This window comes from Hirundo rustica, chromosome 6, assembly GCF_015227805.2.
Source record: "Hirundo rustica isolate bHirRus1 chromosome 6, bHirRus1.pri.v3, whole genome shotgun sequence".
Lineage (NCBI taxonomy): Eukaryota > Metazoa > Chordata > Aves > Passeriformes > Hirundinidae > Hirundo > Hirundo rustica.
Window position 1 is genome coordinate 36669671 of NC_053455.1, and position 72089 is coordinate 36741759.

A 72089-nucleotide genomic window follows, 5' to 3' on the forward strand; every position below is an offset into this window, starting at 1 on the left:
GGGGCACTGAGAGCAATATAAAATTGCTAGGGAGAGAAGGATTTCCTTTATATTGAAAAGATTATATTTAATGTAAGAGAAGAACATTCAGCAATAAAGTGAGTTTCAATTGGAAAAGTAAACAGTGTTGATGTATCTTTGAAAATTCCATTCTGAACAAACAGAAAAACCTCTAAAAATTACTTATAAAAGTGATAATTATTATGAATAAAATATATGATCAGTAACTGATTGAAATAACAAGAGTAATAGAAATATTAAAAGATTTATCAGAATTAGATGTCTAGAGAGATGAAAGTTAAAATGTTACTTTTTCTCTTTTTGGTTATTTACTTTGATTTGTAAAGATAGGAGTGCAATCTCTGAGTATTTTAAATATAGTGACGTCATTGAAGTGACAAAAACCCCAAACAAAAATCTCAATAAAATCACTGAAAATGAAAAAAGGTCTCTTGGGAATATGATCTAGGCGTAAAATAGTACAGTTGAAGTGTCAGACAAAGTAAAGAACCTTATTAAAAGCATAACAGTGAAATTTCCTGGTGAGAAATTTAGATAGAAAATAAAGACCTATGTTACTTTATCAGATCACTTTAGGAAAAAAACCAGGAATTACACAAGAATGGAAAAGATCTGAATGTAAGGTGATAGAATAATAGACCAATCAGACCAGACAAGTCACAAGAAACAGTTTCAAGCAATAAAACGTAATAAAAAGGCTGTATAAATAAATTGAAAGAACAAAATGCCTTACTCATCAGAAAGAAAAAAAAAATAGTAGGCAACATAGTGAAGACAGATGTATTGAGGTGGCGCTCTCTCTCCTGGAGCCCGTGCTCCGTTTTTGCCTTGGCTAGCTTGAGAGAGAAACCACGCCAGAAGGAATTTTCCCTTCAGGGCCTTAAAGATCCCAGAGGCTACTGGAACATTTTCCTATAGAGACAGCAGGCGTCCCTCGATGGCAAAAGGAAAGAGTCTGCTCTTGGTCCAGGAGGAAATCACAGCTTTATTCTGGGGTCCTGCCCCCACAGAGTCCTGAGCTCAGTCCAGTCCCTGTCCTCGTCCTGGTCCCAAGAAGGAGAGAGATTTTTCCATGTGCTCCCATGGGCTTTTACCCAGGGGGCAGAGGCTAGGGTCAGGGGCTAGAGGCAGGGACAAGCCACTACCCAATCAGGGACAAGATGGGAGTGGAACAGAGTTGGATTACATTCCAATGTGGGGGAATGGATGGAGAAAAGGAGAAGGGACAAACCACGTGATACATGGTGGTACAGAAGAAACCATTACAAAACCCAATATAAAAATGAAATACAATATAAACCCAAATAATGCACTGCAACAATGTATAGAGTCCTTTTTCTACAGTTTTTGTAAAAAAAAAAAAATCCATGGTGATGGATTCTTAAAACTTTTGAAGGTTGTAGGAAGTATAATAGAAGAAGAATGGGTGAAATGAAATGTAGGTAAGTCAAATGATTAGACAGTTTATGAGACACTACCTAGGGTGACTTTCAGTAATGGAGCTTTGGGTCAGGTTAAGTGTACGTTGATCACAAATGGGAAAATAAAGGCTTGATCTTCTCCTATCTGGTGTTATGTCATAAGGCAAGAAACATGATGTAGTAAATGAGCTGCCGATATTTACACCAGCAATAGTTCCTTTTAGTATTTGTCTTATAATTGTTTTTAACTGTAGCATATAGAAACCCTTCCAAGTACTGAAACAAATCTATCAATAGGACAACTGGATCTTCGTTTGAGGTTATGAACTCAAGAATATTAGACAGGTAAATGCCCAGTGTATGGAAAATCTGATTTATGATCAGTGAAGAAACGGATCAAATCTAGACAAATGAAGGAAGATGGCAAAATTCCCCTGTATCCTCTCCAATTTAATTTGAATCTCATTATTATGTTCTCATACTTTAAAATTTTCCCTTGTATCCACATGACATCTGTGAATAGTGTAGCAACACCTCTGTATTTTTTCACCCACTCCCCAAAGAAAGGATAATGAAAAAAAATTATGCTTTGTGTTTATGTGTTTATTGTAGCATTTCTATATACATGTAGTACTGGAGCAAAATTCCAATTGATTACAGTCATAATCTGGTACCTCAGAACAGCCTTGGAAAGGACTAATTATTGAAGCATATATTGAGATCAGGATTTTTTTTTTTACTTCTGCTACCCTACACTATGCTTATATACCTTAAAGAAACAGATTTATTATGTTAATGCAATAAAGTATGTATTAGTGCAGTTTCCTCTTTACTGCAGTTACCCATGGATCTTGTGACCAACTTTCAGGAAGAAATCTACCTTATAGGGGATTCTTTCTGGACCTTGTACAGATATTAATTTTTAATTGTTGATAATGGTGCCTCTTCTTCAGAATACTCCTAATATACTGAGCAATTTCTGACTGTGACAGATAAAGGATTCCAAAGTATTTGTCATAGGTGAAATATTTTCTAGCTTAGTCAAGTTAAAATAATATGACTTCCCCCCCCCAAATCAATTAATTTCTTAATTTCTTCACTTATGCTAGACTCATTGATGTTGTATCTCTATGCACAAACAAATCAATGCCTCTTTTAATTATTTTGTGGAGTTCCAGATGACTCATGTTCTATTTAACATTAATATGTGTGTGTGCCAATATTTCCCAACTCCATTTCTATTATTTTGTTTGATTTAATATTTGCGAGGTGTTTAATATGTGAGTTCTTATCTTACCTTTCACATTAAGTGAGGTAGAAATTTATGGTTTTCAGTGGTTAAATTTGATATTTAGGGAAAATGTATAATTCCTTAATAACAACAAAAAATCTAATTAAATGTGGAATTGTTATAATTTCTCAATTCTATTGTAATATTTTGTGCAAAACTCAGTAGGTACTTACACCTGCTCCTGGTGTACAATCAAAGTAAGTCTCAAGTTGTGTACAACTAAGGTAAAGTTAAAACTCAAATAATGGCACTTACATACTATAAGAAAAAAGACCGCTCAGATTCCTGTTCTTTTCGAGTTCAGTTGCCTTGAAACCTACAAGACTGTTCTAGTAACCACATATTATTTCAGAAATTCTTTTGGACATTTAACTGACAAGCAGATGAAGTCTGTCAATGGTTACACTGAAAAGCACTGGAATTGTGTGAAGTCAAGGATCCAATAAAAGCTATTTTACCTGTATACCTGTACTGTACAGATTTTTGAATATATATATACAGAATAGAAAGCTTAAGGTAATTCATCCTCTGTGGAAATATTTTTTCTGCTCCTTACAAGCTATCTGAGTTGAAGTTGATTAGACCTCAGAGGAAGAGTAGAGATTTTTATGCTAATGTCTTTCCTGTGGTAGTCAAAACTACTGTAAACAATACAGAGTCTGAAAAACCTATTGTGAGACAGATTAAACTGAGTGTATAGAAGAGTTAATGAATTAGGGTGTTAAACTTGAGCTGTCTTCTGTTTTGCAGTTTTACTTTTTTTTTTTTTTTTTAGGATTCAACATATTAAATTCTCAGGGGGTCACCCTGTCAGCCTTAGTTCTGTGGCCTGGATTTAGTTGAATCAATCCTAATTGAAATTCTGCACAGGTCTGGTATTCCATGGAGATTGCAGATGAATGACAGTGCAGTGGCAGGAAAGATAAATATGCTGGCAAATGAGATCCAGGGTCTCCACAGAGGATGGAATAAATTACTTTACCAATACAGTGGAGGTAATATGCTGGAGAAAGAAAGTAAAATCAAAGCTGGTTTAATACTAGGCTTGTTAAAAAAAAAAAGCATATAAAAAAATAAGCCAACAATACAGTGAAGATTTACTTAAAATACAGATTTCTGACGTGAATGTATTTTGGCCACTTCTTTTCTATTGTGAATAATGATCAATGCATACACTTTAATTTCATTTATGCAGACAGCAGCTTGCACAATTTAAATTCGTGCAGCATTCTGTGCGTAACTCAGGGCCCAGTGGTGACTGTGGTATAGCATATTGATTAGCAATTTGATAAATATATAAAATGGCACACTGAGTTTAAGGTGCTTCATGAAAAATGTATTTAAATGACCTTGGCTAATTAGCGTGAATAGCTTTGAGGCACTACTGCCTGAATGAAAGACATTTTTAGAGTCCAGAGATTTAAAAGGTTTCATGACTGAATGAACAAAATTTAAACCAAGGGAAAAGAGCAAACATTAATTTTCATAGAAATTAAGGTGAATTAGATGACCTGATAGAACTTTTTTCAATTTCTCGCAGGTTCTGTGCTGTTCTTCTAAGCATATGCCTGTTACTCCTTTCAGTCTAACTGCTAAATTTCTTAAATAACCAGGATTTCAGAACTTTCCTCAGAAGGTTATATTAGAGTCTGATGGATCAGAAAGTATTTTCTAATATACATCTAAAATTATCCTTTTCTCAGTGTAAGCTATTACTTCTTTAGGTAGTTATAGTCTGTTGCGGTACTTGAAAAAATTCCTTTCCTTCCTCTGTGCCTGTACCCACCTACAATAAGTAGGTGATCACTTAGCAAGATTATAGGAATATAACTCTTTTATTCTCATCTCATAAATCAGTTTCTTCCATTACCTAACATTCCTGAACTAATTTTTTGCATAGAAGTGATGTTGTCACAGTGCTGAAGTTAGAATGAAGTTCTAATCCAAGCTGAAAAAAACACTTGCCACCTGTAAATTATGATATCCATTGGCAATTTTTGCTGTCCATTTTCAATCTGGTGTTTCATTCTGCAGCTGACTTTGTTTCCCTGTTCACACCTGAAGCCTCCTTTTATCCCTACTGTTTCCTTCACAATGAAATGGTTTTAATCCACGATTTCACTGGAAGTGCTAACTCACACACTTCTGAGTTCAGTCTGTATTTTCAGTCTAGGTTAGGAAAAGCATGCTCAGAGGTAATTTGGCATAGATCTAGGTGAGCGTGACTCACTGAAATCACTGTAGGCTGCCGTGCTAGTAAGAGAAATACATCTTATACAGCAAGTAGAAGAAAGTTGTCTGGAATGGAGATGAGAATGGTAACTCTGACTGGAACTTCCTGTGAAGGAAATGAAATCTCCCTGATGGTGAGTAGTGAATGTGCACAGCCAGACAGACATTTCCATAGATCAGTGTGGCACTTAGGTTATCTAGGGTGCTCAAGTAAGAACTCCCAGAACAATTAGACAAAATTTCATTAGTTTTTAATTCTGACTTTGACTAAATCACACCACTTTTAGTTATACTGGTTAGTACTCGTTTTCCCCTTAAGAAAGTCCTCAGGACCTGAGCTAGTCTTGGGTTTTTTTACTTCTTGTGTAATATTCTATTTCTGGACTGTATGTGGCAACTGGTTGAAATTATCAGCACAGCCTATATTTTAAATTTTTTCTCCAGATGTTATGAATTTTTAAGATTAATTAATAGAATAACTCACTGGATAAGACAATTGTTGGGATGTCTCATAGTAAGAAGAATGAAAAGATTCTTCAATCAATTGTAACAAGGTTTTTTAGTTAATTATTTTTAATGCACATATTTTATACAAAATAAATTGACAAAAATTTTTTAAAGTAAAATCCAGCAATATTGTAACCGTTCCTTCTTACTGACTTTATTAATCTAATTCTAATATATATTTTCAAAGTATTGTTGTAGAATAAAAGGACAATGGGTACAATGCTAAATAATTATTTTTCTTCTTCTCATCTTGGCTTAATGGCTGGAAGTGACACCGGTGCTTTGACATAATTTTGCTCTGGTTTTTGTTTCTTACAGAAATGTCCATTCATTGACTTTAACTTGCTACAATAATATACTGAAATGGCTGTGATATTCTTCTGTTTCTTATTGATTCCTTGTCCATATTTAAATACATACGGTTTTTCCTGCTCCAAAACTACCATGTGAGATTTTGATTCTTTGAGGAAACTCTTCCTTCTGAGTAAGAAATACATAGTATAGAGAGATAAACCATCCTTAGTTTACTGTTTTTCACACAGATGAAACTGCTGAGTAAAACAACCACTGGGAAAGTTGTCATATCGTATCTATGATAATTTAAAGGTGAGGATCTTGCTATATTCTATAGTGGTTGTGTATTTTATGTGGGAATACTGACAGCCTTACTCTAAAAGATATATGGAGATGGAATAAAAATTATATGGGCTTAGGCTACCTTATAACAATATATTTATGTTTCTGCTTTATGGTTTTGAATAAAAAACCCTTAAAAACTAAAAAACTCTAAACTATCTCTCCTTGCACAAAATGTTGGCTTTGTGGTTTATGACCTTTAGCAACAAAATTTCTCTCATCTTTTAGTGGAATTAAATTACAAAGGTGAATTTGAAAACCTGCATTACTATGTTACTTTCACTGTAAGAAACACTCAAGAAAGAAAGTTTAGTAAAGTTGACTTAGCTGGTGCCTTTTGAATTTTCTACAGCTGGCGTGATTTGATTTTTGTCTTGATTTGCAAGCTCTTTTTCCAGTACTGCCTTACAGGCATCTACTTGTGATATCCAAGTGTACTCACTCACTGCGTGAGTGTAACTTATAATCTGCTATTACTATCTCTGTCATAACAGAAGCTTGAAGAAATATCTTTCTTATGAAACAAATAGAACAACACAGAATTAAAATTTTAAATTAATTTATTGTCCTTACATTTCTATTACTTCAGCGTTATGAAAACATATTTTGTTAAATTTTCATATGCGCCAGCAGCAGTGATGTTGTTGCTGATTTTATTTTTGGTATAGGAAAGCTTTGTCTTTTATTTTAATTTGGTCTGAAAAACTTCAAAATGTCTTCATGGGACATCTTATAAACTATTTGCTGTTAATGAAATAGCAATGCTTACTCATCGCTAAAATCAAATGCTAATTCTTCTTACGATAGAATATAAAAATAAGCAATCCTGCTAAGCCTGTGTTTTAGTTTAAACTTCTATTTAACTCATCATAGGCATCTGAGAAGTTGCATTTCTTGCCATATTGAAATTTACTGCAGTTAGAAAAAGTTTCTAATTGCTTCTTATCTCTCTACTGGTAGAAGTAAGTGTGTTCACAAATAGGCCATGATATTAATAAAAAAATGCATTGTTATAAAAAAAAAAAATGTGATCAGTAGAGAAATTAAAATAATAAGGGTACGCCTGTGAGAAAAGTGTCTAAAAATATCCTATTATGATTTTCAAGTACAGTTTCTGTAAAAAAGTTCAAATTTTCTGTTATATAGTGCTGTCTGAAATCAAGACAACCTTCCTGATAAAAATGATATTGTAGTTGAAAAGTTGCTGTGGTTTCATGGTAATTCTTTTTGTCTGTTCCGCTATACTACCGCTTCCCTGTTGGAGTCATCCCTCCACAACTACATTTGTCTTTTGTATGATGTGTTATGTACCATGATGTAATTTATCCATTGTTGAATGGGAATCTGGACTACAGATCTTGACTCAACAGCTAGGTTTGATTAGATATCTAAAATACAGTATATTAGCACTGTTAACATAACACTATTCTGGACTGTGATTCAACTTTCAATGTCTTTCTTGATAAACTTGTCTACATGCTTTGATTTCTATTGATTTTTTAGCAGAAGGAAAGCAATCTTTGCAAGAAAACCAAACCCAAACCTAAACAAATAGTCCATCAAGGAGTAACTTCTATCAAAAAATCCCAGTGAGAAGACTTCAGCTTACTGAAATTTTGTATATTGTAAGCTAAATATGATTCCAAGTTTGCATTATGTAGTTTGTTCATGTATTATTGCACTTCACTTTTTATTGTATATCTGAGCATTTCACTGTCAAGATGGGGATTTAAGGTACTAAATTATTTTCTGAACATTTACCACAATACTCATGCTATTCTTGTTTAGTACAAGTGCTTTTGGAAATCATTGTTCAAATTCAGCAGAAATAAAGTAGATAACACTGCTAATGCAAACAGTATAAATGTGTGGGTTTACAAAGGTAAATAGTTAAGAAAATTCTGTGTACAACTTGTCCTGGTGTCTCAACACCCTCACAGTGAAAAAATCCTTCTTGTATCTAACATAAATCTACCTGTTTTCAGTTTAAAACCATTACCCCTTGTTAAGTCAGTACAAACCTTGGTAAAGAGTCTCCCTCCATTTTCCTTATAAACTGCGTTTATGTACTGGTCTGCCTGAAGTCTTCTGTTCCTCAGGCAGAGAGAGGATGTGATGCGTCTCTTAGGTTCAGCGTCTTTTTTTCATAGGAGGTATGTTCCAGCTCTCTAATAGTTTTTGTGGTCCTCCTCTGGAGCTGTTCTAACAGGTTCATGTTTTTCTTGCACTGGGAGCTCCTGAGCTGGACACAGTACTCCAGGTAGAGCCTTAGGTGAGCAGAAATCCTGTTCCCTGGACACAGAAGACACCATCCATGGACTAACCTCCATGGAGATGCCTCACAGCACCACCACAGTACATGACACAGCAGTATGGGTCTCTCATCAATCACATAGGTCAGGAAGCCAGACCTGTGCTTCACCCCTCAGCTTCTGATATCACAGAGCTCTATACAGGCTACTTTTATCCTCCTGTTTTCCTCTAAATTCAAGCAACATTTATGCTATTCGATCTGTTCATCTACTTCCCTCTGCACTGTATGTAATCTGATGAGATTACTTATTTGTATATTTAGGACTCTAATAATGCAGATATATGCTTTCTGGTGCTGAATTTTTTAAAACAGATGAGGGTTCATAAATCAAACCTCACTGATAGAGAAGTTATATAAAAATGCACGTAATACTGATAAAAATATTGCATTACCTTACTTTTTTCTTAGTCCAATGGATGGTGCAGTATTAGTTCTGGATATATTTCCTTATACTTATTATGATGAATTATGACATAATGGTGCTGAGAAATTCTGAGTTTGTTTTAAGCAATATATTTTTCAAGTTTAAGTGATGATTTTGACCTTATGCACATTATAACAAAACTCAATAATAGGATTCCTATCTATGTAAATAATTTACCATTTTCAACTTTTACTAATATATACATTAACTTTAGTGGGAGCTGTATTCTTGCTCACACACTCTTGAGTTTTTTGAGGAAGTATCAGAAAGAACTTAAACAATTTAAAAAAAGAGAGAAAATAAATTATAAATAAAAGAATTCTTTTCCATAAATAATTTCCTGAAAATGGGAAACTTGATGTTACTTCTACTTTATTTGAAAGTGATGCTATAACAGAATCAGCAAATTTGTTAGCAAAGGGTCTTTTTATTCATCAAACTATTGATTCAAATCAAGTACACAAAAAAGAATCATCTGTGTCTATGCTGAGAAAAAAAGTCAGCATTTCTCAATTAAAAGAGATCAAAGAGGAATGTTGCTATTTTGAGAAAGAAAGCAAAATAGCTGCTTCTGCTATTCAGAAAGGGAAACTGTAATTTGGTAAATGTCAAGATAGAGAAATCTGAAGAGTCAGAAGGCAGAAAATGAGCTTCAGAGTGAAAGGTTCAACTTAATATCTACACCACTAAGCGCAGGTTGATGGTATGGAATTACCATTAAAAATATTTACTTTTTTACATGTATTTTGTGCTAAAAGGAGAGTGCAAATGTTTCATAGTATACTTCAATTAGGCCGGTCTTCACCAAGGGACTGACTGCTATATGTGAAAGACACTTGTGGAAATATCTGGGTGCTACAATATGAAAGTATACAGCAGACACTAAGTTAGAACAGTTGTTATCAAAGTGGCCTTGCTAGCATTTGTAATGATGTCCTGCAGAAGCTCTGTTCGCTTTTGCTGACGGGCAGGCTGGCCAAGTAAGTTGTCCCTCTCCTGGCATTTCTGCCATGTGGCAATGATGTGACCGACCTGTTAGCAGGCAGCATGCCATCTCGACAGATGGGCATGAATGCAACCAGCCAAGGATATTTCCATTCTATGTGCAGCAGATGTACACGCCTATTAAAAGTGTCGCTCCCTGCTGAGAGAATCAAAACAGCAGTTTGCCTTGAACTTCTTTTTTAGAGTTAGTGATATATGGCACCACTAACCCAGCTCTGAACTTTAATGACATGTAGTATCATGAGATACTGTGGAAGAGAGGGCAAGGAGTTCAAGGTAGTCTCCTCTACTGTTATTTAATTCTTTGGGAATTTAAAAATTTTCTGATAGACTTTATGCCAATATCACTTGACACAGGGAAAACCACAGAGGTAAGAGCATGGCCTCTATGGCTAACTTTATCAAAAGCAAGCTTTACCCACAGAGACACTAAAAGTTGCACTTGTAGCACAGCACTGAGAAAAATATTTCCCTTCTGGGCAAAAATTAGTTGTGGTCATTACTTTAATGATCAAAGTCCACATAGGGCAACAAAAGTAGGCTCTATCATTGTATAAGTAACAGAACTTTTAATTTCCACCATTAGCCATATTTTTTTAACTAGAGTAATATATCAGTAGAAAGGTATAATTGAAAATACAGGCTGTTTTTCTCAAAATTATTTTTACTTAATCATAGGGACAATATACAGATTAACGGCTTTTAGGCAGTAGCTTTTCGGGCACATGTAAATTTTTGCTCTCTGGGATACAAAACAACTAATACATACTGTTTCAGGTAATTTCAATTTCATATTCCAGTAAACCCCCCATTTTGATAGTTTGCATTTCAAAGACTTTCATTACTGTTATTATGAAGTTGCTTTGAAAGAATTTGCTGAGAAGTGGAATGGAATGAGACTATATACCAATAAATCTCCGATTTTAAGCTGGAGGACATAGCAATGGCAGGGAGAAGGGCAGAGTGAAAATATCTTGCTGTTTAGATACAGACTTTACTGTTGTCAGGATATATAATACATTTTTGTCCTCTATTTAGAACTTGTGGAAAAAAGGAAACACTTAATTCCTTTCAAAATACTATATTACCCAGCCTGGAAACAACAAATAGAATTTTGCTTCTATCAGTGTTTTAGCTTCAGATCTTCAATTACTGATGAATCAAAAATTTGTAATCTGGCTCAAACCTGGTCCATGTTTGTGAATCAGTGCATAAAACCTACACTCTCCATCACTGGGAAGTGCTTGCTCTCTAGGACACTGCCGTCCTCCTGTTAGTATAAGATCTGCAAGAGCATTATTGCCCCTTTGTTGCCTGTTCTTTTCAGCCTTCTGATTGCGTTTTTGTAGTGCAGTTTCTTGCGGATCGTAACATAAACAAAGTGATTGTTTTCACATTCCTCTCTGGAGAAGCGACAACTGATGGACTTCTCATTTGACCAGTGGGGTTGGAGAGGTGGCCACCTCATTCTCCAATCCCTGGTCACTGTCCAAAATTGATATAAATTGAGGTCAAGAAATAAACTGCCTTCTTTTTGCTCTGACAACTTGACTGTGTGAGTGTCATTCTTTTTGTGTCCTCTAGCGACACCTCTTCTCGTCCCCAATTTACCCAATTCCAACCATTCTATAAAAAGTAAGGACCTCAGTTTGATATAGCTGGTTACCTCCTTATTTAATCCACAAGAGGTATAGCTTCAATGTTGATAATAGCTGCTGTCCCCATACTTGAAAGCAATCAGGATTTGGAACATAATAATGAACTCAACTTTTCATTTTTAAGTGATCCTTAAAGCCTACATTCCTAACAGTTTTCCTTCTTCCTACTGATTAAGTTCTGTTCTTAGATCTTGCCTGGATATGGTCTGACACAAAACTTCCTCCAAGCAGCCTAAAAACCCAATCTACAGAGCACAAAAATAGAAAATGTCTTTCTTCTTCATCCTGTTTCTGATTATTTCCAGAAGTGATAGACTTTTACTCTACATAGAAACAGATGCATAGCTAATTTCAGCCAAAATCCATGCCATGTCTATTATTTCTTCCCATTTTGGGGGCTGGGCAGGCAAAGAATTAAATGCTTTCCCTCATGTCAATGATTTATAAAGTTCTAAATATAAATAATTTTTCCAGATCCAGTTCTGTGCATGTATTATTCCCACACCATGTGTTATTTTCCTTGTTTACTTGTGAAGGCTTTTTTTTTTTTTTAGTTAAATACTCCTATAGTAGAAATTTTTGGGTTTTATATTTTAGGGGATTATACTATGCAAAGTTTTCTTATATATATTAAATATTTGCATTGCTGTTGTTGAAATTCTGGGGATCCAAATTATGATTTTTGTTGTGAAAAATTATTCATGCTCTGAAAAGTTTATTAATAAATATTTGGGATATACCAAGATTTGGATGGAGGAAAAATTTTCTCAATTTTACAGAGATGTAAATTAATTAAAATTCTGGTTATTTAATAAATCCAGCAGAAAAAAGAAAAGAGTCTTGTGTTACTCCAGTATACAGTTCTGAGATGTTTTCAGTCTGCTTTGCGAAGAGAGTAATCTAGCAGGTTATGTTTCTATAAATACATAGAAGCTTGTGTCTACCTTTAATCTTACCTTTAATTTTAGCCTCACGCGCAGTTTCAGGCAATACATCAAGTATCTGAAAAGATAATGAATTTCAATATGTTTTGGGAGAATAAGTGTCTAAACAGAGAAGGTGCTCAGTGGTGTTCTTGTGAGGATATGAATGTAATGGGGAAATTAATCCGATATCAAAAAATCCACACAGGAGCCACACTGAGACACAGATCTCTTGGGAAAAGGGCTTTGTAAAGTGTCACTGTTCTCAGAATAATAGTTTGACATTTTATGGTTATTCTTGCTTGAGATCAGGACTGCATGAAGACTGTCAAGGTGTGAAGTTAATACATAAAAACTAAATTAGACTGAAGTCTGGATGCACCCATGAAGGACAACTTGCCTTACTTAAGTAGCTTAATCTTTTCAGTTTCATATGTAGACAAGCCTTGTATCTACTCTCATTAGACAGTTGTGGAAATGTCTGTCACTGCCCTGAATTGACATATCTAAAGATATATTCAGAGATTGTGCTGGGGGATGAGAAAATGTTCTAAATGATGATGGAAGAGAAGTTACTCCAGCTTTAAAGTAACCAAGAGAAGAGCTACTTGAAACAAGCATTGAGTAATCCACATCCTAAAACTGTCAATCCAGTGAAAAGCAAGATAGAAACTTGGCACAATTACTTTAAAAAGTAGCAATAGGAAGGATTATCTACCTTCAAAATTCTATAAAATCAACAGGCAACATGAAATTTTCATGCTAGTAGTTAGAAAATTATTACTACTTTCCCAGGATTTTTAGAAGCTGAAGAAGCAAGCCTCAAACAGAAAAAGCTGAGAACTCAGAATATGCTGCAACTGAAAAATTTGAAACTAGAGAAAGGTACACTAGTATAACAAACAAGGACATGGGAAACAAAGGCTAGAAAACAGTACCACTTTGAAAAAGGAAAGACTTCCATCAAACTGTTCATTTCAGTGTGTTTATATTCAGAGTTTGGAGTTCAAGTACTATAAATTTATTTTGCAAGATTTATAAACAAATACCATTTTTGTTATTGCCCTCATTGAACTCAAAAAACCTTTCATAGAAATAAAAACAGCTAAATTATAACTTACATCCTTTGGGAAAACCTGTTGCTAGAACAATAGATTTGTGATTAAATTTTATCACAGAAATTTTTATCAGAAATTTTCTTGAAAAATTCTGAGTTTCAGTTGGAAATTGTAAAATAACTTTTTATTACTATTATTTTTTTACATGCAGTTTTTAATAAAAAAATTCGAAGTGTGAATTATTTTTTCAAAAAATGCATATTTTGCCTTAGGAAAGGGAGACAGAAAAAATACCCTGCAATCCAAATTCAAATTCCTTTCTTAATGGAAGTGCTATTAATAGGACTAAAATAGCAAACATAATTGTTCTCTAATCTTCTTTTTTTAAAATTTTTTTTTTATTCTGAAGTTACTTTGAACTTGTTTGATTGATTTTCACACTTTGGATATCACAATTTTATACTTCTATGTCATCATGTTTTCTTGCCCCAAGCTTTCCCTCTTAATAGCAAAACCGAAAATATTGGTTCATAGCAATAACTGTCTGGTCCTTCAGATACAAACATCATTAAAATATCCCTTCTCAGATACATTGGATACAGGTAAATTATCTGACAGTTTGCCAAGCAAATACACTTCAGGAAAAAATTACGAATGAAGAAAATGATAAATTAAAGACTATAATTCAGTTTTGAAACTAATTTGAATAATATTTATTCTAGAAACTTTGTTTCATATGTTTATTTTATTGTTATTTATGTTCCAAATAATGATTCTGCTGGATTTTGTATCTCAGATATGACAGCAAAGACTTAATTGCTGAAGAGCACAGAGTGGTCTTCTTGCACCAGCTGAGAACATTTCAGCAACATGCAGTTTGGGAAAAGAGGCCATACAACAAACACAGTGCTCATTTGCAAACAGAGGAGTTGGCAGTTCAGATGACCATTGTCTTCCAAAAATCTCAGAAAGAAACTTCCAGTGGTATGCTTCTATATGATCAAAGGACAAATTGGTATTACTGATAATTATGCTGATGTTTTAGAGAGAACTCTAGGTCAAACCAAGGACTGCATTCACAGGAGCAGACTGGATCTTTTTAATGTATTTCATATTTGAGATGGAATTGAACACAGCATGTACACTTTGTTGAGCATGTCTGAACAACATCAAAGTTTTCATTATGTAAATATTGGAATGAACCTTTAAAACTTCAACTTATAACATTAGGTTTTCTCTCTGAACAAAATAACTTCATAAAAATTGCATTTCTAGTCAAAATCTATATTTTTTGGTTACTATAATTTCAACTTCACAAAACTTAGTTCTTGATATAACAAGACAATTGTGGCATTTTTGCAGCTCTGAAGAAACTTAGAAACTATCGGGTGCAGTGTTTGATTTGCAAAGTGAATGTGGCTGAAGTAATACTGCATTTGCCTTTTCCAGCAGATTCATAGGAAATACATGATGTGCTTTCTGTCACAAGGAATAATTTATTATAGCTTACATAATAAAAAAGCTTAGAAATCAAATCAGTTATTGAGAGTTCTATGCTGTCTATTTATTTCTAATCAGACAAAGAGGAATTTAATACTGAGAGGGGGAAAAAAAGCCATTCACACAGAATTTTGGATGGAACATTTAAACTATAATGCATCTTTAGAATACTCTTCCAGGGATCCATTATAGTCTTATGATCACAGAGTGATTAAAAATCCATAATGGAGTATTTTTTTCCCAGGTATACACACAAAAAAGACCTCTTATCCTTACAATTTGACTTCCATCCCCTCAAACAATTTTGTTAATTAGGTACTGGTGTAGAAGGTAATGCATCTAAAAGAATGAATCTATTTTCTGGTACAGGACAATTCATTATCCTAAAAGCTCTTTCATTATATCCTTTAAATTGTGAACATCCTGCTTATGATTTAGCCTGAGAGCAATGTACATTCTCAAAATAAATTGTGAAAACATCTGTAGGCGCACACCTGCCTGTGTACATGCATGTAGTGGTACTTCTGTTTGCCCATTATTGAAGTGGTGAAGAACAAACAAGTTGAGGGTTAACAAAGTTAAAGCAGAGGAAATATCACTGAAGTTCTTTTCCTCTCTAATTTTGCAATTTTGTGTAGTGGTTCACTAAAGGAAAATAGAAGTTTAGATGTTCAGTTCTCACTTTGAGATTTGTGTGTAATACGAGGACTAGTTTCTGGACCCTGGGAGAAAGAGGCTGCTTGTTTGCTTCCTCCAACAGTGAGTGAGATTCTGAAGCAATATGATTGAAATGTGATATGTTTTAAGAAGAGTAGGAGAAGAGCTGGCATGCTCAAGACCTGATTTGATTTTCTTCTCCAGCTGATATAGTTACCCCAGTAGAAGAAACTTCCTGCCTCTGTAAATTTTGTCTAATTTCTGTCTGTTGACCATTATCACTAAAACAATACTAACATTAAAAGTATTAAATAATATTATTACAGCATGAGCTGAGAAAGTACTAGTAATACTCCTACACTTGACATCAGCATAATTTTTGTAATTTGTTCATAGATGACTTGATTATCCTCGTGGGTCCCTTCCAACTCATAATATTCTGTGATTCTATGGCTTTTCTTTTCTTTGCACTCCCTACAATTGCAAACAAAGGTTGCCTATTAGCAAACATTAAAAAGGCACCTGTATCCTGAGGAAAAGCTTCAAGTCTGTTGTGCATTTGTTCCTTATTCTTAAGAAAACATGAAAAAAATAACGGTGTGAACAAACATATGAGACATAGATGCATGTCATCACAAAAAAAAAAAAAATACTAGCATGACACAAATTCACTTGTATGAGCTGGCCTAACTCTATTAAAGTAAATGCAGTGCTCTTCGTTAGACTGTGCTGATATCTAACTAAAGACTTTGACAGGCTCTCATCATTGTGGAAGAATTTCCTTTCCATTACCTTTTTTGACCTCCTACTCACTTTTTACCTTAGTTTAATATGCACAGCATAAAGTCTCTAAACTATCTAAATAGATTTATAGAACTTTCCTAATAAACTGCAAATTAGGTGATCTCTTGCTGATTCTCTTCTTTGTCACAGGAGTTAGTGGTCTCATTAGTTCCACTGACTAACTTGTAAGAGTGTGTGACGTAGCATAAGGCCCATGAGTGTGAAACATCCTAAGCCTCTCAGACACCCTTCACATCTGCATAATCTGCAGCACTGATCAGTCAGTGCATGTATGGACCAGTCTAGTCCATTTTTTTTCCAGATAAAGTAATCTAGAGAAATGCCCACTAGTTTTTTCTCCTTTTATATTAAATTTCTTTGTGGAAACCTGCAATTATCTATGGCTGGAAATGCATAAGGTATAAATTCTGGGTAACTACTCATAATTTTATATTGTATTGTTAAAGAGTGGAAGGGGACAAAACCAGTGATGAACGATGGGATGGTGTGCCAAAATTGGAGGAAATGAGCACTAAAGGGATTCCTCAATCTGCTTCACCAGGTGTTGGCTCCAAAGTACCACACCTGAAATGTTTCTCCAATAATGTCCACAGCATGAGGAACAAACAAGAGGAGCTGGAACCTTTGGCCCACTCCCAGAGATTTGATATCATTGGCACAAGTGAAAGCTTCTGGGATGAGTCCTGTGATTGGAATGCCCTGCCAGATGGTTACAGGCTCTTCCAAAGGGATAGGCAGGGCAGAAGAGGTGTTGAGGTGTTGCATTGTATGTAATAGAAGGGTTAAAATTCTGCATAATGGACAAAGACAAGTTAATTGAGCCCATTTTCTAAATCACTTCTCTGTCTTCATGTAACACTGATTCATGACTAGACCATGTCGTATGCCTTGTTTAATCGTATAGGTTAAGTCTCCAAACTTAACTATGCTGGTGAAAAGATTTGATGGCCAAGGTTTGGGATGTGGGATTTAAAATATACTGTAATTAGACTTGATTAGGTATTTTGGATTTATGTAGCCTATGGCTGGTTTGACATTTATTTTGTCCTTATTGTCCTCTTAATTTCCTAGTATACTGCACAGATATGTTAATTTACTACTCTGCTGAATGTAAGGTCAGTGTCTCACTTTTGTTTGTAGCTGATTGCTTATCACCTTCAAGACTCCATTTCTATTTACCGTGTGTATTTGATGATCGGTCCTCAGTAAGTCCCTACAAAAGAATACTGATCATGTTTTCTTTTCTCTCTAACAGCTGCTCAGTAATTTCACAAGATGTAATATAAGTCTTTTCATGAAGTAAAGTGAGACCCTCTTGGCTCATGTTGATTGTGCTCCTGGAGGTCTGTTGAATATATTCTGCATTTTTTTTTTTTTTTTTTTTAAGGAGGCAGAATGCAAACTGAAGACCATATGAAGAAAAGCTTAAGCCTCTTTCTCTCTTACACATTATACACATGCTGATTCCAATGGAAGATATATAGCTAAATCCTCTGTGCTATTTGGATATTTCAAGAGCCTATTTTGCGAAACATCCATTTATGTTCAATTCCAGTGCACTCCTTCTCCCTGACCATTGTAGTCAACAGGCAGTCAGTAAGATATTGAAACAGAGTCCAGATGCAGATCTCAGGTCTAGTTGAAGAGGTTTTTATCATAAAATATTCTGCAAAAGTATTTGAGTTCTTATGTTCAGTACTTATGTGAGAAAATAAAACTGATGATTTAGAACTTTAAAATATACTGTATTTTTATAACTTTAAAAAATGACAAGTGAGAGAAAATGCCAGATGGACTATTTGGCTTAAAGTTCTAACAAAAATGGAAACAGAAGATGACAATAATCAGGCAAATATCATTACCCGAATGAAAGTTCCCAGAGCTCTTTTTTGGTTTAAAATTATTGAAATAGTCACATGGCTGGCTTGCAAGCATTTCAAATCAGTAAGAATTAACAACTTCTGCTATAAAATGTACAGAGTAATTCTCTAAAACTTCCTCCAATTAGGCTACCTCTATGTGTGTCATGCTTAACTTCTTCAGCTGGCGACTGCCTGCTTTGCATAAAATACTTACAAAATTTATTGGGCTAGGGAGGCAGAATATGTAATGGTTCATGACTAGCATAATAGCACAGTGATTATGGTCCTTATCTAGGAGGAAGGATTCTCTTAAAGGAGCAGGGGTGGGTAGAGGTGGAGTGAAGGCACAAATTCCTCTTTGCTGTATGTGACAAATACGATACTTGTAAAACAGTAGAAGTTAATATGCTTGGCACCTGAGAAATAATATTTGGAAAAAGTAATTATCAGAGGTAGTGCATACTCACAGAAATTAATGGAAATCCTTTTTCCATCTATGAAATATTGTCAATAAAAATTCTGCTCAAAATTTCCATGCAAGGCCAGGGAAACCTTTTGGAAAATACACCACAAACTACCAAATGTCAAAATATGGTACGTAAATGTTTCATTTAAGACTCAAATTTTTAGGAAAAAGATGCGGAAGACATAATATTCTAGACATCCTATCTCTAACTGTCAGGAAACCTTTCTATATCTTCAATATAATGTTTCTTTATTTGCAATTTACATAATGGGGAGTGATAAAAAATAGTTAATTTGTGTGCCACATTGATCTTAGAACCAAATTAATTTCTTTTATGATAAGGACCATTTGAGAGATAAATGCTCTATATTGCTGAGTGAAATAGAAGATGAGTATGAAAATTCATTTTCCTTAATATGTGTCTTCTATGTTTTTAAATTAAGGTAGGCAACATATGTGGGTTCCTTTCTAATTACTCCTATAATGTCTAAATTTGTGTTTAAATTAGACACTTTCAGTGTACATCAAATGTATTTTTGACCATTTATCTACTATTTTCATGCATCTCTAATCCATGGTATGTATTTGTTTGCTACAATGTGATTGTAGGAGTCTCTTCTCTGCCAAGATGCTAAAATAAATGTTTGAAAATGTTATGATTCATATTGCCAAGGTTTACTTCCAAGATCATGCTAGCAGCTTCCCAGTGGAAGTACCATTACTTAAAAAACAGAAGAGAAGGTGTATTCAAGTCAATTTTATGTCACATCTAGTGAATAACATTAAATTTTTTTTTAAAACATTGTCTATTTAGTAAATAACAATAAGGAAAGAAAGGGGTAGGATGTTGCAAGTAGGGGAAAGAGATTTATACATAGATGCTTTAAGTTAGAATGGAAATATTGCTGAATTACTTCAGATGCTTAGCATTTGCAAACTATTATGTTCATGTTTTTTACACGTGTGTCTAAGTTTTGAAAGACAGTTGTCTGCCAAGGAAAGCTAGAGCCTCCCTTGGAATGGAGAATGTAAACCCCCTTCCCTCTAAATTATTATAATTTTGCAATTAGGAGCTTTCAGGCAAAGATATGGGAATAGGAGTAACAGTTCTTTACTAGGAATATAACAAAAAAAGGAAAATACAAATGTAGCAGAACAAAAAACAAGGAAGGAAGCAAACAAAGATCCTGGAAAAAGCCCTGACAGAGTCAGGGATATGACCTGGCACCCCGTTGGTCAGGGTGCTGGAAGCAGTCCAAATAAGTCCTCCTAGAGTAAGAGATTTGGTGCTGTGGAGTAGAGATGGTCCTGTAGAAAATCCAGTGGTGGTGAGATGGGTCCAGTCTTCCTCTGGGAATCCAGTGGAAAAGCCAGATCCCTTGTGTCCTTCAGTCCCAGTTTTTATCTAGCTAGGAACAGCTGGCTCCTCCCCCACTGTGTGGAGCATCTCACAATGGGATGATGGAATGTGTCATGTCATTGGTGGGCCCTAATGGCCCATTATCAGAAGATGTCCCCCTGGAGGATGGAAGGGTGGTGAAAGAGATAAGAAACACTGCCCCACCTGGTTTTAATGACTGGGCCGTTATCAGAAGGCATCTGACCCCTCCCCCCTGGAATAAGAAGGATAAAACATCTCCCCCAAACCGGTTTTCAACAGATGAAATAGAATACACATTTTTAGGTTACATAATCCAATACAATGTGGAAAACTCTCTGAAGTTAAATATTTTTCATGTGTGTTGGCTATACTTTCAGAATAAATGCCCAAGGAGGGCAGTTCTACAGTTAGTTAAAACTATTGCTATCTATTTTACAAATTAAATTTACGAAGCTGCATATTTCTTCCAACTCAGTCTGTCTCAGAACTCAATATTTTAAGGACAGATCTAATAGGGACTTAAATGTTACATTTACCTAAGCCAAAATTTTAAAATGGATTCCTCCTTGCAGAGTTAAGAATTCTAAATTTTCTACAGATATAGTGGTGGAGAAAGAAATAGTCTCTGGTGATGTTGATGATCAGGGAAGCAGATATTTAGTATGCAGTGCCTGACTTGGAGTCTAGTAGCTATGGATATAAGTGCAGAGAGCTGATTTCCATGTACCCAGGCCTGTTTATACATTTTACATGAAAAAAATTTCATTTAAATATTGAAGTAACTGGAAGAGAACAGAATTCCCCTCTCGTTTCTGATCAGCTTTACAGAACTCTTTTAGCAGAAACTCATAGCTGTTCTCCTGGGCTTGGGCAATTGTTGAGCTTTGCTGCAGACTAAAAAACTTTGAACCATTTCAAATGGAAAGAAAAAGACCATAACTCTACTCAAACCAGGATACCTTGATGGCTCTGGCATTCTTGTGGAAGAGGTGGGTTTGCATGTTTCTGATAACAACATGAGAAAAGAAGACATCTCTTCTACTAGAAAGGGGGATTAGAGAGCCATGTATTCAGATTAAGGATTACTATGATGAGGCAATGCCATGCATTGATCTTGCCAATTGGAGATTGTTAACATGACAATTCACTCCATTTGCTCTTAATAGAAGAAATCACAATTTCCCAGAGAAATTGCAGAGTCAGTGCTTCAAGCACAGGAGAAGCAATCCACAAAACTTTTCTTAGACCTCTCTTCTTCCCTACCAGTCTTGGACTCATTCCTTCCTGCTCTCACTCTCCTTCTTTAATAAGACCTTAAGACCTTACAATTTACTTGAAACATCAACCTGATGCTTGTTTCTGCATAAAGTTTCAAGCATTTAAGTCAGAAACTGCAGCAGCTACAAAGTTTATGAATTTGAGTTCAGCAGGGGTTTTGGCCATTATCACTGGATTTAGGGCCTGGAAACCTACCTGAGACCATTTTCATACCTCTTATTTTGGTACTGAAAATATTTCCCTTTGATAATATGTATAAAAGATAGCTAATTCTAAAACAAATGGAGCAAAATTTGCCTATGCTTTCTTAATAAGTTATTAGGAGAGACATTGTTATATGAGTGGAGATTAGCTTTTGGACCTAGTTTATGATATTCAGCATATGATATTATGGTATCTCTAAGTTTCATTTTTCCATTAAAGCTTTGAACATTACCAGATAGGTAACATTTTATATATAAATTTGGAATTAATCCATATTCATTACTATGATAGGGAATGAAAATATTTCTTGATCCCTGTATTAAAAAATAGCATGAAAAGGACATGACTGAAACTATGCTGAAATAATTTTTAATCCTGACATTACAGTATGTTTTTTCTGAAATTTAAAACACTTCTGGAATAAATTGCTATCAGATCCTTCTCCTTTCATTCTTTGGATTTCTATGTGCCATCTTTTACCTGAGAGATGTCCGTGTATACACTCATAAGGGAGGAACAGGAGCAATGAGTTGAAGGAGGTGGATTCAAAGCTGCAATCAATTAATCTGTTGCTAGGGAACTGTCTGCTGCCCACTCACAAAATAGCAGTCAGCTGGCTGGAGTTAGGAGCATATAAAATAGAAGTACAAAACACTACAGTTCTCTTCCCTGTTATTGAGTAAAAAAATAAAAATGAGTGCTGTTTTTATTTATTTATTTTTATTTTGAGCTTTGATAGCAAAACTCAAAATGTCATATATTTCACTCTTAGTTGAGATGCTGCAGGAGTTTGGGTTTGTGCTTGGCTACTTTTATGTTTATCACTCTTAAATAATATGGAGTGGAGTGGTGCAGTATGTGGAAATATATTACAGAAGAACGTATTCGACCACACCAGGTTAGCCTAATGCGGTCTGATTGGGGAATACTTTGAAAATCCTAGGCATTTAATGGAATGCTAGTTAATTAAAGCTTGAGGAATTTCAAAGAGTGAGCTGTGGCTGGTAGAGATAACCCTGATTGATACACACAGAGGCAGATTTCATTTCACTTACTTAGACCTCATTCAAGTGTGTGAGGGATTTCAGACTTGAAACAGAAGTCCCCGTCTGAAGTTCAAATGTGATTTTTGACTCTGGCAAAGCATCTGTCATAGGTGTTTCAGGCTTGCTTTGCTTGTTCTGGCAGAGAAGGGTTTGTTTTGAAATGACTTTCATAGTGTTTTTGAAAGTTTTAGAGAAATGTTAGCATAGAACCTGAGTTTTCTTACTAATGATAGTTTCTATTTTAATTCTTTAAGCATACTTTTTCTGTAATCTTTGGTGTTCATGGCTTTCAATATTAATGTTAAAGACTAAAGTGAAGCACCATTAAAAGTTTTCCTGTAACTGTCTAGGTACTTTTATGGTCATGTGAGGCAGAATACACTGATCCTCCCTGAACGATGTTCTTAGGTGTCTTCTACTTACATAGCAGAGGATAACAGTCAGACCAAACTTTGAAACTTTTTTTCTTATAATTTATATTCTTGCTTCAGTTTCTACATATGTTGATGTATGGGAGAGGTAAAAAGTAGCAAAAGATAAGATGGAAGATTTGGCTTTGGTCATTCAGTCATCCAGCTAGCTACCTGTTGTCTCCTGCATATCAGCTGTAGTAGCTCTAGGAAGCCCTGGTATTTAAGGCTCTGTGTCTGCAATCTTAATGTTTAATTCACATTTACAAATTAGAAACAACAAATATTGACATGTATGTTTGGCTGGAATTAACCAACTTAAATGTGAACCACCAGCCTGTGAGCTGTGTATGCCTTATACACTACATCTTTTGATGATTTCCTGTAAGTGCCTGTGATGTACAACACAAAATGGCTATATATAATTGTTTTCCAGTGTATATAAATAAGAAAACTTTCAGAATGAAAAGCAAAAAGAAATAATTTTGGGACATATCAGAATTGTCTATGCTTCTTAATTTTCTAAACAGAAAGAGTTGACTCTGTTATAGGGATGAAGATTGCATAATTTTGTTTATTTTTCATTGTTTACTTGCTCTTTGTGGTGGTAGAACTCCATGTTGTGGGAGTAGTTGAGAAATATTTCCTCTAACTCATCATAGAGTTGAGACAAGCATTTCAGCACCAGTAGTGGCTGATCATGACCCCTCATAACCGTGTCTCCATCTCTGTTCATATCTTACTCTGCTCTTCTCAAGATAGCACTGCTGAAATCAGGTTCCTGAGTGCAGTAACGCAATGTGACACTGCTGTCACAATAAAGATAGAAGGGAAACACACTCATCTTGTGGCCTCAGGTGTCTTGCTTTGCTGGTGTGGTGTTCTGTGTGTATTCTCTGGGTGGAGACAGGCACAAACCAGGGCGGGGAGTGCAGAAATAGTGTTGTGGCTGCTCAACTCTAGTACAATGCAATGTGTGGCTTCACTGAGGTGAAGCGCTGAATGAAGATGGGAAAAAATTTGTCACTGTGCCAGTGCAGGCTGGACTTTGCATTTCTAAACTGCAACTGCATTTCTAAACCATTTTATTTTACTTAAGGATTTGAATTTGAAATATTAATCAGTTTGTGCTCTATGTAACTGTCTGCTCTACTTCTGCCCCAAGTCACTGGCAACCAGCTGAGATGAAGTACAGTGATTTGTTACACCCACTACTACAGAATACAGAACAAGCAAGAATAAAGTTTTAACCTGAAAGTTATTGCTTATACAGTTTGTGGACTTTAAGAGTTTCAGTAAATTTAATATGTCAGCTCAAGTCCTCAGAACCTGAAAATTTTTGAAATTTCAGGGTTGAATATTAATTTAATATAGTAAAATGCAGATTTATTAAGTCAGGATAGTGTGCAATTTAACTTTTAAAATTCATCTTAGAATAAGGGTTGCTGGAACTATGACCTCTGTATGGGTTTGGTTTTTTTTAGTGTTATCTATCTTTTGTTTGTACCTCAGGCTTTCATGAAATCTCATAGGGGTATGCAAATGACTAAAAAGAATGTTATTGATTTCTCATGTTCAGGTACTTTTTATTCCATGCTTCAACTCCATGTAATAAAAATTCACTGTAGGCAAAAAAAGAGTGCATATTAATCACAAGATGATCTAAGTTTTATTTTATATTCTGATGAAGTATTTTTAATGAGAAATTTGGATGTTGGATCCACATAATCACTGGAGCAAATGTCTTTTAAGGTGTGACTGAGAGGAGGCCCACAAATATGAAGGATATTTTTTCTTTTGATGCATAGAATATTAGAGTCAAATGAGAGATCAATGATGTTATGTTACAGATTGTCTTGGAAGGACTTTAATTACTAAATATTAGAATGCTTGCACGTGAATCAGCCTCCTGCAGCAGAATTTAACATGTTCCTGATGCTGGGTTTGTATGAACATTGTTACCAACAGGTCAGGGGAGGTGATCCTTCCACTCGGGGTTGGTGGATTGCACGTGAAGTGCCGTGTTCAACAGTAGGCACAAATTGAAATACAGAAAATTCTGTTCTAAGAAACACCTTTTTAATTCTGAAGGTAGTCAAAGACTTGAGCAGGTTGATGGAAGAGGAGGTGGAGTCTGTCAACATCTCTAGAAATGTTTGAAAACTGACTGGCTGTGTTCCTGAGCAGCCAGTTGTAATGTATCCTGTTTCGAACAGGGAACTAAGACTAGATGATCTCCAGAGGTCACTTCCAGCCTCAGTGATTCTTTGGAAATAATTAAGACCATGACTGACTTTCTGACCATATAAAGAATCTTTCATTTTGGTTAGATACCAGGGAAAGTTTAAATGTACCATCTTTTCCTACGCAGTTGAACGGAATTTTCATTGTCTCTATTAAATGCAACTAGTACAGGGAGGCATTATGAAGAATTAGAATTTTCCATACTTTTGGCTTTCTTTTCCCACATTGCACAGGTTTGAAGACAAGTACTCCCCAGATAGATGAACAGCTGCAAACACCAACTTCATTGCTGTAGGAAAATAACTTGTGTAGCAAGGAGGTTAATATTAATGTTGACAGGTGTATTGGTGGAACCCTTACCTGCAGTGATGCTTGTGTACTTTTCCTACTTCTATCCTTTCCTTCGTCCCCCCCGCCCCAGATTATTTCATTTAGATGATATCTAAAATCCAACCCTTCTTTGCACATCAATGTTCCTCAATGGAATCCACTACTTCCATTACTGTCAAATATTGCTGAGAGTTTATTATTAAGTGACAGTTGCAGCAACCAGTTTGATGAAATAGGAAATTCAAAGCTGCTCACAGTATTTTTAGAAAGACTGGAACTTATATAATTCTCCTAGCTGCTACAAAATAACTTCTGAACAAAATAAATAAAAGTATTATTGAAAATCTGGGGGTCTGCAAACTTCAAGGGCTACAGGGATTTCATGGAACCTGAATATGAATGCTGAATCACTTATGTATCTATTCGAAATCACTAATTTAGGTACTTAGACAATGTGATGGCAAGTAATTGTCAATCACCTTCTACATCCAGTACAATGTACTGCATTTATTATTTTATGGCATTACAGAGTAACTGACATTTTCAGCTTTATCAGCAAACTCTCAGTTGGCTGCAACATGAAAATATCAAGGTATCAGCAAATTATTTTTTTTTATATTAAATCTACAGTTCTGACAGAGAAAGTTAATTTTTTTAATTTTTTTTTTTTTTTTAAGTATAGGAGTAAGCACTGCACAAATTTGTTTGAAGAACAATTCAATTGATGATGGCTTCTTTTTATAGACCTGAATACTTTCCATCCTCACTGCTGTAATGTTAATTGTGGACTACAGGTATTATAAGAGTGTTAATAATGAGCAATGTACATGCTAAATGACCAGCAACTGGGTTCACACTACTTGACCAGGCTTGATGACCAGGCTTGAAGACCACACTACTTGATGTTGTGTGTAATATCAAAATTCTGTCAGTCTTTTTCCATATGAAAGCATTAATTTCATCCTCTTCCTTCCCATTCACAGAATTTTCAAGAAAACTTGTGGGAATGTAATTATTTTTGAGAATATATTTTTGCATTGAGATGGGATAAAAATTGAATAAGATAATTTCTGAGCAGAAGATGGAAAGAGACATTATGATCTCAAAATGCCTTTTTTATTTTTTACTTTTTTTTTTTTTTAATTGGAAGCAGAGTAAAATAAGCATTTTTCTGACAGTGTATCCGTAATTGTCTTCTGTGTAGCAATGTGTAGCATTGCGTAGCTACTGAGTTCATCATGTCCAGGGAGGCTGCAGTTGGCAGGGGAAAGAACGAGATGGGTCTTCCTTCATTTAAGCTTGGGAATCCATTTTATTACCCCCGGGGCCAGGGACGGGGGGTGAAGACAAAAAGACCCCCAAAAGGCAGGGTCATGGTATTTTTATAGAGCATTGCAGGGGAGGAGTTTAGGGATTGGGTCAAGGGAGGGTTAACACAAAGGTAACATCAAATTCCAGCCTCCTTAGAAGAGGAGGACTTCACAGCAATGTTGTTGACATTTTTAGTATTGAAACTACGAAATAGCACTGTTAGACTGAAATTCTTGAACTGCAAAACATTAAATTCCATTTTGTCTACAGTATTATGGTATGTTTCCATGACTAGGAAAAGCCTCATATCTGAAGGGGAAAGCCAAACCCAAACCAGCAGCGACAATTTCTTTGGCCCTTGTTTTTGAAAGAGAACTGAAATTATACTTCTGAGTGAAAGGGAAAATAATTCACAATATTCTTGACTCCTTATGATTTCATCTGAGATATATTTACTAAAAGCTTCAGTTCTGAAAGTGGGTAACTGATAAATAAATAAATATGGTCGTGTGTTTGGTATTTCAGTAATCTATCTGCATTGCTGTGTTGACTGATTAAATGGTAAAAAATATCCCAGCACTCACAGCTTCAGAAAAGTCACCTGAAATGGTGAACAACAAAATACCTGCTTAAAGTGGTATTGTTTATTGGTACCTTTCAATTTGAGACCTAAACAATTAAAAAAAAAAAAAAAAAAAAAAAAAAGTGAGAAAAGACAAGCAAGAAAGGTAGAAAAGTAGATGCATTTTCTTCTCTCTTGTTAAGAAAATGTGTTGCTGAAAGGGCATGTGATAATTGTTAACATTTCCAGTGTTCATTGTTAGAAAAATGTGACAAAAAAACCCCCTTTAAACAAGGTAGATTATTTGTGATATAACTGTGCCTCCAGGGTGTCCCAAGTCATGTTTTTGGTCTTTAATGTCTGAGTAGTGTATAATGAAACTATGGTCCATGAAGAACCCTCATAGGCATGTAGGAAACCAAAATAAATTGAATATTTTTGAATATGAGGAAATAAAAAGAGTCCTCTGAAAACCATTTCTAATCCTTAAATGAATACTGACATGAAAAACTGGGGCAAACAGCTGAGCAGTGATGGGGTGAGGGCTGAACTGGGACTTTAAGGCTTGTCTTTAATATAATACAATTTTTCTTATTGAGCATTGTTCAATTGATTTTTTTTTTTTCCCTCTAGCTGTAGTCAGTCTTTCTAAGCAATCTGTAAAAGTTTTGTTTAGAAATCTCCTCAATCTTCATCTAAATTTGTAAGCTACTGTTCTCATACTATTTAACAAAGGATGTATTTTTAGTGGCAGCTGCTAAAATTAGTTCTGATAATACATTTGCACTAAAATAATTGTTATTTAACAAGACTTCAGTTGTGAGTTGTACTGATTGTTCTAGTGTAAATATTCTTCAGAATTTAGACTTTTCTGTAAAGGTAGAAAAATGAATGAACAATTCACCTTACCTATTTTTTTTTTTTTTTTTTTTTTTTTAAGGAAAAGAGGCAAGATTTAGGGTTTTTTAAAGAAAAATGAGGATGTTGAATACTAGTATAGTCAATAGATTAAAAAAAATGTAACAAATTTGAGATCAAGCAAAAGAAGTAAAATATCAGATATTGTTAATTTTTTATGTTGAATGCCTCTGTAGCTGTAAGTTCTACTGTGAAACTTCAGTAGAGTAGAAGAATGTGTGTGTCTTATCACAACTAAAATTGGGTTTAAATATAGAAAAGCAATAAAACCTGGTGAATACATGAAGGTCATGTTAGTATTCCATGATATTTAGCCTTCCTATATATGGTATGATTATACGTTGAAGAAAAGACCTTTTAGATTTATTAATTGAAATATATATACCCTTGTACGTTGTCTTTCTCTTTAATGTTTTCTGTGAAGAGCAAAAACCATGTAAGACAGGAAAATTTAGTAATTTTAATGTATTTGCAATACTGCATCATCATTATGTTGCCCTGGCAGTACTAAGAATTTTATTATGCTGACCCATTTATTATTGCTGATGCATACATCTTGTACCTTTATGAGTTCATCAGAATGAAAAAAACTCATCTGTGTATTCCAGGAAAAATGTGCTTGTATGCTTCACGCTTGATAAGAGAGGTGTCAGACCTGACAAATTTTGACAAGGCTGATTGTTATCCTGAGCTTTCAGATCATCTAGACTGCTGCTTGTTATCACCTTTGCTGATGAGGGCACCAAGCATGACCAACCCCTCCAGGATTTGATCCTCTCTCACAGCTATGGTTTAATGATATTCCACAGTTCAGTGTTACCACAAACCTCTCCCAACTCTGCATGCTCTCTCCCCGCTCCCCTCCCCCTTCCTGCTGTGGTGGCACAGAGGTGAGAATTGGAGGCCACAACCATGAAGAACACAAGTCGAGACAAGAACAAATTACTGGAAACAGCAATGAGATAAGAAAACAAATAGAATAACAAAAGTGCACAAGAGAGAGTGATTCACATGGAAAAAATGCTCAGCACATTCTGGGATCCCAGGACAGGGAACAATATGGGATGGCTCCCTTGCTCTGCCCCATTTATTCAACCAGAAGGAACACTTTTGGAAGGGAGAGAGAGATCCCTTTCTGCCAGCCCTGGCAGTGACATGAGGTGGTATTGAATAGCATTAGGGTCCTGGTCCCAACTACTACTAAAAACTAACCCTTATCCTGGCTGGAACCAGTACAAACAAAAGGCAAAGTCACAGTTTCCCATGCAAGGCTTCTTATGAAATGCGTGCATGTGCTAAAGTCCATTTCATTTCCTCTTTGCTTCAGGGAGACTCTGCCACTGCTTCTGCCTTTGAGGAATAAGAATTACAGCTATCAGTCCTGACTGAAGTCAAAAATTATTCTTGCCTGTGGTGGTGTGTGATTTGTTTTATTTGTTTTATGTAAATTTATACAGATCTTATGTAGTGGTTCGTTCAATGTACCCCCCTGTTTCTGTAATGGTTCTGACTTATTTACTGCTAAGTGGCCCCTGTTCGTTATATGTCAATCATCCCTTCCCCCTTGATCCCAGTTGTCAATCCCCTCTCTCTCCCCTTGGGCGCCCTGTCTATCACTCCAGGACCCTTCCCTGGCTTCTAGAAAGCTCCAGGAAGGGCGTCGAGAGATAGGCTGGGGCCCTGGAAATCCCCTCCCATCACTTTGTGGTTGGTTCCTGGTTTTATGGTTCACACCCCCGGTTACCCCCTCAGTTTCTCTGACTGGCTGACAAGTTGTTGCCACCCCTGTTTCCACCCCACCTTAAAAGTTCTTGCATGCCTGCTCTCGGGGTCTCTTCTGGGCAGCAGGTTACAGAGTGCAGAGCTCCGCGCTCCCTCTGTCTCAATAAACCTACGTTACATCCTGCTCAGAGGAGTCTGCCTTTCATTCAGCTGCCGCGGTTGCTTGCTACATCTACGTGCCTGTCGCTGGTGGTGGTATCCCAGTTCCCACAGGGAGGAGGCGGCTCGCCCTGCCTGCCGCCCCGACCTTCCAACGTTGCCGCAGTGAGACCCACTTGAGCTAGCCTGTGGCCGCGCTAGTCAGCACAAACCGGACACTGTGCCACTTGCCAAGGAATAAAATTTTCAAAATGCCTCACATTTTTCTTAGAATCTGAAAGGCTTTTTTGAGCAGTTGAAGTGTTTCTGTATTAGTAGCAGGTACTGCATCATGAATTATTAAAACTTGATATTGGATGAATTCATCCATATACACAACTTTAACAAATTTTCAGTGTTAGTAGCTGTATTAATGATGGAATCTATCAGTTGCAATCTTCCACTTTGAAAATGATAGCAAAGATGCCTGTTTTTTTTTCTTTTTTTTTTCCCCCAAATGTACAGTCACACAGTTATGCTTCTTTTAATGACAGCAGAACATTAACCAGCCTACTTCAACAAACTGCTGTCCCTCTTTGGCTGATAGACCTAGAAAGGCAGAAAAAAGCCTATTATGTGTAATCTACTCTTCTTAATGGAATCTACTCTTTTTAATGGAAATGGAATCTACTTTTTAATGGAAGTTTTTTCTACACCACCTAGAAGAAAAGAACTTCTACCACACTGGGTGTTTTTAGTAAGAGATTATTTGCAAACTATTATTCCCCTCCCCTCCTCCCCCCAAGTAACTATTGAGCTGGAATTAAATATTCTTGGAATTAATGTGTCAGGAGTGTAATGTGGCAAGGCTAGCTGAACTCTAGAAACATGATGGACAGGTGACATGGCAACTCTTGAATGATGGTGTGTGTTTTATTAAGATTTGTCTGTGGGGCAATTATAATGGATGTTGCGTACAATTACACATGGGCATGATGCACTGATGCTTCTCATTTCTTGAACACAAAGGGGTGAAATATGATATTTGAGTTTTATGTTTCTTAATAGAGTATGAAGGCATATTCATTTCTTGTATCTGTTGCAGCATTTTCTTGCAAGCTAGTGCTCAAGGGTATGCTAACACTAGTGCAGTTATAAGAATTTCTCATACTGGAAGCTGATGGCTTATTCTAAAGCATTGATTACCAAGGATGTTGTTCTAGGCTATGAACCCAAAGAGAAGAGGAGGAATAAGGGTAATTAAATCCTAACTGGAGGCATTTAAAAAGTGTCAGAGGAAGACAAGCATCTTTATAATCTGCCTGTCAAGTGTGAAGGAATGCAGTTTCTAGTATAAAGCCTAGGGATGAAGAAATAGAAATATAAAAATTTTGACCAGTAGCATCTGAGGTTAAAGGATGTTTGGTACATGCGCTTGATTATTTGCATTTGTTTATTACAGTATTTTAAATTGGGAAAAGAAGTAAACACTGATGAGCAAAATCCCCTAAAATTTTGGGATTATGGCAGAGATGCATTTCCCATTATAATGTAGATATGTTTCTAGCTCTATACATTTATAAAGTACGTTAAAAAGTGCACTCTTGAAAAGTTTTAATATGAAGTTTGTACCATGCTTACAAAAAGACATAATTGTACCATCACTAAAAAATCCATTGTAGCTCAGTATGTGTCTTTTAAACAAAAATATAATGCAAACCTCCCATGTAACTTACTTGAAGACGTAAGACATGACAGTCCTTGTAACACAGAAATGATGCTCACTGGCTGCATAAAATGTATTTCGCTCACAGGAGGTTTGGGTAGAGAACTTAAACAAACAAAACACCCACGTGGATTTCTTCTTCAGGGAAAGCAGCTGTTCACATCTCATCTACCATGGCCCTTACAGCAGTCCATAGAAGGTGGATATTAGACACACTTATGTTTCACTTTTTAAGTAAGCATCTCCCTAAAAGAGTACCATTGAATCATACTTGGCAGAACTTTCCACATGCTCATCTGCTGTTCTGGCTAGCCAAAGGTCATGTAGATTGGAGTTAGTGCTGAAGGGGCATGGAGGAAGGGATTATTTTGACTTGGCCAGAGTTCTATTCTAAAAGGCTTTAATCAACATAAATAGAAATAGGCAAAGCATAACGCAAGTAGCTCTGACAGTGCAACTGACTGCTAGGATTCATTTTTCTAATTAGGCAGAAAAATGTAAACTTGGAATGTAAAACAGGCATATACATTTCTACACGCAGAGACTTTAAGAAACATTATAATAAGATGCGAAGGCTCAATTTTAATTTAATTTCTGCTGTTAGTGAGGCAAGACACATAATGATTTTTTTTTTCACTAATGCAAACTAGACACAAGACCAAAGTGAAAATATTATTACTAGTGGCAAAAAAATGTTTTTCTTGGTTTTTGAAGTGTTTGAACTACTTTTACTTTGGGAATTCTTGGGAATTTTTTAGGGAAGCAGCTAGTTTATTGTTTCCAACTTCTCTCTAGATGTATGCTGAAGTTCATACACCAACTAGTCAGGTATACTTTTAGATTGTCCAATAAAAGAAATTGCTTTTATGCATGGAACATTATAACCTGTGATTTTAATTGAAATTTCAGTGGAAAAGGAAGATGATGAATTAAACTGCTATGACTTACACAGTTTTATTTTTTTCAACAACATTAAAAAGTCTCTCTCTCAAAAAAAAAAAAAAATAGCTGAGGTCCCTTATCCCTAAATTCTCTGAAAAGCAGGGGAATTTGGCCATGCAATTCCATTATTCTGAGGGCTGACTGACTAAATCCAATTCAACTCTAAGAAATTAACTCTGCTACATTGATTTATCATCATCGCTGTCTGTTAGTCAATTCTAAACCCCTAGACCTTGTGACGAATAAAGTATTCCAGTAAGTGCAGCATTTTAAATTCCATTGAATTGCATTCTGCTTTTTAAACTCAATTACCATGAACTCAATTGTAAAAATTCTTCTTACTAAGAAGTATGAAGAAAATCATAGTTCCAACTTACAGAAAATGCTAGACGTTTATGATGTTTTATGATTTACGGTATCCTGCTGCAGCTACTTAAAGCAGGGTGAAAGATTCTTAAGGTCAGCTAAAATACTCTGAGAATAGCGTATTGAAATGAACAGATTTAGAAACAGCTTCCATTATAATTTAAATAGTTAGTCTTGTAAAACATAAGAGTCTTTCCAATGCTTGAGAAATACAAAGTATGGAAGAAATAGCATGGTGCAAGAGAAGCCTGTAAAATCTGACTTGGTTGTCTGTGGCTGAAGACTGAATTGCAGAAAGGAGCTCTGGAAATTGAGGAACTAGGATCCTATTTCTAGCTGAATTTTTTGGGTGTATTTTCTTATGCAAGATTCTACAAAGCATGTGATGTGGAGTTAATTCCTAACCCTTATTGAAGTCTCCCACAGAAAAACTGTACTCCATGGGAACCTCTGCTGGTTTATTCATGACGAAGCAACTAGGATACTTCATATTACAACCCACGCTTAAATGATTCACAGTTTTGTGAATTTCTAGAGTATATTAGAAAAATAAAATACTGCATTGGAATGTGTTACAGTGGAAAGGAAACCTCACTGTAACCATCTGTAAGTAATATATTTAAATGTTTAGATGGTTGATACATTAGCAGAAAGAAAAAGTTGCATTTTGCCTATTAAAAATCATGCATACTCAGAGAGATTGCGGAAGTTTCAGGATAGAGACAGAGATGTTTCTCCTTCTCTCAAAATAAAATGAACCTTCTGTGTATTTATGACTATCATTGGTAAATTATGTGCTTTTTTGTGTCAGGGAGTAACTAGATCATTACTAGCAAGCACCTCCTGTACTTTCCTGTAGAGGAAATAAACATAACTGAAACTTCAACCAATTAAACCTAGCATCATTTAAAATAATAGAGCTTGATACTGACTGTAGTGGTATTTTTCTAGGGGCCTGACAGCTCAGGTATATCTACATTGCCAGTGAATAAACTATTTACAACTGACAGCCTAAAAACTCTGTGTTAGATTTATTTTCCTTCTGATGATACTTGTTCAAAGCACTTTAAGGCCAATATTCTTTCTGCACTGGGCCCCTTATTAAAATGAGTTCTTTTGTTAAATTTCTCATTGAGGAAGTTCAGAACTAAAGAAAGTGTGCATGTGTGCGTGCGTGCGTGTGTGTGTGTCTGTGTGTGTCTAGGCACTGTCATAATCCTTAGCTTTGGAAAACTTAAGGACTTTGGGTCCTCTATCAAATGCTTCTTTTGCACCTTTATGACTGTTTACATCACAAATGATTATTTGAAAAGGGAGAGTCATTAAACAAAATTATTTCTTCTTGGTGAAGGCTTCTTCATTCTCTTTTGGGGGGTTTTTACTAAACTAAAGGGAAGAGAAGTTCTGTGACCACAGCAGAGAAAGGTGTGACCTTTCTGATTTTGGAAGTTTCTTTGTCTTGTGTTTCCAAGTCTGCCATATGAATCAAATGCCCTCATCATCCTGATTCTGCACTTGCTATAAGCTTCCAACATGATGATTTTGTAAAAAAAAGTGCTAGTTACATCCTTCTTACTACACTCTCTCCAAAAGAAAGCTCTTATACCTCTAGGCCTTTGTGTAGCCTGTGCGCTTTGCTTGCTCCTTGAATGGATTGTTGAGCATTTGATTGAGTGAAATAGATCCTGTGTGCCTGTTGAATATAGTCAGAGAAAGCCCTCTGCAAATTTCCTGACTTCCATGAAAGCTAAGAGCTAAATTTTTATCTCTTTTGTTGATTTTCTTTTCTTTGAGGGGTTCCTTTTGGGACTTTATTGTGACTATGTTATTTAGCTTAGATCCTTTGAATTCTCCAGAAATGCTATCACAGCTTTTGGGAATAAATTAGTTTTGTAAGTGTTTTTTTGGTGGTTTTTTTTTTTTTTTTTTTTTTTTTTTTTTTTTTTTTTTTTTTTTTTTTTTTAACAGGGAACTTTATTAATGGATAAGCACTTCCTCTAATTTGACCTATAAATAAATTTCATAAATTGAGCATTATTTAGGTATATATGTTCATGTTCATTTAAGCCCCTTTGTACACTCCCATTTTCTTTTCAAGCAGTTGCTTAGAGACCACTTGATTCCACAGAAAGGAAATATATAACTGTACAGTATTTTGAATATGAACCATCAGGTTTATTGAAGCATTTCTTTCTAATGTCAATGAACATCATTCAGAAAAGACTAATGAAAAATAACTCATGGAACCCCATAACATAAATTTTATTTATATATTGACCCTGAAATAATCCCTATTTATTACAGTACTGCATGTATCATTTTCTTTACCATTCTCTAGGGCGCTGAAAAACTGTTTTTCAGTATTTTTAAAATTATTCTAATGCCTTAATTTATTAGGTTTTTAAAATATCTGAGTATATGATTAAGGATTTATCTCAAAGCCACCAGTAAAGAAGTACTTATTTTAATCTTGGTGTTATTAATTGATTTTAATGGAAATTAGGTGTCAAAAGTTCTTTGAAGATCTGGAAGTAAATGACTTGTTTCTAATTCTCCAAAGACTAGAACGAAGTAATCTGTCTGTATACATGAGTTTGGTAATTAAATGTTTCTAGGGATCCAGTCTGTAGTAATAAAAGATTTGTCTATAAAATTCTGGAACATTTGGCCAAGAATTCATGCAGAATGTTGGTGGTAAAACTAATAAAATAATTCTTGACACCGTTCATCCTTTCATCTTCCAGTATAATCAAAAATTCTCCCACTTCTCTCATAGAGCATTCACTTTTTGTAGTAAAATTACTTACAATGCAGATATTGGCTATTTAAACTGTGATGAACAAAATATTCAAAGAAGAATTTTTCTCTGTGTTCAGAAGAACACTCCCATTTTTCATGGAAATTCACAGAATACTAACAGAAACTAAAATTTACAAGTTAATTTAAAAATGAATGTGCATAAGCTACTATGTACGTAAAGGAATCAGAACCAATAGTATTTTCAACAGTGTATATTTTTTAGTCTGGTAAAATGAATACTTAGGTAATTTCATCCCTTTATAATTTTGAATTGGGAGTAAGCCACACCTGGTAGCTCATCACTGATCTTCATCTTCTTCTTGCTTCACAAGATTTGTTGCCTTAGAGAAAGTACTTTTAACAAAAATAGTTTTAATTAATTCCTTGCATAGAATGAGATACTTAGATAATGAAATTTGTTCTAGATTTATTTGAATTTAAATCGGCATTTTGTCTAGCAAGCTTTTCTCTCTTAAAGGAGTAGCATTCCAGAAAATACTTGGCCAGGTCACTGAACTCAGTCAGCTGCTAACGAATAATCTTTTCATAAATTTGTTGAGCTCCCTCAACTCTGAGATCACTTTTGCTTCCACAGGCTGTTACAGAATCCCACTGGTCTCATGTATAGCTATCAACTTCTGATTTTCTCAAGGTTCCTTTATACATTTTCCCATGGACGCCTTATACAAAGTTTGCCCAAAACATCATTAGGTTTAAATAAGTTCTCAACCAGTCACTCTGCAATAATAATGAAAATGAATTTGTTCAACTTTACCAGTGAGCATTGATCTGAAAAAGTGAAAAAAAAGAAAGAAGTGGCAAATCTGTTTAAGTTAAGCATTCTGGAGACACACTTTTGTGAAAACAGTGCCACAGTGATGAAGACTTCTTGATACTAAGTCCAGAATTTTACATCTTTGAAAACTCACATTCAGGAGATCAGAGACAGCCTTTGGAGTCTGATGCTGGTTCTGTGCTGTCCTGGTTGAAGGGACCCTGGAAAGGCCAATCGAGGTACCTGTCCAGGGGAGGACAGGTGTCTGCTGGCCAGAGCAGCCTTACTAACACTTCTGACAGACACCTGTGCTAAGCAGAGGCCACTTGCAGGGAGCTCAGAGACAAGCTAAACAATCTTGTGTGTTGTAAAGGAAATGAGGGAAATAAGTGGCCATTATAATTGAAATGTTGAACCCACTTGGAAGCTTTAACTGAGACTCTCAAACCAACAAATTCTTTTATATTGTGCCTTTTTTTTTTTTTTTTTTTTTTTTTTTTTGCATTCATATCTATATACCCTTTGTTTTTGATGTTATTTCGTCTTCTCTTAAGTCTCCCCAAGGGAATATAACCATATAATAACATATTCCTCAGTAAAATACACTACCATCTTAAATTATGAGATCATTAAATACGCTCTGCATTTCTGAACCTTATCTGCTCAGCAGCTTTTTGCCTTCTGAAATAACAGGGGTTTGTGGATAGTGGTACTTTTCACTCCTGGTGATAAAGAAAGCAAGTACTTGTGCTGAAAATGTGCATGGTGACCAAAAGGTGAAAAACACCATCTATGACCTAAACTGCATCTGTTCATTGGCCACTGAAAGAGGAGAAAGGTTTTGATTTACTAGCCAGACAGCTTTCTCAACTTTCTTGTCAAAAATATCTTTAAACTGCAATAAAGTTAAGACAGCTTGGATAACAGCATTTAGCTTTACTCCAGCAGCTTTTAGATTTTACATGCTACATGCGTAGACCTGTCAGAGGGACCTGTGTCAGACACAACACTTCTAAAAATTTTTTTATCTTTTTCTTGCACTTACTGAATGTGAATTCTCCTAGTCTTGGAAATTGCTTGGAATTTTAGAAGCCTTCATTATTTTTAAAAAAGTTGAAAAAGAATATTTCTCATGCAATAAATATATTGCCAACATGTACATATTACCAGATGTTGAAAGATAAGCTGTTTTTTTCCTGTGGGATTATTCTGTGTGTGTGTTTTGGGTTTTTTGTTTGAAATAAGTTTAGTATTTTTTAATAACACCTATTAGCTAAAAGATCTTAAGACAGTGAGTTAAGAAATAAACAATTGTACCTGTTTGTCATAACGAACATCAGGTCTTCATGTGATTCTCTTGCAACCCAGGTTGCAGATGGTTAATTATGTTTTTTAATCTAATGGGATCAATTTTAATAGAATATCCAAGGTTCTTCAAAGACTATGAGCTGTCAAAGAAACTTCTGTTTACATTCTTGCCGTGTTTGCTCATCTGCTTGTACAGAGAACAATACAATTAGCTGAGGGCCTGTTTCTATTTCTTGTTTAATATTGTTTTTCATGCCTTTTGGGAAGTTAAGCTCATTGGCAGAAGGATATGGACCTCAACAGCAGTGACTTATCACTGTTTTTCTGCTTCTTTTTTTCTAATGCTGTCTATGAGTGTCATGATAAGTGTGGACTGAATTTACAACATTGCCATAAAATACATTTTCCATTGATGGAAAAAAACATTTTTAGTGGAAATATCTGGTGAACTTTGTGTTGTTGTACAAAGTAAACATTGCCATGTATGTATGCACAGTAATTTATCATACAGGGAATAAATATTTAGGAGATAAAATTTTTTTAAAATATCACATCATGAGCCACTCCTCTACAGCTCTGCTTTATACTTTATTTTCTATAGGTTTTTGATTAAGGCCAGAATTTATCCTACCTACTACACGCAGGCCGGAACTGAAACTTGTCGTGTATGATCTCTTCCATAATCAACTCTTTGAAGAATAGTTTGTTCTTCCCATCTTTAGCTAAGTGTTCAGGCCTTGGTGAAATAAATTACCTTCCAAAGGCATTGTAGAGTTTTAACATCATCTCTATTTTCATGAATCTTTCAAATTCTTATGCAAATGAAATTTATTGTTCAAGAAATCTTGTATGTGTTACCTCAGCTGTGAACTTGCATGCCACTCTTATGTGTCTTTCAGACTTAGAAAAGTCTAAACATGAAACTAGTGTCTCTTTAGAGGTTTTTCATGGCACTGCTTGCTACAATAAAGGTTTCCTTTTATAGGATTTGGAAAAAAAGGTTTTCCTCAGTGTCTAGGTACTAGCTTAACTTATTATTGCTTACTGTATTACAAGGTATACCTTCAACTAATTTGATAAGCACCAAACCCCTTGCTGGAAGAGGTAGTGATGCTGGTTGCTGTTCATGACTTTGTCTGTCTGATCATATCTCTTGCTGTATCTAAAGAGACCTAGTCTGTGCAGTTGTTTTTCTTACAGAAGCTTCCATTCTGACTCTCTCTGCTTGGAACTAGACTCACACATAATGGTTAAAGTAGAGGTGAGTTATGGTTTAGTAACATGACTGTGTTTCATTTTGTTGCAAACTTTTGGGGTTTTTTATCTCAACATATGATTAATTTTCTGATCGCTGTTGTGCGTGGAATTGTCACTTTAGTAGTCTTGTCAATTACTATTCTGAAATAAGATATCTAAGAGATAGCATCTCTTTTTTGTATAGAATTCAGATTGTTTTATAATAATTTTAAATTTACCTGCATTGAATGTCATCGACTATTTAGCACCCACTCAGAAGGGTCCTTTGCAGTTCTTTACACTTGACCTTTGTCTTATCTGTCTTGAATATTTTCAACAACAGTTGTTTTTACTTTATAGTTCATCTCTTGTTTAGAGAGCTCATTAAAGGGCTGAACAATCAGTTACCAATTTTTACCTTTCTTAATCTGTGTGGGTGACAGGATGTGGCTGTTTCTTTCTGTTATACTTCTAGACAGCTTTTAGCTTATGCTTTCTTGAGTCAAAAATTTTTTGACTTTTTTCAGTATTTTAAGATCTATCTCATATGCCCTTGCTAGCAATAGTGATAAGAAAGTTATCTGTGCTAGACTGTGATACCTAGTCAAGTTTATTTTGGTGGAAGTTTAGTAAGATTTGAACTATACTGTTGGGGAAATTCCACTTGTAATGGAAATCTTTCAGTGGGGAATCAATATCAGGGTTTACTTTGCAAAGAACATTGCAGAAATAGTCTATAATTCTCTCTTGTACATACAGCCAGTATTCTGAGTTCCTTATTATCAACTGCTTCCATGTGTCCTCTTTCACTTTTTATTACAAAGGCAAGTCAGTTTATTACTTCAATTAAAAAAAAAAAAAAACCAAAACAAAAAAACACAAAACAACCCAGAACACAAAGCAAACAAATAAACAACCTAACACCACCCCCCCCCACCCCCCCCCGAACACAAAAATCAACCATATAGTAATTTTGAGATGTCAGAAGGTGAATTAGTAACATTTAACACATTTGGAGTCATTGTCATCAGTAAATAAAAAGTTTAAAAAATATGTAATTTCTTTGTGCAGAGAAGGAACCCAGAACAAAGAAGTCCCTGGGCAATTTTACCCTTATGACTTATATACCCAAACCTCATGTCTCGTGGTCTGATTGTGATTTTTGGTCTAGGTTTCTTTCCACCTGATTGGGTTCTTTCCCTATGTCTGTGCAGGTAGGCTGTTCTTATCTAGAGGAGTTGCAGCTTCTGCTGGCTGCTGTAGTCTCCTGTAGTCTCTCTTCTGTCTGCATTTCCAATGCATCTGCTCTCTGGCAGAGCACAGGAAACAAAAAAAAGTCCTAGACTTACGATAACTACTACCTAGCAACAATTAAAACATCAGTGTGTTATCAATGTTATTGTACCAAAGATGAAACACAGCATTGTACCAGCTACTAGGAAAATTACTCAGAAAATTAATTCCATTCCAGATGAAAACATCTCTACATATAAGTTCAGAGCTATGGGCCCAAGGCCAATCTAAACCAGGTACTCACACTGAGCCAGTAAGGCTGGACAAACAACACTATTATAAATAGTATAAACAACAGTATTATAACTATATGTATCTAATTCCACAGAAAATGTAACTGTTTATATCAAACAACTAGTATCTCTCAACATCTATTAAAAATTTCCCCAGGGGATATCAGTTGTTCTTTCAGGCATTTCTTAGACTTCTTTTCAGACTCTTTCTCACTTTATAATACTGCTGTAGACTTTCCCCTATTTAAGTTCCAGCCAGCTTTCTAAAAAAGAAACAATCTTAAGATATTTTGCCAAGATCTGATTTAACATTTATCTTCCTTAGATGGACATATATGTGAAGCCAACTGAATACAAGAAACACTCTTGTCTAACAAATCAGCCAGAAAATAAACTGTTAGAGATACCTCAAATCATCATGCCTACAAACAGTAATATTTTTTCCACCTTAGCAGGGATTTTCCAGTAGTTTGTAATAATCAGTTTTTAGACTTGAAATTTCAACTGCTTGCACCTGTCATATTTACTGAAAAGGTGATGAAAGCTTCCTGCAAGCTTAATTGTAACTCTTAAAAAGTAACAAAACAAAAAAAACCAAAAACCCCCAAAAGAACACTGATTTTTTTTTTTTTTTTTTTTTTTTTACTATTTTCTTTCCCCTTCCTTCCACAAGAAGAAAATTATTTCCTTTGTTACTTAAAATTATAATCTTATCTGAAGAATAGCTCACGAATAAAAGGGCATTCTAAACCCTTGGGACAATCCATAATGCATCATTAAAAGCATCTTTGCTTGGATCCTTAGGTGCAACTTTGTTAAAATGATAGCCAGGGATCAAATCACAACTATGGAAATATTTGTATCTGACATCTAGTATGTGAAAGTGGGGAGCTTTTCTGAGCTCTCTACTAATGAAAGCTCTCACAGCCAAAATTCTCCACTGGGCATTTTTTACAAATGTAATTGAAGATGCCCAAGGTGAGTATTTAATCAGCCCCTTCTCTGGCGCATTAAAATTCACAACTTGCACAGCTACCTGAGTCATTGGGGGAAATCTGATGTAGGATTGTCGCACAGAAATAGTGCCTGGTTGCAACACAATCCAGTGTCTCACTTGATCACATCTGTAAAAATACTTCTCATCCCTGGAGAGCATGTTCACATAGTATAAGACCACATATTACTTTTTCTCTTTGCCTTTAGGGCTGTTCCTGTTAAGTGAGTGTGCTATTCACTGTTTCTAACCTCTGTTCTCCTCAGAGGCTCTGAGACAACATGGAGGTAGTTTCCAGTGTAGCTAATCTAACTTTTCCACCACATTCTTTTCCTACAAAGTGCCTTTAATTGCTCTTACCTACTTGGTCTTTGGTTCTCACTAAAACAGGATCCTGATAAACATAAATTGCTCCTGGGATATTTATGCTATACGTCCCTTTATTCTTAAAAGTCCAATTGTACGATGACATATGACATCATAGTGTTTGAAGCTACCACAGGAAACAACTCATGCAGAGATCATCATCTTCTAGAATTTCCTTGAAGATATATATTCAGCAGAAAATCCTAGTAGAATAAGCCTCTTTCTGTGCAATACTAGTATTTTAGTGATGTCCCTAGATTAGTGGATTCCTAGAGGTAGTGGTTACTGTAACTTAATTTCATATGTAGGAGGACAACACACTGTGATAGTTGGATTTTTAATATTTTCAAAGTGGTACATTTCACATCCTGCACTAAAAATTCTCACTCCCTTTTTCAGTACTTGTCTTTGGTAGTGTGAAAGACTACTTTCAAGTCTCCAGCAGTTTTTTAGCTATCAGCGCCAGCTCATGACTAATCCTTTGGTATCTTTTCATATCCGTCATTCATGTCATCACCAGTGGTGTCCCCATGGAACTATCAACTCCTAATTTGTCTTCGATGTTTTGCTTGGGTTACTTTTCCAGTAGTCCTTCCTCAGCTTTGTTTATAGTTATCATTTGGTATTGGGTGTGACAGGAGGGACCTCATCTTACTTATGTAACACTGGCAGCTTATTTGCACCACAGACAAGTGGAGTTTTATTTACTCACTTAAGCTACCTTCCTAAGCTCACCTTTCTGAAGTATTTTATTTGGAGGGGAGCAGTAACATTGAGGTTGCAAACTGAACTTTAAGGCTAATACCTTTAGGTAACTCTGCTTTCATCTTTCGCATCAGTAGTTAAGATTATAGTGTCCTATAGGCTTATACAGTATGTTATCCTGCTTTCCCATCTGGTAATAAGATTTCCTTGTTAAACCACTTCCAGAAGAATATATGTTGCAGAATTCACTCATAACCTCTCACTAGTCAGAGGTCTGATCTTGCACGATGTCAATTCATAATTTACAAACAGTATCCCTGGTAAACAAAAACGCATAAATTGCCATTCCTGCCACCTACCCATGCACCAATCAGCGTGGGACACTAGGTCCAGTCTCACTTGCATTTCTTCATATAGAGTGGAAAGTGTTTTTGCTCTCTTGCAACTTCTGTGTGATGGTGATGAAAGATAGTTGGGTCTTGACACATGTCCCCCCCCTCCTTTGCAATTGTCTCTGATGGGCAATGTGATTTGTCCTAGGATGAGAACACCAGGTGGGAATTGCAGGAGGAGCCATCTGGATACTCACATAATTGATGCATTCCAGAGATGGGGGCCCTCTGATGGTTGACTTTGCTTCCATTAGCCTTCAGCTGGGTATAAAGTGCTGCTGGACACTGGGCCAACAGGGAGGAGTCCCTGCAGGGTATGTCCAGCCTGAAGACGGGGAATACTCACTTTTAGACAGGTAAGTAAAAGCACTGAGGTCTGGTCACATACAGAGAGAAAATCCTAAAGAGGCTACACAGGCGCTTTTTTGCTTTGTAATTGTGCATTCTGCAAGGCCAAAGACTGTAAACCTATGTTTCCAGCTGAACCTGCTTATAACCCTTTAGACATTCTTATGTTATATACTTCACTGGCAATATTTAGATTCTCTGTTAGTGATACATCTAAACATAATCATCCACATAATCAGTGTTGCATTTCTCGTGCCTGACTGAGTCTTTTCTGTCAACTACTCTGCTGCACTTGATCACTGTATTTATAGTAGTCAAATAATGGACTGGAGCCCAACACAAATTGGCAAACTGTCCTTCCTTTCCCTCCTGCAAGATACACAGGTGCTCATATACCCTTCCCAGAGACAAATAGGATATCAAAGTGAGAATATATTTTAGAGATATATGTTTTGAGGCACTGACTGCTCTGGACAAATTTTACATGTAAACGTAGGAAACAAACCCATTAGAATGCAGGAAAACTTCAGTATTGAGCAAACTTTTTAAAAAGCAAACCTTATATTTTGGTGATGAGACTATTATTTTTGAAGCTGTCAAATTTGATCCTATAATAACAAATAGTCTTAAATCCACAGTGTTTGCATGTGTGCCTCTTTGTCTATTCTGCTCTATATTACCTGGTGTTCAAAGATTTCTGCAACAATCAAAATGACATTTATGTTGTGCAATAAGTGTCAGGTCCATGGAAAACCTTAAATAATTTTTCAACTCTGAATTTCTGAAATGCTGTAGTTTCTAATCTCAGTAATTGACATATTTGTCACTTGGAGATTTTATTCATACAGACTTTCTAAGAACAAATGAAACCTTTCTAATAGTGCATGAAAACAATTCATCAATCATGGGAATATAATGTTATTTACATACCTTCAAAAATATTTTTACTTATTTTTCAAAAATAAAACACAAAATTAATTATATGAAAGATCCTACTATTTTTATTGTAACTTAACTGCTAATTAGAGTCTTTCATAACTCTCTTGATAAAAATGCTGTGAAGTAGATTTGAAGACCTACAGAGAAATCTGTTATCAACATAATATAATTTTAAGTTCTTAAATAAAAGGAAATTTTAATCAAATATATTATTCAGATGAAAATACATATTGATTAATTATCAAACTGGTGATCTTTCTAGTAGTGTCAAGGTTGAAGCTATGCCACAGTATAGTACAAATTCCTCCAAAGTCTGATTCAGGGGATACACTCGTCACCTATATTAAAATGTACACAGCAGACCAATAAAAACAATCTGATTTATCTATCTCGTTATGGCTTCTGAAGCGCTAGCTGTGAAATAAGATAACTGGAAAATCAAAGCTTTAGTGACCTCTGAGTATATTCTTCATTAAGCAGGTTGACCTAAATCAGGTTATTTTAGATTTAGATTGTACTTTCACAGCACATTTTATGTAACAAACAATATCTATTTGTGAATAACCTCCCTTTCCTGTTGGGACCCCTAAAGAAAAAAGTCTCCAAGTATAAGTAGAGAGTGTGGGGGTATTAAAATCTTCGGAGAGGCTACCCACCTGCAAACACTAAGTTTGAAAATATTCCAAGTTTTCCACAACTATGTGCTTCCTTGTGTCTTATTTTGATGATTTCTCAGTTATTGGTGTGTACAGTGAAAACCTGCACCTGCAGAGTTGAAAAGACCACCTCATGTAGTCAACTTGTCTGAAAGGATTACTCTGGGAAAAAGACAACAATTTTGGTTTTTTTCTGTTTAGAGGAAAATGAATCTACATGTTTGCTTTACCTCAGACATCTTTTGTATATTTAGGAATAATGCTCACAAATCAGAACCGTAAACTTGTATCAAAGTCATGAATAGCAAATGTAGCTATTTGAGTTCTTTAAGTGTTTATTTTCAAATTGTCTGACAACCTCTATTAATGCTTCAGTTGCAAGTACTTGAAATACTGATACTTACCAGTTACGAGCCAGTCCAGGCTCCTCACCAGGAGTGACCTTGCAAGATCACTATATGCCTACTTCAGCAGATATGCTTGTTCCTCTGTCCACCTTCTGGGCTCTGCACTTGGGGATTGCCATAAAGAGCTTGTTATCGCCTGTTTAGCCCACCCACCAATGTAGTCGGGGCTCCCTGAGAGTCCTGCTGCTGCTGCTCTCCACCACAGTGTGGGGTACAGGTAAGCCCTGAGACCTCAGGCTGAACAACCAAATCCTGACTTGGGTGTGGGTTGAAGTCTTCAACCTTTGAGTCACTCCAGACAGGGCTAGAGATATGTGGTGCCACCTTTGTGTTCCCAGCTCTATCAGCAAACTGCAGCCCTGAGCAAAGCTTCTGGGACACCAGGTGCACCTACACCATCAAGTGAGAGCTGCCTGCAAAAGCTGCAGGTAGTGCTCTGATTGCCAGCACTTCTCTGGTGTTAGCTGAATAGGAAGCTGAATGCAACCTTGCTCTTCCTACAGGGAACTTGCTTGTGGCTTTTTTTTTTTAAATTATTTTTCCCCCCTTTGTCTTTAGGTAATATAGGTACACCTGGTAAATAATGCAAACAACTAAAAAACCATGTGTCATTAAAGAGTCCCAAGAATATCCCCCCAAAAATGTGGCAAAGGATGCCAATGTCAGATTTACAGATGTTACGTTAGCAGGATGTAGGCAAACCTCTGGGAAGAGCCCTCTTCTGCTGCATGCCATTTGTAATGCAACCATTGTAACTTTGACAACCTAGGATTTAAAAAAGTTGTCACCATTTCTCACTCTTAAAGAATTTACTTTTTGAATACCCTTACACTTTTTTCTTTCTTCTTGCTTTTTCTTGTGTTCCTGGTGACCTCCATCTGAAAGGATTTATGAATTAAACCTGTAAAATGGATCTCCATCTCTTTCAAAAGGTAGTCAGCTTCCCCATTCCTTCAAAAGGTGTAAAAAGGAGAAAATATTATTTTTTCTATATTTTCTACAGCTGAAAGCAATTGAGAGGAACTGAAAATGATTATGTTAGAGAAAGTTAATCTGCACTTTAGTCTTATTGAATGCAATGAAAGGAAAAAAGAGTCTGAAGAAAGAAGCATCACAGAGAAGAAAGCATGTATTTCAACCTCACTAAAATAAGGAAATGTGGAAATCATATGTAACAGACCTTTCAGTGTGGAATTTCCTGATGAAAGTGCTACTCTTCAGGCTAATTTAAAAGGAAATTTTTATTACAAAGAATATCAAAAGCAAAAGTTGTTTTACAACATTTTTTATCTGATTATTTAATCAAATATTTCCCTTATCCCCTCTTCAAAAGAAGCTTACCATAGCAACATTTCAATAATTCAATCTGTGTTAAGAAAACCATACTAGTTAACTTGGGCTACACCAAGGAGTTCATCTCATTCCAGTTCTCCAGCTCTAGCAGAAGTCACTGTGGATCCTGTGAAAACGGACTGAAACTTCACCTCCGGCTTCTAGTAATCCAGGAGTTTTTATACGAGATATAATATTTGCATAGTTCTTGATAGACCTAGTTGATAGGTAGTTATTTGATGGATATTTTACAAAAATTTCTTCCATGAATTTGTTTGCATCCTTTGTGAGGACTTCTACTGCTTTTAGCAGGTAAAATGTCCCAAAGCAATGAGCTCTGTATGATAGTTGGAGTTTATACAAGGAAGTATCACACTGTTTTAATTCTGCTACTTTTGGACTAAATCTCCTATCTTTTGTCTTCGAAGAAACAGTGAGTTCCTGGTTATCTTCTCCTTTACTTGATACATATATTTGGGATAAATGCATATCAAAGTGTATATGTCTATATATACTTCTATCCAAAACCACTGTAATATTGCTATCTGGTTCATAAATGAAAAGTACCAACCAAAAAAACCCCAATGAATTTCTGCAAGGAGACAAATTTTATCATTACTATGATGTTAAATTAACCACTAATTTACTTGTAAAACCTCATAAAATTCAATTTCATTTATGAAAAATGAATGCTCTAATTTGGAAAGGATTGCTGTTTTTCTCACTCACATCTGTGTGAAATAGGATCTATTGAGTCTGTGTTTTAACTGCAAAACTGGTGCTTAACTGCATGGGATATATTCATAATTCTACTTGATTGATAAAAGTAATAAATTTAGAATGTCTCTGCTTGAATGAAATAATTTAAAATTCAATATATTAAAAAAAAATATGGAATTAAAATGATTTGATCAATGCATCATTGATCAAACCTACACCTCACTTCCCCTGTACAGATGTGAGACGGAGACAAAATGTAGCTCTACTGGACTCATTAGGTAATATTGCTTTTCTCCTCTCCTTGAAAAACCAAGTTCTGCTAGTTGGTGGTTTTTAAAACACTTCCAAAGCTGACTATAAGGGAAATCCTCTGGCAGGCTGGGATTTCTGAGCTGTGATTAATCCATCTGGTCGTGCTCACTTCTGGTGTAGTGTTCACATTGTCCCATCATTTAAGACTTCTTTTAGAACTTTTATGCTTTGGAAATTACCTGTGAAAGGAAAGATGAATTTTCCAACTGACTGCATCTACATAAAAAGGTGATGAATGGAGGCAGCAGAGATGCAGCTGAGGTTTGCCTGTTTTACCTGAAGAAGACTAGGTCAAGTGCAAAGATTGCTTGCAAAGCTAAAAATACATAAAACAAAATGAACAAAAAAAATTATTGAAAGTCAAACCCAAAGATCTGCAGTATCAATAGTAATTATCGCTGTGTGTGCAAAACCCAAGATATTCTTCTATCTTACAAGTTTTGCCTTGATTACAGTGAACATGACTAAATTTATAAATGCTAATAACAAAGCTCTTGATTTCCATAATATTTTAAAAATTCCATACTTATGAAATTAAACAAGTCATAATCCAATAGGGTGATATAACCTGGTTTTTAAATATAATAATCTTGAAAGCAGTGGACTCTGGGAATTGAACCATGTTTTCAGTCAATGTGCCATTGAACAGTTTTCATGAAGAGCAGTAAAACCAAAGCACTAATCTAATTAAAATACAGAATGGAGATAAATATTTACTTGGGGCATTTATAATAACTTTTAGTGTGCATAGGTTTCCTGTGCTGGAATCAAATATTCACAGCACTTTAAAAAGGTCCATTTTGAATCTTATAATAAATGTGTAATTTAAATATTAAGTACAAAAGATTTTCTGAAACAGGCCTTTCTCCTGTCTGCCTCTCCTGTTTTGTGTGAATATTTTTTTTTTACTTTTTGTTTTGTTTTGTTTTGTTTTTGTTTTTGTTTTTTGGTCAGTGATAAGAACTACCTCCATTTTGGTTTTATGGGTTTACAACTCCCAAATACTACAAGGTGACATAGTTACAGTGTGCTGTTCAATGTCATTTTTCTATTTAAATTCCCAAAGTTATAGCTGCATGCATGTGTGCATATGTGTCTCTGAGTTTAATTTGCAAATGTCTCCTTCAAGTCTAGTTGAAAATTTATAAACATGGTAATCCTGTGAGTGAAAGTAAAGATTATACAGGGTTATATGTTCTCTGCTGGATCATTTCATACTGCAGGAATTTGTCTCCTCAATTAATTTAACTCACCCTTTTGAAACACCTCCAGAAGAAAGAATCACCGTATTGAAACTGTTACATTTCAGAGAGTGCTGCAAGCAGAGATTTATTTGTGGAAACTTGTTTTAAACTAGTTTCCCCACCCCCCCCACCCCCCACCCCCCCTTTTTTTTTTTTTTTTTCTTTTTTTTTTTTTTTTCTTTTTTTTTTCCCCCCCCCCCTCATTTGGCTTTCTTTGTGATAATCTGTGAAGTCATATAGGAGATGCCAGATGTTTAGAAATATTAATATTGCAAAGGCATGCAACACTCCTGCTGTGGCACAAAGGCACACAGAGTAAAAAACAATGAACAGTGGAGCTAAAAGCTTTAGGCTCATTTAAATTTTATAAGCTCAGAATTTGTAGATGTTATAAAAGAAGCAGCAGACAGAAGTGTTTTATTGGTTAATTTTTCATGTTTATAGATATTTAGATTTCTAAACGTTAATGCATTGAATTAGGCCACTGACATGAGCCTTACTAAAGCCGGTGGAACTACTTATGGTAAGAAAGGAATATTCCCATCACTGAATACAGGTCAACATGTAGGTCTGTATCTATACTTATGTTGCAGGAATCAGAAATTGATATTTCCAGTGTCATATTGGTACTCAAAATGGATAGTCCTTGAGATACCACTCATCAATGCTACAAGACTTTCCATCTTCAGGAGTGACTCAGTGATCAGAAGGACTCAAATATGTGTTCGGAGTCTATAATGTGACATATTCATCAGAGAAAACTAATGCTATTTTATACAATATGGACAATAGAGAGGTTGTCCATATTACATAAAATTATTCTAACTTTCTGGACCCTTTCTGAGATTTGTTTTCCCTGAAAATAAACACTGAAGCAAAACATCTTTTTCATGCCTATTTTTTTTCCTGCACTGCATATCAGCTTTTCCTAGGTTTTCCTGAAGGGACTTTTCTCTCTTTTACTCTTCCACTTTCTGAACATGCTGAGGTTAATAATTTTAGAACTGCTAAGAGAATTGGCTTGAACTTGAGAATTCTATTTCTCAAAAACATTGAGATGTCAAAATCTGGACTCATTCTAAATCAAAATTTCCTGGAATTGTGATTACCTGAGTCTGCCTTTTTTTTTTTTTTTTTTTTTTTTTTTTTTTTTTTTTTTTTTTTTTTTAAAGAAGAAGAAGAAGAAGAAGAAAGAGTTAACTTCCAGGTATTCTATTGGAACTGCTGGGAGTTCTGGTTCAATATACAGAACAATGAGTTTTGGCTTCTGCCTTTGTGGCAGGGAACTTGAAGCATCTGAAACCTGCTGCATAGTGGAGCTCATTTGATGCTGCTGGAACCAACCATTTAACATGGGAGAGAGTTCAATTTTAACCATCCTGCGTTCTAAAAACAAAACAAAGCCCAACAAACAAGAAGACCAAAAACCACCCCCCCAAACCCCCACAATCTTTCACTTAAAAATAATTTTACTGTTAGGATCTAGCTTTGAAAAAAAAAAAATTCTCCTATAACAAATATAATGTAATTAATATACCTTTTAAATACAAATTAATATTTTCTGTAGAAAATAATCAGGATTCCAGCACCTTTTCCATCAAAGTCTGCATACAGGTATTTCCTGAAGATGCCACCGTTTCTTTGTGTTAATTAATTAGTGTATTTCAAGCTTCAAAATAATGTTATCTTTGGGCATACAAAGGAATGATAATATTAGTGGCAAAAAAACCTTTCAGTAACAACTGTTCCAAAAGAAATATGTTGAATTTCAGTCCCTTTGTTTTGCTGAAGTTGAAATAGAGTAAAAAGGAATCTGGGTAAAGCTAATTACCCTGAAGCTATATAGTCAGGAACTCTTGAAGGAGATTACTCTGATACATGAAAAACTAGGAAGAAATGATAAATTTATCTAGCGTTGGGGTTGGATTGAATCAAATCATGAGAATATTAATAAAGGCTCAATTTCTACTAAATAGGCTTTTAAATGATTACTTTTAATATTTATTATGTGGATTAAAATGACTAAAATGGCTTACTGAAATAATCTCCTTTCCTAAGCAGATGTGAATAATGACAGATGCCATTGCTATACAATAGAAATTACTCAGATCACTGCTGCTCTGATGTCAGAGTATTGAAACACCAAAACCACTTATAGGGAAGAACAAAGCTTCCATATGGATCTTATACCAGACAAATGGCCAAATACTTCTTCCACTAATAACTATTCTTGTTTGAATCAATATCAGGAAAATGAAAAGACTTTTTTTCCCTTCCTTAAAATATGTGATCTTTTCAAAGATGTTATAAAAAACCATGCAGTCTCTTAATCTTCTCAGGCTCAATATCTACCAATTCTTGACAACTTCCTGAAGTATTACGAATGACTTCTTAGACTTATGCATGTTTTTGAGTTCCATGATATCCTGTAGTTCTAAGATTCATAGATTAAACGTAATTTATTTTTAGTTTAATTTTATATCTGTTGCCTGTGTGTTTAAAGGAGCTCCCTTTAGTTCTTATTTTGTGACAAAAAAATAGACTATTCTGTCTTTCACACAGGCTGATTCTTTTTGTTAAGTAGCAGAGAACTTGACAAGTGATGATAAAATTGAAGCACTTAGAGTGAGACCACTAGCTAAGACTAACTGCTCAGAATGGGGAGCTCTGGAGGTGCTGCTAACTTCTCAGGCACCTTGAGGGCTTTGTGTCTGATCTCTTGAAACTGGGATGTGCCAAAAGGAAAGGCTATGTTGGATAATGCGAACCTTTGAAATTTCCAGCAAACAATTAACACAAGCAGAACACATATTCTCAGATATGGAATAAACAACCAAAAGAGCCAGAATTTGTCAAACGCAACCAAATTTTAATAAGAGTGCTGAACTAAAGCTCATGTCCTCCCCATTTTTAACAAGTTCAAAGGAAAATCTCCCTGGCAGTTCAAATCTAGTTTGCTTTATCAAAAAACACCTCCAAATAATAAATAAGTAAAACCAAAAAATCTTTGCGGTTGGTAATAAATAATCAGTGATAAAGTACATCAACTGGGCAAGATGTTTCTGTGTACATGTAATCATCATGCAGACATATGCAAAAATAATCAAAATCTTGACATTTATGGCCAGTACATCTGCACCTCCAAACACCTATAGTCTTGACACAGGAAAATTTCAAAGAGCTTATGATATTTTCTCATAAAAAATGCAGGTAAATGATGAAATTTGACACTTTGTTTGTAATTTTACTGTTGATTGCTAGAGAACATCTTTCTTGTCTTATTTTCTCCTCATATTTTCATGTTAGTCTAAGGAAATAATTCTCCAATAAAGAAGAACTTTGCAGCAGAAAATACATTTTTCTTTTAACTTTTGCCCTTTACTCCAAAATATGGAGTAGATGGTAGAGACGTTTTCCCCTACAAGGGAGTTTTATATATTTCAGAGAGAAATTATGATTTCCCTTTTTCTGCTTGGGAACACAAAGAAATAAATATATGCTTGAGGGTCATGAAAGGTTTTCTTTTCATTAATATGGGAAAATTACTGTGTCTGGATATACTGTAGGAGTACTAAAATTGTATATTTAATCTTGTTATAATGAATCATCTAAGCATGCTATCATGATGGCAAATTCTGATGAGCTCCTAGCCATATTTTTCTCTTCCAAAAGAAAGACTAAATAAAGGCAAAATGCAAGAGGCTTTGGAGGTTTTATTTGCTATTTCTCTTAGATCTAATTTTAGGAAAATCTTATAGCAAACATTAAATTTACTATGCAGTTGAGTTTAAAAAGAGTTATTTACACATTTTTCTCAGAAAAAAGGGGATATTTTAAGTGATTTCTTATTAGAACATACTCTAAACTTGTTGTTTGGACACCGTAAATACTAAGAGTAAATAATGACAGTAAATAGAGGGACAAGATTTACCTGATTTATGAAAAGGCTAAAGTTTGCCAAAACATAAACGACTAATATATTCCTGCTCAAAGTTTGCATATGAAAAAAATAAATAGAAATTTTATTTCCCTTGTCATGTCAGTTACAACTATTTTCCACATAATAATTTTTTTCCCTCAATTCTAAGCCATTTTGAGATGCCAAGGCCAAGATATCCCATTGCAAGGAATCGTGCCTCAAATACGATGAAAAGAGTTGTGCAGAAAAACATGTCCTCTAAGAACAATCATAAAGTAAACAGATGCTGTATCCTGCTTAATTTTTTCGGTAAACAAGACTTTTGTTAAGATATTAACTTATGTTTTTCTGTGGAAAAGTACCTGGCAATGGGGTCGTAGCTGGAAATGTGTATAAATTAAGTTTCAGATCAGTTTAAAATTCTGGGTTTATTATGTGTTTGTAAGATTTTTATTCCTATTGTAAACTCAGTTTATGGATTTCAAGTGATGATTTCTCAGGAAACAGTTTTCCTTCTCAGATTCCACTTCTAGGCTCAAAGCTTCCCAATTATACTGCCTCTTATTTTTTGTATTTTTCTTTTTATGCTTTGAGAAACCCAAACACCATTTTTAATTTTTGCTAAAAACAAAATAACAGGTAGAAGGTCTCTTAGTTAAACAGGTATCCTGGAAACAGAGCAGCAAGCTATCGTAATAGCTCAGAGTTCCTTACTCTCTTGCACACTCTGGAGAAAAAGAAAGTCTGAGGCTCTCTAACAGCAATGAAAAGTTTAGCCAAAGTATGGTTTAATGTTTTATATCCTTTCTAATGTAGCAAAGAGTTGTGACGTTAGAGTTTTAAATCTGTGCATCTGTAAACCATGAAAATCCCGCTAGATGGTGCTCAAGAATACACAGTCCTTTGGACTGGCAGACCCCGTGGATTAAATGACACAGGTAATTGCACTGGTCATGATGCTAAATGGTTTATAGCTTTTAGAGATTTAGTCTGCATGGTAAAAATCTAAAAATTACTCTAAAGTTCCTGGGATCCTGGTAGGGGAGGAGAATTAAGTATTTCAGAACTGCATTTCAAAGTATACACAGTATTCAGAGAGTTTCCCATTGTTAACTGTGCACATAGGGGTAGCCTTGATGACAGGGGGACCCTTAAAATTCCAGATAACGTTGATGTTATGGTCTTAGTCAGAAAGTATTCTTTTCACTCTTCCTTATAAAGATTTGGTGCTATTAAGGCACATCTGCAAGATCTGTCGTTTATGAAACAATGGGTAAGATACATGGGACTTTCTAGTATGAAGATTAGAAGTCCAGGAGGAGTATGACATGGTCTGTTGTCAGACCTTGTCAGTCTTTTAAACTGAGGCAACAGCCACTGTTATACTCCTGTAAAGCAACAGAGTCCTTCTAAGCTGGGAGACATCTTTGGAAAATTTTAGGCAATGGAAAGTGAGTGAGGACTAAGATTCAATGTAGTGCGTCATCTAGAGAATAAGTTGTTACTAAATGTGTGAATCATCAAGTTTGAGATGAAAACGGCAGCAGCACTTTCATACCGTAATGGACTCCACTGATTCGGTTTCTCCTGAGAGCAGCAGCTACCAGGTTAAACCACACAGGGCCATAAGCAGAGGAAACTCCAAACTGTAGATTCATAGGCAAGAATTTGACTTGACCAAAACTGACCTATTTTTGCTCATGTACTGTTAGGAAAATGGAGAGTGATAACATTGAATCCAAGGTGCTGATCAGTCAGGATCTAAGGCTCTGGTTTTAGGTGACTGTTTGTATTTTAGTCCAACCTAGCCACTCAGGTACTGTTTTTGACATTTATCAGGTAAAGGATACTGTGGAATGTCTATGTTGAACAATTCTTTATACAAATTAAATGAGATTTTCTGGCTATGTGTGATAATTTACCGTAATAAAAATAACTAATGAAAAACATGGTTATTATATATTGTCTGTAAAGTGTGATGGGAAGTATTATTCTTCCTATTTGTGGAAAGCAATTATTGACTGCCTGTAAGGGAGAAGAGTTCATTCTTCCTTAGAGTAAAATCATGTCCATTTTCTGTAAAAAGCCCCAAACATAAGAAGTTTCCCCTGAACAAAGAATAGCCTATGAAATAAAGGCAAAACAAAAGAGGCTGAACCTGTCTTTGTTTCCTTGTGGAAAATGTCTCTGACTTAATAAAAAGGAAAATAATGGAAAGCTTCTTTGATTGATTTTGCAACTAATAGAATAGCACAAAAGCATGCTAATTGCTTTAAAATAGAAAAGGAGAACTTAATTCAAAATTGGCAGAAACATTTAGCTTCCATTAAATTAGCACAAAGTGAAAACTATGACTCTTCAGACTGCCCCCCAACAAAGTCTGTGCACGGGAAAGCATAAATCATGAATTATATGGTGCTCATGTTTTTTATATTAAAAGCAAGTGTTATATTGCACTTTATATTTCTTTATTACTCTGTACTATAGATTTCTCGGTATACTGATACTATATATACTATTGCACTAAACCTAGATTAGACTTCAATAGATCCAGAGTAATTCAGGATTGTTAGGCCAGGGAAGATGACTGAATGAAATGTCCCCTTGAATGAGATTTGGTCTTACCCTCTTTCCATGTGCCTTACAAGTTGTCATGCTAATTTCTTCAAAAGTAGTGGTAACCCTTGCCTTACATTATTGTGAAATCTCCTCATAGTTGAAAATGCAAAATATATCAAAATGTTCATGACATGAAGATGTTAAGTTTGCTTTGAAGTTGCAGTGGAGCATTCCCAAAAGGAATGAGGAAATGTCTTTTTTTCTGCTGTCCAAAATTTCAAGTACATTCTCAGTAAAAGACAACCTTTTTTTCATAATCGTGGCACACAAATCAATATTGTTGCTGTATACAACATGCCAAAATGAATAGTAGTAACACCAGCTTCCTATCTGTTGTGCAATTTCCTCAGGGCTGTATTCAAGCTCCAGTGCTCTTCAGTACAGGAAGGTGAATAAGATGTCAATGGGATAGATTTAGAACATTTGGGGTCTGTGTTGTTTATAATATTTGCCAATTCTTGATTAAGCAGATCGACCTGCTCAGGCTTTCAAGGTCAGTGCAATTAGATAAGGATGTGAATAAAGGTGAAGGACCTGTTCTTGGAGATAATGTATAAGCAGTTGAAAAATGTTTCCCCTGAATTTTAGGAATACAGATCTCTGGAACAGTGTGGAAAGGGCTGGATGAAGCAGGGTATTTACTGAATTTAAGCAAGATGGATTAGTTCAAAGAAAATGGGAAGATGTGGAAAACAATTGACTCAGTTATTGAGTAGTAGACTCAACAAGCTACTGCTGCAGTATAGCCATATACTGTAGTCTCTTCAGCTTTTATATATCAGGAAGGCCATGACTGAGTTTAGAAATCTGAGTAACAACTAGTTGTAGATGGAAGTAGATTTGGTAACATGGTAAGTAACACCTTCCCGTGAGTCTGTGTGAAGTCATACCAGAAAAAAGGTATGTAATTTTTGGTGAGGTACAGCCTCATCTCTCTCTGTCAAGGGAAGGTATTAAATTCAGTTCTGGGTAAATTTCATCTCTGGCTCATTATTTTGCTCCATTATTCTGCATTTTGCCTACACAAATTCCTGCTGAGTGCTATAAAGCTGTTACTGTATTTTACCCTGAAAAGATAACTACTTCTTTAGCTGTGACTTGAGAATTCTTCATTTGGATACTCACTTCATCAGGGAATGCTAGAATGATGATGCTTAACTTTAAGCTTTCAGAGCTAAAGAATTGCAACTAAGCAGCTATTGTGAGGGCAGTCATAATAACAATAACAGCGTGGAGTATTGAGTATTTTTTTCCACATGATAATGTAGCTCCTATAAATTATAGGCTATGTGATTCAATCCTTTAGCATTATGATTGGGCATTCTGTAATCACTGGAAACTACTTAAATAGTAAAGCACATAAAAAGAAAGGTGATTGCCATGAAATACTGTGTTAATTTCACATAAAAGGATGTTTAAACAGACTAAAATGCTGGTATGTGTGAGATCAGTTTATGAATCCAAGTGACTATGGAAGGAGAAACACAACAAATCAGGAAGAGGCAAGGGAAGTGCTGGCATAAGCTGGAATCGTATGGGGCTGTAATACATGCTTTACACTTTATTACAATTTTCCAATTAGCTGACTGCTGGAAAACATCCTGGCTTGGTGTGGGAGCAGCACAGTTTGCTTCTGCTGCTGGGTGTTAGAATGCAGAGACAATTACGCCATATTGAGAGTGTTATGGACAAACAGAGCAGAACCACCCATGTAACCTTTTAATAATTAAATTTTTCTGCTTTTCTAAAATGCTTTCCAAGTGTTACAGCAGGCTCAGGACCCTGTTCGTGTCTTGTGTGCTGAAAAATTGTTAATGATTTACGTACTGTATATGGAAAATCTTAATAAAAAAAAAAATACTGTCGGTCCCCACATGGGTCCGTAGGGCATCTCTTTATGAATGGCTTAAGGATAATAAATATATTGTGTAAATTAGAGAGAAACAAATTTTTTTTTAGCCACTGTTTATATCTCCAGATTTTACAAAGACTGAATTTTTGTGAGTCAGCCAAATACTTTTCAGTCTTTCTCTTTCTCACTATGTTTTTTGATTCTCTGCTGTTTTCTAGTATAACTCTGAGACATGGCCCAAGGACAGCAAAAACCTCAGGTTGTTTAGATCACCGTGCTTCTATAAAACCTTATGATGATTTACACCCAATAAACATCTGGCTCTAGAATGACTAATAACTGCCGTTGTCTGGAGACAGAAACAAACAAACAAACAAAAAAACAAAAAACCAAAACCAACCAACCAACCAACCAAATAAAAACAAAAAAACCCACAAAAAACCCAAAAAACCCCCCAGACGGTTTTGTTTATGTATTAAAATACTAGAGGAAAGAAAATGCCAGTCTAATATTCTTTGAAATTTGTTCTTTAAGTGACAACAGGAAACTCTTGATTCAGCTGAGTCACATCCACTAGATGTCTAAAGTGGTATATGAGGTAGTTAGAAACTCTTCACTCTTCTGTCCGGTTACCATCCTTGAGGATTGCCAAACACTGGGAGTGTGTACCTGTGTTTTGCAAGAAAGGTCCAACTGATACCCATGCTGATAATGCTAATAGTGTAGAGTCACTTATGTATTTTACATACAAAGATGCCTGCTTGTGTTAAAATATGTGCCGTATTACAATGACATAAGCCACCAAAATCTTAGAAGTTATGATTTCAGTTTATCAGGCAGCATAATTTTATATTAAATACTACTGCAAAAAGTTGTATATTAAGTTAGATGAAAATGTCAAAATTGGTAAAGAAGATAGACATAGCCATGCATAGCATAAGCATTAATTATTTACAGTATTTTATGCTCCATTATTTTGTTCACTTATGAAAACCATCATGCTACCATTTACAGCACTCTGACAGATTTTAGGGTGAAGTTTTATCCAATGTCAATTGGATCAATTTTGAAGTGAATTTAAGAATAATTTTAGAATTGTGACCATAGTATAACATAACATATCAACACCACCACAAAGTCTGATTCAAACTCAATAAAAGCCGTCATGTAGGAAAATTCTTAGCATCTAGATAACTCTGTCCATCTGTATTCATAAAAACTTATACCTGGTAAAGTTCTAAAACTACTTGCTTGTAACTTCATTGTGATAAAAAGTAAAGTTCATATATGTGTAAGGAAATGATAAAAATTCCAATATTATGACGTATGATAAATATGTTATTTCATGTCTGTAGTAGTACTGAATATATTTGCAATGCAAATATAAGTTTAAAGTACTGGATTTATGTAAAATCAGACCTGTAATTCTACATTTGTATTTTAAAAAAAGAAGTGTATCCTAAATATTCCAGAAACTATTTAAAACTGATTTGAAATACAATTTTGTTAAAAAGAAATATTTTTTTTTCACTCCAAAGGTAAATATATTCAATTATGCATAAACTACATATTTAACTTGTTGTTTGTTTCCATTGGTTTACTTGAATAAGGGCGCAATAAGAGCAATGTTGATTTTCTATCGGCATTACCAGATATTCCTTCTCAGGGGTTTCTTCTCTTGCTTTAGTCTCTTTACTGTCATCTGTAAAACTACTTGTCAAATTGTCCTATCAGCTGTCTAAGCAGACATAGAATAAAAGAGAAAAGCCATGGAACTTCCAATAGGATGGCAAAAAACCCTTTCATCCCCAACTCAAACCTTAGGATGCCAAGCTGAGTGGTGTCGTTGCTACACCTGAGGGATGGGATGCCATCCAGAGGGACCTGGACAAGCTCTGATGCTGCACCTGAGCAATTGGAGCAATCCCCTGTACAGCAGAGGCTGGGGATGAACAGATGGAGAGCAGCACTGCCCAGAGGGACCTGGGGGTGCTGCTGGGTGAGAGGCTGGACATGACCCAGCCATGGGCACTCCCAGCCCAGAGAGCCAAACGTGTCCTGGGCTGCATCCAGAGCAGCGTGGGCAGCAGGGGAGGGAGGGGATTCTGCCCCTCTGCTCTGCTCTGCTCTGCTGAGACCCCACCTGCAGGACTGCATCCAGCTCTGGGTGCCAGCACAGGAAGGACATCACCTGCTGGAGTGACTCCAGAGGAGGGCCTTGAAGATTAGAGGGATGGAGAACCTCTTTTATGAGGAAAGGCTAGGACAGTCAGTGTTCAGCTTGAAGAAGAGAAGGCTTTGGGGGATCACATTGCATCCCCTCAGTGTCTAAAGCAGGCCTTTTAGGAAAGACTGGGACAAACTTTTTAGCTGGATCTATTGCAATCCAACAGTTTTTAAACAAAAAGAGGGGAGATTTAGGTTAAATATTAGATACTAGATATAAGAAAGAAGGGTTTTTTTGATGAGGGTGGTGAGACACAGGCACAGGCTGCCCAGAGAGTTAGTAGATATCCCACCCAGGAAATATTCAAAGTCAGGTTTTACTGGGCTCTGAGTTACCTGATCCAGTTGAAGGTGCCACTGCTTGCTGCAGCACGGTTAGACTACGTGACCTTTAAAGGTCTCTTCCAAGCCAACCTACTCTCTGATTTTATGATTTTACTCTGTTCTGTGTTGCTGGTGGATTCCATTAGTCAGGACAGCCTCAGGAGAAGGGCGTGAGACACCCTTTACTGGCTGTCTTCCTCATCACACAGGAATGATTTAACTCTTCCTAAAGAAGATTAAGATGTGTTGGGATGTTTTCTTGAGAACAATATATGTGAGCATATCTTTCCCATAGAACCCACTCCTTTAACAGAAGTTAGGCTTACATCTCTGTTTTTTTTCAATAATGTAGTAGCTTTACAGGCTCTGCAAATCACAGTATGGAAACACAATGGTTTCAATAAGATGTCAGTTTAGGTATAGCAGAAACACACAATCCTCGTCTTACAAACACCCAGAAATTTCCAAATTTAATTGAAAATTCTGTTTCAATATATCACAGAGCTATATAACTTTCTTTTTTTCAGAAGTCTTTCTCTTTCCAATTTAGCATGCATAATGCTTGTGAGTTGTATTCAGTGAAAATGAAAAGCTTTATGTCTCTGAGACTCATTTCTATGTAAATGAACTAACAAGCATGTGCACAGCAAAGCAGAGGCTCTATAAAAAGTAAAATGGAGTTTAGTTTACCAATATTTTGCAACTGTTTTAACAGCTTGCACAATTAAGTTTGGAACTATGGTGAATTTGATTTGTATGTGTGTTTTTATCTGTTTGATTGACAAAATTTTTCCTTTGTTTAAGTCTAATTACCTTTTCAAATTACTTTCAAGTTGGAGATTTGCATGTACTAGGCATCAAGTATCATTGCCATCCTGTATTGCATGAGGATATATCCATATGTCCAGTTGCTTGACTGTCAGGAGCTAAGGAACAGATAGGAAATATATGACACTATCAAGATCCAAACTACTGTCCAAGAAATCTAAGTCTGGAAAAATTGCAATTTTCAGCTCCCTTCATTTTGAGGGAAAATTCTTATATATGAAGAGATATAACATCTGTCAGACTGAGGATGGGACTGAAACAACTTTACATGCTTCTGTGACTGTAATCCTCTAGAATATGAGCTAATATCAAAAACAGATAAGTTAATATTTTTTAAATAAATGTTTTCTTCCCCCTATGGTAAACATACTGAGAATATGAGAATTACTTCACAGCTCTCAAGGATTTAGGCTATGTAGCAGCTAAAGATGGATTCCTCATAACCAAATGTAGATGCTTATGTATGACAGAATCATCCAGACTCTTCATTATTGAACAGAAAAGAACGTCTCATCCTATGTATAGACTTCTGAACTAAACTGGAAAATTGTTTTCAAAATTTGTTATTTTGCTCTTGAAACAGTGAGTGACTAGCTTGGATGAAACATCGGTACAGCAGACATCTGAAGTCCAGTGAGGTTAATCCACACTTATTTCTACATCTCAGGGAGGCTTAGGTATAAGAAATGCTGAGCTGCTTATACTGGCACAATATTGTGCGAAAAGTGGAATTTATAGAGAGAATCTAACTTTAAAGTGAAGTAATTTTAGGCACCTCTGTGCTCACATGGGTAAGCAGGTGTTTGCCTGCCACATAAGCAAGCAGCATTTTTTTATTGCAGCCCTTTTAATCCATTCCATGCTTTGCTTTAGGCACTCTTCTAGATACCATTCTGAATCTCCTGTGAAGTTTTTGATTGTTTTTATCAACTCATCATTAGTGTGAAGAAAGAGCACTTTTCTTACTATTACTGTATTAGTAAAACAAAAAAGTTGAACAGATTAAGAATTAGCTTATAGATATAAAAATGGTATCTTTCCAAATGCAATCTACGAGTGTTTCTATATAAAACTCAATGATAGCTTTGACTGACTTAAGGATTGACTCAATGGCAAGTAAAGAAATGAAAAAAAAAAAAAAAAAAAAACCAAAAAACCCCAAACCCAAAACATGGCATACAAAATTAAATGAAAAAATCATGGACTAAAGTAATTAGAAAAAATGTTTAAGAAAAAGAATCTAAAATTGTATACCTAACCATAAGAAATAGAAGTCACATCTACTATAATAGTGGCTCAGAAATTGTTCATAATGGGTAGATAATTCAACAACAGCTCTCAAAATAAGGCCATAACACAAATCAGTAATATAATATTGGATGTGTAAGTAGAGACTAGCGAGTAGGGATAGGAACATTTATCCCTGTAGATGGGTAACATTGTATTAAAATGCTATACATTGTACTAGTGTTTGCCTTTCAAAGTGGACACCAGTAGAAATGCAGAGAATTAGAAAAAATATTTCACAGCAAGAAATAAAAACACATACTTCTGTGAAGTTTATTGAAGAGTTTTGAGAGTTGGCATGATTACAATGTAATCATGTGGAGGGAGAAAGAGGAATACCAAAGGACCATGTGGTCTAACAGGAGAAAACATAAAAATTTTCAAGAGAACATGCTAGACATATTGAAACTAAAAATGAGTAGAGAAGAGTTAATTAACTCCTGGAACAAACTTGTGAAGAGAATGCTGAATTCACTGTTTCTTGAGGGTTTCAGTTCAAGACTCTCCATCTTTGCAGAAGACAGGTGTTGGTGAAGTACAAGGTAGAGTGGAGAAATTTAGAGATCTCTGCTATGTATATTAAGTCAGATAAGATGATGAAAAAGGTTCCTTCTGATTTTAACCTAATAGAATCTTTGGATCTAATTAAACATACCTAATGCAGGGGATAAGAATGTGCTCCTGAGAGAGACACGTCTAAATTTCTACCCTGAAAAGATTCCCTTCACATGAGCTGTCATGACTGTCCTAATCTATCACAAAAGTTGAAACGATAAACTTTTAGAGTTGTGTAAGGGACTGGAGACACTTGCAATTGGAAAATGACATATTTTAAAACTAACAGGCCTTTTAAAGGGAATTTCATGGCTTGCAACTCTGGCTTTGAGCCACAAAAGGAAAAGATCTCTAGCCAAAAAAGTTGCTTCTGATACTGAATACTGCAGTATTTTTTGGAGACAGGAAGAGAGTGTATAGGGCCTAGGGAAGGGTTTGCTATTCAGAATGCCCATCACCTAAAACTTGTCTAGTCAGTTTTTACAACTACCAGGTGGAGCCCTTTTTATCTATGGTAATTTGATGTTATGGTATAAAATGGGAGGGAAAGAGATCAGAGGTAGCTAGATGTCAGCAGGGCAAACAGAAGAATCTTACTGTATTGATAGCAAATGGAAAGTCTGGGAGGGTGCAGTGCGAAAGGAGACTTGGTGTTTTGCAGAAGACTTATGCATTTTCAGTACTTGAAATGAAACAAAATGCTTTACAAGGACACTTGCCATGATGAAACTTGGCAAACATGATTCAAATATGAAGGGAAACTACAGAGTTTGGTGTGATGCATTTCATACTGTGTGACTGTTTCTTTCCAGATACAGGATCAAAGACCTTGCTCAGTATGGGTGGTACAAGTACTGCATTGCTTTTGGGAGGAACTGACTCTTCAGGAATCTGTGTCCACCCTTGGACAAAAAAACAAAAAAACAAAACAAAACAAAACAAAACAAAAAACCAACAAAACAAAACAAAACAAAAAACAACAAAAAAGGAAATATCTCAGTTTGTTGATGGTGGGGCTTAGTTCAGGAAGGAAGAGAAAATGGCATTTTTCAAATTTATCTGCTGTGTGACTTTTTAATTTCTCCTGAAATAGAGTTGCAGTCCTTGCTATAACATATATATAAATGATTCAATGATGATTATGTTTGTACTTGGCAGAAAATAGCCTAATATCTTTAACTGAAAAATTGATCCCAGTTCCAAGGAGAATGTCTTTGAGGAACTGTTACCAGCACAGAATTCTTTAATTTATTCATGTATGTCCAATTGCATATATATTACAAATACATGTAAGTAAGCACATAGAACATTTTAGTACCTTCTTAAAAATAATTCTACAACAGAAATTGTCATTACTTTAATTACATAAGACACTATATATAAATAACAGAAAAGTGTGTAAAAAATGTGTGAACAACATCTGCTGGGTACACAAGTATGTAAGCAGAAAATATCAAAGGCCATTTAAATTCTTATTTGAAAAAGTGGATGGCATATTTTTTATTGAATCTGTCACTAAATGATGTTTAAAAATTTAGCATGAATAAATATTTTACTAGACCTCCTGAGATATATTAGTTGCTAAACCGATGAAAAAAATTCCATAAAGAACTTATTAAATCTACATATTGTTTCAGGGAAGGTAAATACCAATTCTAATTGCTCTTTATGGTGTTTTCAAACATAGATTAAAGGCAAACAAACATATTTCATGCTCATAAAGCTTCAAAGCAATTTATAGTTCGTCTTAAAATGGGAAATGTTTATCTTTTTTAGTTAATCTTTTGTGCTTCCATTTTAGAATCCTACCTCACTAGAAAGTGGGTAGGATGCTTTACCTGAAATTTAATCTACATGCAGTGAGGGTTTTTTAATTCAAAATTTACCTTTACTTGAAGAGATGTAATAAAATACTTTGAAAAGATGTTTTCTATCTTAGTTCAAATTCTCTGGAAAACAAGAAAGTTAGATTGAAGGATGTAATACTGAAAACAACCCAAATCCAACTGCAGCCCAAAGAGTAGTAATAAAAGTTGCTTCTACTGCTTCATCTACAGAATAAAGTTAGAAAATTATTTCAGAAAAAAATAGATTAATAGATAGTATTCTAAGGTAAACATAGGTCTTAAATCTGATAAGCAGTTTTTCTTTCAGATAAACACTATCTAATATCATTGTAAAACAGATATTTTGCTGAATTTTGAAAGTAATTTTACAATTGGGTTTTGACACTAAGTGATTCAATGAACAGAGTCCCAGTAAATTTTACTATTGCTCAATAAGAATTGCATTTTATTCTGAGTTCTGATAACCATTGTTTAAAAGACACATTCAAGATATGAGTAAGCACTTTAAGCTTGACTGTGGTGTTGTCAGTAGCCATTCTTTTATCTTAGAAGTTGTTACCACAATAGCTGTGACTATATTTCCTAATTTCTGTGTTTAATCTGCAGCAACTTTAAGTATAACCAAAGGGTACAGCTAAAGTATATTTATGTACTTGCACAAATGTTGAGCAGAGTCCATTCTGCTGCTAGTCACACAAAGGACATGTACATTTTGATTTGCCACTTATGAATCATACAGCTGTCCTAGGGTAACTTTATGCTGCTTGTATCCCCAGCTGTCTGTTCTGTTTGTGCTGTATATTGAGTCCTGTGCCTTTAAGACTGGTTCTAAGAGCAAGGAGAAGCGCGGAGTTTGTTTTGAGAAAACTGCCCAACTCCTCCACATTCTTCTCTGGACAGGACGTTCAGCAGTGGGTTGGAGAGACTGCAATACAGAGATCATTTTTCTTTTAGTTAGTTTTAGCTAGCTAGGGCAGAGAAGTTCCCTGGACTGTTTTTTTTTCCTTTTTCTTGGAACTGTTTAAACCTGCTCTGGACTGAAAACCCAGGGGAGCACTGGGGGCTGCACCTGCGGCCCACCGGGGCCTGGACCTCGGCATTTTCCAGCAGCGCCGGAGGGACTGGGACTGAGGAGACACTGAGAGAGAGCCGAGCTACACCCACGGCAAGGACTTTCTCAATTTGCCATCTCACTTCAGAAGGAGAAGTTTTATTGTTTCATATTATTCATTCTTTATACTTGTATGCACTTCATTTGTTTAGTAAAATAGTTTTTTCCACTTTTCTCCAAAGAGGTTTTTTTACTGGACCGGTTGGAGGGAGGGGCCACTTGGGTTTGCTTCCTTAGAGGGATCCTCTACAGGGGTTTTCTCCCAAATTTGTCCCAAACCAGAACAACGGCAAAACCTCCTCGATTTAAATATTGACTGAATTCTGTTACTGCTATGGTAAATTATCGTATAATTTACTTTTGGTGGTTAGTTTTGAGCTGGATCAGCTTCCGAAAAGAGCTCACTCCCTAGCCTCAAAAATGTGAATATTAGCAGAGTGGAAAGAGAGGAAGCAAAGAGGCTGAGAGTAATGAAGGATAATTGTATCACAGAGTGTTGGATATAGATGACATTAAGCTGAGATGGAATTACATGCTTTATTTCCTGTACTTAATAGAACTCATCTCTGATTCCATGTCAACACCCAGCATGTGAGGACAGCTTGCCTTTTGCAAAGTGTAGATTATACATGACAATGACTTTTACATCAGGTGTTTTGTCACACAGTTCTTTTTCCTCACATTAGAAAAACAAACATTTACAACAGCAGAAGCAGTTTTTCAGCCCCCTACATTTGTTAGCTGAGAAAAATGGGGAGAGGAAGTTGCTTCTTTATTCCGCTCTGCTTCTCATGAAAGTGGACATTTTTGAATAGAACAGAATTGTCTTCAGTAAAATACTTCAAGTCTTGGAAAATGGAATTCTTCACATCTCATAAATTACTTCTCTGATCTGAAATAATTATATAATTATTTCTTCAGAAGAATGCAATAGGCTCTTGGATATGGGGCCAAGTATAGCTGATAATTCTAAGACATTGATATAGCCAGATAAAGAATAATTAAGAAAGTCTCTCTGCTCTCTCTGCTTCTTCATGATTAAAGAAATGATCTGTACATTGATAGAACATTATTCTAATAATTTTTACTTTGGACAGCCAAAATAGGTGATGGGATTTTAAAATTTCTACTCTCTATCAAAGTGAATGAGTAGTATGTTATCAGTACATCACATCATTTTGTAAAGCTAATAATATGAACAAATTACTTCAGTAGAATAAAGTGCGCAGAACCTTGTTTTTCTGTTTCATAGGATTATACTGTATAATGTATAATTAGATCAGAGCTTTTCAAGCAGTAAAAATCCCATTTGTCCATTGACCCTGGGACTTATTCAGTTGGTTAGAGCTGGATGCTAATAACACCAGGGTTGTGGGTTCAATCCCAGTACTAACAGTTCACTTAGAAATTGGACTTGATGATCCTTGGTGGTCCTTTACAACACAGAATATATTTTGATTTTGTAATTTATTCTGTAATTTCAGAATAAATTAAACTTCCCCAGAAGTAACTCAGTTTTATGGTCTTATTTTGCAACACTGCACACATACATATATATTTTTATCTCTCTCTCTCTCTCTATATATATATATATATATGTGTCAAAATAGAGACAACAGTGCTGGCACCATTTAACTTTCATGGAAGGAATGCACAAAACTCCTTTTGTTTATTTTGCCTGACCTTACAACAGATGACCATCTGGATAACTACTGTGCACGGTGCCAAAAAAGCTGTTAACCCCTAAAATAAATAAATAAATGTAATTAAAATGAAAATCTGCCAAGAGTGTGCAATCATAAGTCTCAGAGTCAAATCTACAAATACAGGTCAAATATTGATTGTCAAGAAGCTTATTGCGCATAATTGTCTTGTGCTAGGAGGGAGAAAACCCCCACTGCTTGATGCTCCTCACTCACTTTATACTCAGTACAATTTATGCTCAACTTTATCTAACTTATGTGTGACTGAGGGGGTGGGGTAGATTATTTTCTGTCAATGTCTATGTATTATGGACAGATTATATAAACAGTAATTCCACCTCTGGTCTCATTTTGCTCATCCAGACAGTTCAATTCTCATGATTTCTGTTGGAAATGCAAATCCTTGAAACCACTGAAAACCAGGCCATAACCTGGTTGAATGTTGTCTGCTTTTCTGAAAGAATAAAACAAGTCACTGGGGTTGGTTCAGGGACAAGCTGCAGCTCTACAAAACTTCAGTACTGTAGCTGAAGGACTAGATAGACGTGATGATCTCAAATGTCTTTTCTGATCTAGGTGATTCTGTGATTCTATGAAATGCTTAAAACTGTAAAATGCATTAAAGCGCATTCGTCTTGCTGGCTTTTGCAATTTTATTTGTCCTGTGCAGTTTTCCCTGTTCATTCTTTTCTGTGAATGCGACATGGTGCACTCCAAGCCCAAAGTCCCTTCAGGTGCCTGGCCACCTCTCTCAGTCTGTGCACCGCGCTCAGCTTTCTGGGACACTCCCCAGTATGCACGCAAACCGGGGGGCAGCTTACAGCTCCTCTAAGAGCTGCAACACGGAGTGACTGCAACACGTGCCAAGGTGGAAAGCAGGGAGGTAGAGAGGACTCTTCTGACTGTATCCAAATGGAGCTTTTATTCTCCAAGGGAAAACATAGGTGTTTACCACACAGGAGACCCAGTTCAGAAGAGTGGCTAAACAGAGGGTGAAACAACTGATAAATTAGGGTGGTCTCAAAGGTAGGGTCATAGAACATCCAATGAGGGAGGAACAAGGGAGGTCTCGGGAACATAATGGACTTAAACAAAACCAATAGGGAGAAACGGGGGGAGTGTATAACATTACATACTAATCAACCATCGAGTAGTTCAGAATTTTCCAGAATCAGGGACATGGACAACAGGAGAGTGATAGGGAGTGTAGGCAGGGTTTCAGGGGATTGACATAGAGCTTGGGAGGGGTGTGGAAATTTCTAGGGAGAAAAGGGGTGTTGTACAACTAGGGATTGACAATGAGGGGAAGGAAGAGACAGCTTGGAGTTAAACAATGGCATCTGGAGAAACTGAGGCAAACCAGGAAAGGAAAAACAACCACAACGGGAATGGAAAGAGTAATTGCTGTCTTCCTTGAACACTACTTTTTCCTGTAATTTTTTTGCAATTGAGTTGGAAAATGGAGTTTTACAGTAAAAAAAACTAGTTATTTCCTCATGCTGTATAGAGATATCTATCTATCTATCTATCTATCTATCTATCTATCTATCTATCTATCTATCATCTATCTATCTATCTATCTATCTATCTATCTATCTTTTTATAGAGAGAGATAAAAAGTAAAGATAGATCATGTATGAAACAATGTTGCCTTAATTTTATTTTCGCTATCTAATAATTACAGAATACCTAGTAGGAAGGGATCTCAAAGATCCTTTGTTCCAGGCTTTCTCCCTAAAAAGATAGTCTAGACAAGATGGTCCAGCGCCCTATCTGGCTGAATCTTAGAACTGTCCAATGTCAGGGAACTCATCACTCCCTTGGGAGATTATTCCAATGGCTGATTGTTGTCTTTGTGAAGAATTTCCCTCTTGTGACCAGCCAGAATCTCTCCAGGAGTAACTCTCAGGGCTCCCTCTCAGGCCATCAAGTGGGTGCCTCAGTGCTCCTTAACAGAGAGTCACTTTTTGCCCTACCTGTTGTGTGCTACTGCTACAGTTTCTCCTTGCAGACCTTGCTGGTGGGTGTCTACAGCTTCTGCTTTTGGGTGTAATGCTGGAGGGTGTGGACAGAAGCAGAGTCTTAGTTCTGTTAGTAATACATTTCTCTGCCCTGCCTAATCTAAGAAAAAGAAAAACAAACTACCACCCTAAGACATTAGGGTTAGATATCAGCTGTCATAAAAACTGTTGTCCCTACTTCTTCAATGGCAGAGAGGCCACAGATTGCTTTGTGACAATACAGTGAAGCTTTTGAAAGGTATTTGATTTCGCTGAATGGGATCTCTGAATTTTCTTAAAATCAGTTTCCTTTCTGAAGTCTTAAGTTGCTCCAAACCAATACCAAATGAGTTAGCCAGTGTATCTAGTCACCTTAAGACTTGGGGAAGATCAGAACATTCAAGCTTTAGCTACATATTTGATCTTAGTGGTTTTATTTTTTTTTTTATTGTGGATAAAAAAATGAAGACTGCATTAAACTAGGCTTTAATCTCCCTTACTTAACTGTTACAATGTGTTCAATATTGATTAAAGCAATTTTTATTTCATATTCAATTTTTTTCTTCATGTGAAAGCGGTTTTGAAAATGAGCAGTGAAACCAAACTGTTGGAAACAAACCTGTATTTTCCAGCAAATCCATGAATAGAGGAAGATTTTGTGAAAAATCTTACTCCCTGAAAAGCAAATCATTTTGGTTCACAAGCTTGAAGCTATTCCTGATATTTCTCCTGACTATACCTCAGATTGTTACTTCTGACTATACATTTTATCGTTTGGGTACTTGTCATGCATAACTGGAGGGTGGTGGTAAAAAACCCCAACAGTTTTAATCAAGGTAGGATTATAATTTTCTGCAACACCTGTTCCAACCAGATGCCTCTGACTATTGAATGTGATTCTCTGAGTTCTCACAAATTGCATAATGAAATATTTTTTAAATGAATGGCCAATCCACTGTAGTTTTGCCAGAATAAGTGCTGAATAACAAAACTGTGATATTTTTGAAAAATACACTCAGGCTACTGCAGAAAAATAGGAGGAAAACCTTGATAATGAAAAATAAACCACTCATTTTGGAAGTCTGAAAATCTAGTTTGCTCTAAGACAGTACAGCAGCTATTCTCACTACTGTGGACTCTTTCGAGAAAGAATTATCATTATAACTGAGTTCTGCTACTAACTGATTTTTTTTTAGTGATTTTTAATTGCTTCTGCCCGCAACTTTCTTCCTAGAGGCATGAGTTCCATTATTTTTGTATCTCCATAAATAAAGGCTCTGTATCTCTGAGACTAGCAACAGCATATCTTGGCAAAAGTAAGGATGAAAAGCAGCAGTTAATGGAGAGAGCAGCGTGTAGGGCAGATTGTTCTAAAATCTTGGATCTGTGTGAGAAAATAATCTCATTCTTTTTTAATGCCCCCTGTGTAGTTCCAGATAGAATACTCCCTCCTAATTTTTTTTCCTCTCATGGGCCCCCAGGTTCCAGTTTTCCTTTGAGAGGCACAGTAAAATACCATAGTAGATTTGCCATGGCATTCTAAAGAAATTATGAAGTGCTGCAGAAAAATAGCTACAGAGATTGGTTATTTGCTTCAGATACTGGAAAGTTCAGGCACTTCAATCTAGTGGTTTGAAGTTCTGACAAAACCTCCAGTGTTATTTCTTGATACAGAAAGGATCTAGGAGAATCTCGCTGAAAAAAATAAATCAGACTTGCCTGAACCTCTGCTATAATAGCCTGAAAGGGCCAGGAAATTTTAAAGGTGCAGTGTGATCCTTTTCTGAATGATGCAATACATGTTTTTTTCATCAGAGAGGTTCTGAACTGCATCCTGGAGAATAATTCCTCTAGGAAGGGTGTGAATTTGCTAAATTGTGAGACTTATTTAACATTTAAAGGTCCACTGTCTCAATCTGTGTATGCAGTTGCTTACTGCCCAAATTATTCTAAACAATGTTCAGCTCTTCTCCAACAAGGGATGGAGCCCTGCAAGATCAGTTTAATGGGTATTTGAAAATAAAACAAATTTTACTGTTTCAAGTGTTGTTTAAGTTTATTCAAACTTAACTGTTTGAACTGTTCAAACTGTAGCAAAATTTAGACACAATGTTGCACAAGAAATGAGGCAAACATCTGTATCTGGTATGTGGTCAATATAGCAAATCCTACAGAAATATTGTTTATACAGACTAAATTTTATATCTGATTAAAAGTTCCTTTATAACTTTTCAGTCCCTATTATAATCACAAATGTCCTAAACCCATGCAAGTCGTCTTCTTTTTTGAACCTTTGCAACATTTGCATTCTAATTGCTAGAGTTGTACTTGCAACACAACCAGACAACCGAAAACAGGTCTGACGAACTCAGTCCTTCTGACAAAAATAAAAAACCTCCCTT